The 65,949-nt window shown below is 48.0% G+C and overlaps 2 long non-coding RNA genes across 2 annotated transcripts; both read right to left on the bottom strand.

Annotated features, from left to right (window-relative positions):
- Positions 1–30,448: 30,448 nt before the first annotated feature.
- Positions 30,449–43,236, bottom strand: LOC136626859 (uncharacterized). The gene is made up of 3 exons (XR_010792692.1): positions 43,145–43,236; positions 33,647–33,741; positions 30,449–30,544 (listed from the first exon to the last, which is right to left on the bottom strand). It is a non-coding gene; the product is annotated as an uncharacterized lncRNA (long non-coding RNA).
- Positions 43,237–51,250: 8,014 nt separating this feature from the next.
- Positions 51,251–65,641, bottom strand: LOC136626858 (uncharacterized). Its single transcript, XR_010792691.1, has 3 exons — positions 65,545–65,641; positions 53,509–53,628; positions 51,251–51,340 (listed from the first exon to the last, which is right to left on the bottom strand). It is a non-coding gene; the product is annotated as an uncharacterized lncRNA (long non-coding RNA).
- Between the last annotated feature and the right edge of the window lie 308 nt (positions 65,642–65,949).

Genomic DNA, 65,949 nt, shown 5'->3' with positions numbered 1-65,949 from the left:
ACTTTAACCGACTCCTCCCCAAAAAAACCACAGCAACGCCAGAATACTGTCACCCTCAGCCAACTCCTCATCCACGCCTCTCAACCACTACTACCATGAGCACCACACCACCCTATCCGTTAACCATGTACCATGCACCAGCGAACCCATGATCAGTTGCTCCGACGCACGTCCACTACCTGCTATAACTTGGGCAGACAAGGCATTTCCTCTCTCCGCATGCAGCACCAGAGCCCACTGGAAATGAGAAAGAGCATCTGCTATACCATTATCAACCTCTGGCACATACATAGCCACCACTCATGCATTCCATGACAAGCAAGACAACACCAAATACTGCAGCAAATCCACCACTGGCGGCGAACGTGCCACGACTTCATTAATTGCTTGAACCACTCCAAGATTGTCACAATGGAACCGAACCTTCTTGTTCCTTAACCAATCCCCCAAAGTGACACCGCAACCACTATCAGAAACAGCTCCAACAAAACTAAATTGTACACCACTCCAAATTGCTTCCACTCCTGCGGCCAGGGGCCTGCCCACCATTGCCCCTTAAAAAACGCTCCAAAGCGAACTACCCGTGCTGCATTGGTAAACAAGTCACAATCATAATTCTCCACCAACCCCTCCATAAACAACAACTGCCCATTATACTGCCCAAAAAACTGGAGCACACCTCCAAATCCGCCCTGATTCACGCCATTACCTGAACAAAAAGATGAGCCGACCTCACCCCTGCCGTTGCCATCTTCCCATTGGCATAATCCGGCTTGCGGAGTTCAATTTATGAATTGAACCCGAGCTTCCAACAATGACTGCAAATCATGCAGGATAACTTTCCCGGCTCCCCCTGGAAAGGACTGCCCGTACTATGTCGGCCCCATCACTTTCAACCATAAACCAATATTCTTGTGATCTCACCAGTTAATAGGCCTCACCACTTTGCACTGATGAAATTGCTTGTCATACTGCAACCACGCCTACGCCCATAGGTCCTGTACACTTCCTCATCGAATCTTGGTAGCAAAATAGCACCGAACAATTTTCCAGCGCCTTTTTCCCAATTACCCCTGCCAAAATGGCAAAGGCCTACAGTCAATTGGCAAACGTCTGGAGTATTTTTTTTACACTTCATCACACCGCCACAACAAATCCCTAACGTTCCCCAACAACGCCCGTAAATCTCCACTGGCAGCGGACTCACTTCCCAAAACCCCACAATCACCACTGTCTAAACCCTCTCACCTTAACTGACCCGCAGTCAAATCTCTAGACAGACAAAACACAGAAGCGTGCTCCCCAGGCTGCGTGGAAGCTGTTTTCCCACCAGCCGGCACCACTGACTCCTGAAGGTCCGCATCGCTCCCAGTTTCCTCTGACTCCGCATCGTCCAGCTGCTGCTCTCTCCTTTCACCACTGCCGCTGCTCCCCGACTGGCTCCTGCCTGCTGATCCTGCTGCAGAATGACCACCGCTGACCTCAACCATGCCGTGGAGCTCCCAGCATGGGTGACCTGCCTCTGTTGTCACCCGATGGCCTCCACAGCACACCCTGTGACTCCATCTCCCCTTCTCTGAGTCTTCGTCTGCCCCCTGGCTGGCACACTATGTTGCCTCTTTTCCCTGCTGTGCTTGCACTGCTGTGCCTGGACCTTGCGCCGTTCTGTCTCCTGGTGTCCACTGCTCGGGAACTCTCCCAGCCGGAACATCACTAGGGGAGCCGTCCGTCTGACCCCTCTGCTCCCTGCTGTCCGGTGCCACAGGCCCCACCTGGAGCAGGTTTCCCTGTGCATCGTACCCACCAGCAGTTGTGTAGGACCCCTCCGGAGCAGGGCCTCCCTGTCCAGAATATTAGAGATGGAACCGCTATCCCGAGGGTCCACAAAGGAACTCTTGAGCCACCGGTGGAGTGCCCTGCTCCCTGATGAGCCACATAAGCAGCCAGGCCCACCACAGGCTTCTCACTACTCTGCACTATAAGTAACTCCTGGCTTCCTTACTTTCCCTAAAAGATGGTGTTCCCGCTCTTCCCCTTCTTTTATATCCTCCCCGCCTCTCTTACTGTCCACCAATTCAATATATTCCCTACTCCCCACCTTCAAGCATTTTCCTAACTCCCCTTCCTTTCCTTAACCCATCCACTGCCAGTCCTCCGGCTACCTGACTCCCCCTCCTTCCCGTGTCATGCGGGGCTTTCTCTTAAAGAATCCCGATGGGCTTTTAACTTCAGCCCTATACTTTATACAGGGTGATTCAAAAGTCAGAGCCACATGGAATATCTTCTGAACCGCAAGATAGACAAGTAGGAAACTTCATAAACACTTTATGGCACTATGGTGATGTATGCCGGCAATCATGGGATACATGATGTGTAGTGGCCCACCTACAGAACATTCACAGCAGCATCTGTCCTGTCTCTTCCGTCTATGTGCTGTCCTTGGACATAGAAGGTGCCGTCCATAGGAGAGACCCTGTTTCTCCCCTTTTCTCCACTAAGGCTGATGTAAGGTTTCTGCCCTTCCTTTCTGCTTCTGTCCAGCACTGAGAGGGTTAATCAGGTTTCCGCCTCTCACTTCACCTGTGGGGTTAATTAGGCATTAATCCCCTTTTTAAAGGTGAGCTGATGCCCTTCCTGGTTGCCTTGGAGTTGGTGTTAGTTAGTTCAGCACTAGCAGCCTTCATTGGTCTGTCTGTTCTGTGTCAGTGCTGCCCGCTCACTGAGGTCTGTTTTGCAGTCTGACTTCTGTTCTGTATGAGTCTTCCTGCAAATCTGCATCTGCCCTTATGATTATTTTCTGTCAGTTTCGTGTCAGTTTGTCTCCGCTCTGTCCTGCATCTATTTGTGTGCCAGCCCCGTCTGGTTCTGTGCATTACCCCTTCAGGGATATCCGGCCCGAGGTTCCAGCACGGAGCTGCCTTTATCAAGGCAATCACTCGGCTTATAGGTAGGGTTCTGCCATCTTCCCTGCAGCCAAGGGTCAGTCCACCTTCCTGTGTTAAGGGTTCTGTCTTTGTCTTCCCAGTTCTGTCGGTACTAATATATCTCGGTTGGTTCCGTATTCCTGTCTACAGTCCGCCTAGCCAGGGAGTCAGCTACCAAGCACTCCAGGACTGTCTTCAGCTCTGGTGGGTTGGTCCAGTGGATCCACTAAATCTGTTTAATTAAAACACCATCCGTAACACCTAGAGCTTAGCCCTGATGTCTGCTGGTGTCCTATTGGCTGATAGTCAGCTTCAATCTCACTGGTGCAGAGCCCAAGGGTGGGAAAACAATAATACAAGTCCCTATGCAGAGTGGGGGGAGTAGAGAAAGCACAGGACGGAGAAGAGGAGATATAAGGAGGAGGCAGTGAAGAGTTAGGCAGATGCAGCCAGAAGTGAGAGAAGAGGAGGTTATAGTCAGGTTTGGAGGAGAGAGAGGTCATGTTGGAGAGGAGGAGGTAGTTCTACAAGAGAAAAGCAGTATCAACACGTTTCTACCCAAGGTTGAGCGAAGTCTCATTCCGCTCCCTTGGTGATCCACAGTAGAGAGGTGGAAGATCTCTCGGAGGTCAGCCTTCCACTAAAACAGGGAGTCTAAAACTACCTGGTGAACTCAAAGCCAGAACTAGTCTAGCAACCACCTTACATTCTGCTTCATCTACACTTTATTTAATTCACTCATCCCTTCAGCTGGAGCAACTAGGGGGGAAATTGTCTTACAAATCAGTTTCAGAGAAAGGAGAGGAGAGAGCGTTGGAGTCAGTTTCTATTCTAGTCAATGTTGCTGTATTCTTCATCGTGTTCAATTTACTGCATACTGCTGTATCTGCTTGTACCATTATCAGGTACCACTTTGGAGATGGTATGTTCAACTGTTGTAAGTATCAGTTTAGTAAATCTGCGCTCTCTCAGATTACTATCAAGAGCTACTGGACTCGTCTCAGTTATTTCATCGGCATTCTATTCTGAGGGTCCTGGATGGAAAACTGGCATCACACGTGACAAAACAGGCCTTCCTGTTAAGTGTACCATGGTACGTTCGTTGGGTCGCTGCACAATCCCCAAGCAGAGCACTCTTAGCGCTACTGTTGGGAGAGACCACAGAGCCACCCGTGACAGCCCTTCTGCAAACCTCATGGTCTTCCTCATTTTGGCACCCTTGTCTCAGCCGTTGCAGATGTAAGGGTAGGAGTTCATCAGAAATTGATAGTTCAGTCATTTTTTAAATACCTACAACCATTTTTGAGTTATGGCTGATGTAAAGTTGAGTATTAACCCCTTAATGCCACAGGATATAAACTTACATCATGGGTGCATGTTACAGAATGCAACAGGATGTAAACTTACGTCCTGTGCATGGCACGAGCTTAGACGCGAGTCCCCGGCATCCCGCAGCAGGAGCTGTCTGTGACTGACAGCCAGCCTCCCACTGTAATAGCAGGGATCGTGAGAACACCAATCCCCACTGCTAACCCCTTACATGCTTCAATAAATGTAGATCACACCATGTAAAGGGTTCACAAAGGAAGTGCACTCATCATCCCTCTTCTAGGTAAATGCGGAGGGCCAATGGGCTGCATGACAACCAGATGCCAGACAATGGTGTCTGCGCCTGCCAAAGTCTGTGATCACTATTGTAAGTGATAACGTAGTGGCCCAGAGTTAACGGGGCCCCTCCATAATGTTGATTGCTTGTCTTGTGCATCTGTCTTATCAGTGTCTTCTATGGTGTGTGAATTTGATGTGTATTGCACCTCTGCAGCACTGAATGGGTTAATGTCTGGGTTATATCTGGAAAATGTATCTTGCAGTGGGTCACGTGATTATGTTGTATATAAGTGAATGCAAAGTATAGTGCAAGGGCTTTTTTCTGTCTTCTGGACTTCTTGCAAAGACTAGTCCTGCAGAGAGAGTGGAGCCTGTGAAATTCCCCCAGCAGTAACTTGGTCGCGTCACATGCTACCCCTAGGGGAGAAAATGGTAGAGCTCCGTGACAAGGCCATAATCTACCCAGCTATCTCCTCCGCTGTGGGCCTGCTCCTTGGACACTGCAATAATGCAATGCAGTACAGAAGTACTGCAATGTAGTATCATAGTGATTATGGCCGTCATTGTTCAAGTCCCCTACAGGGACATAAAACATGTACAAATTGAATAAATAAAAACACGTACAAAATAGTGGCAAAAAAAAAAAAATCTGAAAAAACAAGCCCTCATATCGTCATGTCAAAGGAAAAATAAATAAGTTATAGCTTTTGAAAAGTGAAGATGAAAATCCCCCCAAATCATCAAGCCCTTAAGGCTGCCTTCACACGGGCGCTAACAATCGAGCAGAATTTGTGTGTTTTGAGATGCACATATATGAACCCCATTGTTTTCAATGAGGCCGGTGGTAGCATCATGAGGTGTCCCATTAAAAGCAATGGGAGAAACTCCCCAATCCTCTTCCACGTTTGTCAGCCGTACCGGGGGATTGCTTCTTCCCTGAAGTGATATGAGGCTGTTTTGCCATGAAAACGCCTTGCATCCTTAGGGAATTCATATAGTGGGGAGCGTGATATGGAGGTGGGATTCACGGCTCTAATAAAGGGGTTAGGGGGATCTAATAATGTCTGGAACCTCTAATAGAAGGAGCTGGGGGTGCTAAAAAAAGAGCTCAAATAACGTTTTATCTGCCAATATTCAAAAAGGGAAAAAGTTCACACAGTTGTTGCCCCCCACAGCGGTAAGCCATGCAATCATGCTAGGGCTTACTTTCAGGGTGGGTCTTATTTTCAGGGACACTGTATCTTCCCCCATACTCACCAACAGATATCACAGAATTATACACTCCAGAGCTGTGCTCTCATTGTCACTATTGTTTCCTCTCATAACATGAAGCTGCAGTTGGCACTTTCATTCATCTTCTAAAAAGTTCATCTCAATGTGGTGAAGGATGTGGAGAAACTCTAATTCTAGAACTGTCCTCTCTCACACTCTGCACCGCTCACCGTCAGTGTTAAGGATGAGTGCGCCATCCCCGGATGGTGGTGATGATGAGTGGGCCATCCCCGGGGGAGTGGAAAGGATGAGTGTGCCATCTCCAGGGGGGTGGGAAGGATGAGTGTGCCATCCCCAGAGGGGGGTGAGGAGGAGTGCACCATCCCCAGAGGGTGGTGAGGAGGAGTGCGCCATCCCCAGAGGGTGGTGAGGATGAGTGCGCCATCCCTTGGGGGTGGTGAGGATGAGTGTGCCATCCCCGGGGGGGGGGGGGGGGGTGAGGATGAGTGCGCCATCCTGGGGGGTGGTAAAGATGAGTGCTCCATTCCTAGGGGGTGGTGAGGATGAGTGCGCCATCCCTAGATGGTGGTGAGGATGAGTGCGCCATCCCTGGATGGTGGTGAGGATGAGTGGGCCATCCCCCGGGGGTGGGAAGGATGGGTGCGCCATCCCCAGGGGGTGGTGGGGATGAGTGTGGCATCCCCAGGGGGTGGTGAGGATGAGTGGGCTATCCTCATGAATCACAGACAGGGCAGACTCTTTTGAACTCGAGAGAAATTACCATTATCAATATGTGAGTCTAACTAATCCTAGGAGAACCAGCCCAATTCCCTCCATCCCTCTACAAATACCCATCCGGAAGAATCCCCAGATAACTTAGACTGGTGGGCTCATCTTCCTAAACAGGAAGAGTGTGAAGGCTATGAGCCTAAAACATATATATATTTCATCCTGTCTCCTATGAACATCTTTGATATACGCTTGTACATTCATGTGTTGTTTGCACGGCAAGATTGCATTGTTACAGGAATTAGAAATAGAGAATAGTTCTTAGCAATAGTATATATCTTACATTCCTCCTTATCTTCTGTTACACTGTTCAAAGGTCAGTGTGCAATAATGTCCAGTAAAGACAATGCCTTAATGTTTAACTGCTATCTATGTAAAAGCACATGACTGGCTGAAATGTACACATTATGACAATAGACCACTCTCCTTTAAAATACTATATAAAGGAAAATGCTTTGTAATACAGGTAGATTGCTTTTAGACATGGTCATGATGTCTGCATCCATTGCTTTCTCACGGCGGCCGCCATAACCACCTCTGATTTGGAGCCTCACAGCATATTGACGGAACGATTGAATTTCCCTAACATTAATTGGTGCCCAAGATACATGGGGCTTGAAGAAACAAGAGGACCATCTACACCTCGAATCCCCCCGGACCCAGATGGGATAAGGAGCCACTCGGAACCACGGATTGACAAAAACTGCGCAGTAAAGTAAGGCTTTATCTTGCCACAATCTATCCGTGCTTCTTGGCTGCTCCTTTCCTGTCCGAGAGGTAAGAAGTGCATGCCTCTTATAAATCTTCAAGCTTTTTAAGAATCCATATGGTGGGCTGAATATGCTGTGCGGGTGTTCTTTAACTGCTATTGGCTTTATTTGTTACTTTGCATGGTCAGTTTACAGAATATGAAACCCTCTTGCCGATCTCTGAAAGGCATGGTATAAGTTGTACCAGGGAAGCCTAAAGTATTTAGGTTATAAAATCCCTGATGGGAGCCTCTTATAGGTATAAGAGAAGTAGTAGATACGGGGGATGGGGGGGGGGGGTAAGCAGGGTGAGGAAGTACTGACACTTAGAGAATATGAAACCCTCTTGCCGATTTCTGGAAGACAAGGTACAAGTTGTATCATGGAAGCCTAAAGTATTCAGGGCATAAAATCCCTGGTGGGAGCCTCTTATAGGTATAAGAGAAGTAGTAGATACGGGGGGAAATAAGCAGGGTGGGGAAGTACCGACACTGACAGACAGTGAGGAAGTACTGACACTTAAAAGAAGGAAGGAACTGACATGCAAATGTTTTTGTCTTTATGTGTGTCTGTTTATGCATGAGTGATTGAGATGAGCTGACCTGATCTACGGAACCTGACCTCCGGGGTGCAAATATAAATCTCTGTGTCCCGTGTTAACAGGAACCAGTTCAGTGATGATGGAAGGAGTCCCTAACAAGGCCACAATTCTGAACAGCGCCCCCTGTGGTTCCATTTGTATATTTCAACGGCCAGGGGATTGTTTTATGTGTGTGAAAGAATAAAAACAATACGCCTCTTGGTGTTCATAAGCCGCCAGCCATGGGCAGCTGGTAAAGAGGATAAGGTATGTAAGACTGCAAGGGAAATAGTGAAACAAAGAGAAGGCAGGGATGCAGTAAGTAAAGGATATGAAGGGACAGGAGTATTAGACCCCCAGCATTGGGATAGGTTTGCAGAAAGTCATGCTGGATGGGTTAAAGATAATGGATTACGGGAAATGCTGAAAAGTTGGAAAAAGGCAAGATATAGAAGAAGGTTTAACAGTGATAATAGTTGCTAACTTAAAGGGGTTGTCCCGCGCCGAAACGTTTTTTTTTTTTTTTTTTTTTAACCCCCCCCCCCCCTCCCCGTACGGCGCGAGACAACCCCGATGCAGGGGTTAAAAAAACACACCGGGTAGTACTTACCCGAATCCCGGCGGTCTGGCGTCTTCATACTCACCTGCTGAAGATGGCCGCCGGGATCCTGTCTCTCTATGGACCGCAGGGCTTCTGTGCGGTCCATTGCCGATTCCAGCCTCCTGATTGGCTGGAATCGGCACGTGACGGGGCGGAGCTACACGGAGCCGGCATTCTGCACGAGCGGCCCCATTGAAGACAGCAGAAGACCCGGACTGCGCAAGCGCGGCTAATTTGGCCATTAGAGGCCGAAAATTAGTCGGCACCATGGAGACGAGGACGCCAGCAACGGAGCAGGTAAGTATAAAACTTCTTATAACTTCTGTATGGCTCATAATTAATGCACAATGTACATTACAAAGTGCATTAATATGGCCATACAGAAGTGTATAGACCCACTTGCTGCCGCGGGACAACCCCTTTAAGTGATGAATATAAGTATGTTAGTGGAAATGGGCATAAGTTGTATTGTGTTTGTCATTGAATAACCTATACTGGACAAAGCATGTAAAAACCGCGGTACATAAGAGTTTTTCATATATGTTTTGTTCACTGTTGGCAGTCCTATGTACAGTAAATACAATCTCAGTTTCTACTTCACATGATAAACTTATCAGTCAGTATATGAATGAATAAAACCCCAGTGAGTGTGAATTTGCAGTTTTGTAAGGTGGCGCGAGTATATTATACTCTAGGTTAAGTCTAAATAGACCCACAGCCCAGGCTATTTGCACATAGAGGAAGATTATTATAGGCAGTGAAACCTGTTATACAGTTCTACTATCTGTCTGGAGAAGTTTCTGTGTTCTATAGGAGATAAGTTGAATTTCCAAAGGGTGTGTGTGTGTGTGGGGGGGGGGGGGGGGTACTGTGCTGTAGAGGGCCTACTTGTCTCTGCAAACAAATGTGAATTAAGAATTGGTTATATTTGGCTGCACAAGAGAAGTAGAGCGTCATATATTTGTTGGTCCTGATCATAAATGTCGATCTGTCATTTTTTGTGAATTTGGTATGTGTGCGAAGGGCTCGTATGTGAGTCATGTTGTATTATATGAAATATATACTGTTCGATGGCTGAAAATGAAATGAAAAAAGAATTCAATAGCACAGGTATATTATGCTACCTTATTGCCGGGTCAGTTCCCTCTTCCACCTCCAACCCCTCCTTCATCTCAATTCCAACCATCTCCTCCTCCCCTACCCAATGCCAAGCCATCCTCTCCAAGGTCAAACATTGGACCGGAGGGATGAACCTGCTGGCATTGTGGACAACAAATCCCGGATTGGAGAGAGCTGCCCTGCTTGCGGAGCTCCTCGGCACAAACCGGTTATGCCTATGCTCACTAGATCCAAGGCTACTAAGTGGAAGCATGAGGAGGAGGACATGGAGGAGACGCAGGGAGTGGAGGGTGGCACAGGAGCAGATGTAACACCGGGGGAAGGCAGGAGGAGCCAATATGATGCAACATCACAAAAAGTCAAATATAGACCATGGATGCCACAAGAGCATATGTCGCTCATACAGCAATTACCAGACCCCATGACCAGACCTATGCCTTTCTTTAGACAGATATCACAAATACAAGACACATACTCTGCAACATCAGCTGATCTGGGTCCTCTGATTATCTTGAAAACAGGGGAGGCAGTGGGAACTATAATCTTAAATTATGTGAAAGACTCATGTGGCACAGATTGGGATAAAATTAAACAGAGAATTAAGAAGTGGTAAGATATTTTTAATTGGTCTAGAACATTGGGCAAAAGAAAAATTGAGAGAATCCTCCTTGTCTCTTTCTAATAATCACACAAAGAGAAGGAAGAAAGTGTAGAACAATTCTATGCCTGCCTTCAACAATGTTGGTCAGATCTGGGGTATAGAGGCATACAAGAATTGGGTGACCATGTGCTTAGTATGGCCTTTGTAGAAGGTTTATGGGAACCCCTGAAGTCTAAACTCATAGACGATAAGCCAGAGTGGAGACAGTCTGAATCTCTGGCCCTTTTACAGACAGCAAAGGGCATTGAGTTAAACTTAAAGAAATGATAAAAAGCATGCTTGGACCGTCCTGCCACAGGGAGCGCAGAATTCTCCAAACATGTACACCCAGGCACTCCAGTCTGTCTTGCAGGCCTGGACTCCGCCTGATGGGACTGTGCTGTTGCAATATGTTGATGACCTTCTGCTTTGTGCTTAGGATCTGAAAACATGTCAATCTGCATCCATTTCTCTTCTAAAATTTTTAGCAACAAATGGATGCAAGGCTTCAAAGGAAAAATTACAGCTTTGTAAACAAAAGGTTGTGTTTCTAGGCCATTGCCTAGCTCAAGGGACCAAACATCTCACAGACGAATGCAGAACTGCAATTCAAGCCATCTCTGTACCTTCTTCTGCTGCCAAACTCCACACCTTTTTGGGACTTGCCTCATACTGCCGTCCTTGGCCGGTCATGCAACGGCAGTATTGACGCAAAAACATGGAGCACGTCCATGGCCACTTGGGTATTACTCAATGAGAATGGATCCGGGGGCCCGAGGAGCCCCCCTCCTGTGTCCGTGCGGTGGCAGCAGTACAAGTAATGATTGACAAGTCTTCTGAGTTGGTCCTGGACTACCCCCTAGTGGTTCTCGCCCCTCATGACATCCAGAGTATACTCACGCAAGTACAACCTAAATATCTGTCTCTAGCTCGTCAAATTGTGAGGGTATATATATATATTGCCAAATGTTTTTTTATGCTTTTATACCTGTATGCAAGTTATATTCAATTCCAAATGAAAAAAAACTTATATGTCGCCTTACATCAGATATTCCAAGAGGCCTTGCCAGGCGAAGACAAAAACGTATCTTGAACAAAATGTATCTTAAACACAGCAAAGAAGAACCAGACATGAAGGCCGCATGTACTTGGCTGTTTTCCCAGAAGTGCCGTATCAAGATGTTCAAATGTACATAATTTTGACTGTCTTAGGCCAGAAATCCGGACTTCCCATATATGGAGAATGCATGTTTAGCCGTTTTCTTAGAATTGAGTGGGTGATTCTTTGTACTGGAGTTAATTGAATACGTGATTTTCTGTACAAGCCAGAGGCGCCTCACTGTCTAAGGCGGAAATCCGGACTTCCCATATATGGTTATGAGCCCATCACCCCCTTGGGGATGGGACAAAGGGTATAAGATCTCATCTAATCTGTAATAAAGCACGTCGACGTCGGCAGAGCCATGTCCCGTGTGAGAAACTATACCAGACCTCTGTGTGGTGTCTCTTCTTGCGGCCGGCAGCGGGGCAAGTGGGGTGGGCCCGATTGGTGCTGTACTTAGAAATTTTACCCTGATAAATGGCGCCCGAACGTGCGGCGACAAAACCGGAGCTTACAACGCATTCCACCCGGATCCACGCCACTGAGAAGCCGTCCTGCTGCAAACCGAGCCTGATCAACTCATAAAACTCCAGGTAAGGCCAGCATATATTTATGTTGTGTTTTACTGCGAGTCTTGCAGCAGGAGGGACTATCTGTGGTTTGTGACCGGACGGGTTGGGTTAAGAGTTCTACACGGTAACTCGTGTGGGCTCCGGGTTTGCCGTCATGGACCACTGACCGTGATATGCGCACCAATGGCTCACCCAGAAATTAGTCTGTAGTTTATTTGTACTTTGAAGTCCGTAGCGTTTTAGCGATAGTGGAGATTGTTTGTTGTATCTGCAGAAATTTTTTTTTTCTCTTTATTTTCATTTAATCTCACAAGAGAAGGGACCCTCAGTTTAGTTTAGTTAGTTGTTAATGGTTTAGCAGAGAGGGATGCATTTTGTGAGATAAGGCTTCATAAGAGAAGGGACTCTCGGTCGGTTTGCCTTATATATGGGGCTAGCGATTTGATTTCAGAGAGATGCATTTTATGGGGCTGGTTCCATAAGGAGAAGGGACCCTCGGTTGTTCTGCCGGTATATAAGGGGCTGACAATTTGAAAATTAAGAGGGATGCATTCTATGGAGCGTGTTATTATTATTATTGTTGTTGTTGTAATATGCGTAAGATCTTATTAAAGAAGATAGAGCCCCTCAAGGGCTGCCGCCGTGTGGATGAATCTGTAAAATGTAAGAAAACTTATGAAAATGTGTGACACCGACCCGCACGGCAGATTACAAAATGGTGTCTGGGAGGGAGGTCTTTAGGACCAAGAGGTGCCTTGGAAGATCAAGGTTTGCTAGAGAGACAGTCAGAGTAAGTTAAGTATATACACATTATTTGTTTAAGAAAGTATCCGTAAGTGAAATGTTGAAAAGTACAGTAAGTGATCAAGAGGGCGTCAGGAGAGTGTCTATTGAAGGTTATATTGGCAGTTAGGTAGGGAGAGAAGTATGGGGAACAAGCAAGTCGATAAGGAAGTTACAATGCACGTGATTTGTTGGCAAAGAAAGAAAGAAAATGTGTATAATACAAGATAGATAATAGATAATATGTATAATCCATACTAGGTGGATATATATGTGTATATATGTATATACTGTATGTGCAAATAGTGCAAATAGTTAACTGAGCTTGCTTTTAGATGAGAAAGATTGTTGACATGTAGCTGCGAGCTTGTGTTCAGTCTGTTTAGTCTTCAAGGTCAAGAGATAACGAAGCGAGAGAAAGAATGCAATAACAACCTTGGTTAATATCGTTGCTTGCTTACAATGAATTGAAATGAATTTAATTAGTTATACTGTCTTAGTAGGCAGGGAAATATAGCAATTTCTAAAACATATATTCTTACTTATACAGGGGTTGAAAATGAATGTTGCAAGGTCCCAGCATATGTGTTAATTATGAGTTCAAAATGCAGGCAATAGTTTAAGCTAAAACTTATTCAGTCTGTGTTTCATATTCGCGGAGAGATAACAGTCAGGGTCACAGAAACTAAAACATTTTAGCGTTTAATACAGCATATAATAGCTTCAGTAGATAAGAAATATAGAATGTATCAGCAAACTTTTTTTTTCACATAATTTGTCAAAGATAGCGCTCATTCACAATCTCATCTCAATAGAATTATGTACTTTATAAAATTAATAGCACTCACCTCAATGTTTTTCAACTGATGTATGTATGTTTGTCAAACTTTTTTTTTGTCCGTGCATCTGCATGGACTGGTACACCTTCAAAGGGGGGCGACGGAGCAGACTTGAGAGCATGGATGGATGAGAGTTGGTGACCCGTGTTCGGGCTGTGGTGGAATGTGTGATGTGGATAATTGACTGGGGATAAAAGTCCTCCCCATGCATGGGACTTTGCTTGGTTGAGATGTGGATGCTTGGACTGTTACGCTGAAATGGAGCTGAGAAGACGGACGCACGGAGCCAATATCGAAGGGGTGGAGCTAGATGATGTAATAGTACGTAATGTTTCATCCCTCCTCTCGACAAGGGAGGGGTGAGGAGCTTGAGCAGCTAGTAAATGTTTTTTGTTTTGTTTTTTTTTCTCCTGTCTCAGATTTGATAAGACTGCAGGCAGGAACAGACTAATAATGAATTTACTTAAAGGGATATCACATTTCAAATATTAGTAGATGTTTTGTAGATTATTCTGCCCCGATGTAACTCATGTTTCTGTTATTGGTGCTAACATCTTACAGGCCTTATCTGCATCCATCAAATCTTTTTACAATGTTGTACTAACTTAAACCCGGCTACTATTGTTCCAATTGAGTACCCTGGTTTAAACGGGGGGAGGAGAAGGCATAGGTGATCTAGGTATTGCAAGTCAGCCATTTTTAAATTCAGCCATTTTTAAATTTTTTGCAAGCCATTTTTAAATTTTTAAATTTTTTGCAACAAGATTCTGATCTATTTGAAATAGAATACCAGCCTGATTGTCTAGCAGTGATGCAACAAGAAAATTTAAGTTTTAAAAAGTTACTGAAAGCCCTTGTTAATAATGCATATTTTGAGTTGTTTTTTATAGATGGTACCCAGGGTGATTGACGACTCCACACTGGATATACGGTGGTTACACAACAAGATGTCCTAAAAAGCAGAATGCCTCCGCATGTCGCAGTACAAGAAGCGGAACTAAAAGCCCTCGCTGAGGCGAGTAGAGTGGTAGAAGGTAAGACGGCAAACATTTACACTGACTCCCGGTATGCATTTGGCATAGCTCATGATTACGGCCCAACATGGAAGGCCAGACAGTTTTTTACCTCAGCAGGACAGCCAATTAAGAATGATGCAATGGTGCAGATTCTCATGGAGACCCTACTTCTACCTGACAAAGTGGAAAGCTCACACCAATTCCTACACCGGAGAAGCAAGAGGCAACGCCATCACAGACCACACAGCAAAAGCAGCGGCCCTCAAGCCGTGGAAGAAAGAAGAAAAGAAGAATTTGATAATAACTTTGGACTTTGACTACACTTGGACTTTGATTCGCACTTGGACTTTGATTTGAACTTGGACTTTGATAATAATTTTGGACTTTGATTTGAACTTGGACTTTGATAAAAACTAGAGATGAGCGAACGTGTTCGGCTCCGCCCCTTTTCACCCGAGCACCGAACTTTGCGAGCAATTCCGTGCTCGGGCGAAAAAAGTTCGGGGGTCGCCGTGGCAGCGCGGGGGGGTGCGGCGGGGAGTGGGGGGGAGAGGGAGAGAGAGAGGGCTCCCCCCTGTTCCCCGCTGCTGCCGCCCGCGCCGCCGCACCTCCCCCCGCCGCCCGGCGCCGGCCGAATACTTACGCGCGGACACTGAAGTCCTCGGATAAGCCGGTGTCTGGGTGCGTAAGTGTTCGTTAAGAACACGTTCGCTCATCTCTAATAAAAACATTGGACTTTGATATGCTAAAGACTTTACAGTTACAAGCCAGCAAGGAAGAAAAAGACAAATGGACTAAAAAGGGACGGCGTATGGTGAACAGTCAACAGCACTTGCCCACCATAGTCCCTGTGCCCCATGATGGCCCAGCTGATGCACGAAAAGACGCACCTCTCAAAGCAGCAATGATGTCGATGCTTGAACGAGGACGGGTGGCTCCTTGGTTTTCTGTAGCTGCTGCATCATTTGTCCAATTTTGCATGATCTTTGCCGTAAGCAACAGGGCAGAAGTAAATTTGCCACATAACACTTGCCGGGGCCACTCTACCCATTTCAGGGATTGCAAATTGGCTACACTCAGCTCCCACTTGTTGGGAAGCATGAATATGTGCTTGTTGTTGTTGATGTCTTTTCAGGTTGGAGACCTACCCTGTTACCAAAGTAAATAAGCAGGTAACCGCACAGAAGCTCATGAATAAGGTAATCTGCAGATATGGAGCACCGGAAGTGATTGAGTCAAACTAAGGTACACACTTCACAGGTGAAATAATGCAACACATCATGTCTGCTTTGGGTATATTCCAGGCTTTTCACACACCCTACCATCCGCGGAGTAGTGGGAAAGTAGATCCAAAAGGCAATGAAGAAAATGGGTAAATCTTGAATTGAGTGTCTCCCATTAGTTTTTCTTTTTCTTAGGAAGGTACATGCCACAGTATCAGAGTTTAGGGAATGATTCTCTTGTTAATGTTGTCATAGGTCTCTCCAAGGAATTGTCAATAATGCGTTCTGCAGTCTCTGTTTTCTCCCAGGTCCTACAGATGAGTGTCACAATCTGAAACCAGGTGACAGGGTCTCTGTGAAAAAGTTTGAGCGAGAAACCCAGTTTAAAGGTCCTTACCAGATGTTGCTCACCACCCCAGCTGCAGTCAAGCTTGAAGGAAAGCCCACTTGGATCCACACTTCGCACTGCAAAACGGCCCTGCATATCCTTTACATGCTATAATGTGGTACAATTCCTCTAAAACACACCTTTGACTACTGTACACTAGCCCCCTGTTTCAGAACAAATTAATACAATCAATAAGACTACACTGAGGGTAAGAATCCAACACCGCATCGTGCTAAGAGAGACGTTGACGCTCCAGGTGGTAGCTTTAATCCACATGCATACATAGATGCAATAGGAGTGCCAAGGGGGGTGCGAGATTAATTTAATTCTAGAGATCAGGTTAAAGCAGGTTTTGAGTCCTTATTTGTTATTGTCACTGTTAATAATAATGTAGATTGGATGAATTATATCTATTACAATCAGCAGAGGTTTGTAAACTACACCAGAGATGCTTTGCAAGGGTTAGCTGACTAGTTAGGGCCCACTGCATCCATGGCGTTCCAAAATAGAGTGGCCCTGGATATGATTTTAGCAGAAAGAGGTGGGGTATGTAATTTCCTGTACGTGTATTTTCCCTTTGATCAAAAAGAGTATGAGTAAGGGGCTGGACAATGTGACCAAAATTTCCCTTGTTTGAAAAAGATGAAGAGCCAGTTCCGATAATGCCAACCACGTATGTTACCAGAAGAATGGAGAAATGTACTAGTACTGCGCCGCCCCGGTCTCATAAGATGGACTGTCAGTGGACTTCCCATTTGCCTAGGGATAGTGCAGAAGACCTTAGGTTCCGGCGAGGGCACACCCTGCGGGGTGTTAACTTGTACAGATAGAGGGTATGGATGCCCGGAAATAAGCCCAGGGAATCCATGGCCTCCTTCTGAGGTGAGGTAGGGATCCCCCTCCTAGGAGTAGGGACTTACGGGCAAGTGGAGAAACCCTGACGCAAGGGAGAGGCGACCGAGGAAGAGTGCGAGGCCTGGTACTTGATCTCCATATTAAGTTTTTTAGGGGGGTTTGAGAAGGATATATATATATATATATATATCCTTGTAGGTAGAAAAGAAAACACTGGAATATATAAATTTACATAGATATAGTTATATGCCTTTCTTTTTATGTATACTAACTTTATTCTCATTTGTTTTAACTCTATGAAAAAACTTAATACGTCGCCTTATACCAGATATGCCAAAGGCCTTGCCAGGCGAAGACAAAATGTATTTTAAACACAGCAAAGAAGAATCGGACGAAGGACGCGTGTACTTGGTCGTTTTCCCAGAAGTGCCTTATCAAGATGGAGATGTTCAACTATGCATCTGAATTTTCACTGTCTCAGGCCGGAAATCCGGACTTCCCATATATGGTTATGAGCCCATCACCCATTCGTGGTGATGGGACAAAGGGTATAAGATCTCATGTAATCTGTAATAAAAAAGCGCAGTCATGACCCCGTGTGAGGAACGATACCAGACCTCCGTGTGGTGTTTCTTTCTTTACGGCCGGCAGCGGGGCAAGTGGGGTGGGCCTGATTGGTGCTGTACTTAGAATTTTACCCTGACAGTACTATGATTGATAGTGAAAATAAAACTCATGGCATAGAGAACTGTGGAGAAACACTGGATGGCCTAGTATGCGGACGGAGTACAGCCCCATATGAGCCATGTTTCCTGCAGCCTTCAGTCAGCATATGTGATTGGACGGTGCTGCCTGCTTCTTTCCATATGCTGATAGAAGTTGGCCGCCCAATATATATATGCTTTGTTAACAACCAAACTAACACCACCAGTATGTATAATCTCACCACTCCATTCTCCGGATGTCTACAAAACATATTGGTGATACATTGGTTTACAGAAACTTACACCTTTTTGCCAGATGCTGAAGCTGCATTAAAGTACTACTGGCACCCAGATACTATCCCTATGTCAAATATGACTGTATCCTTGGGTACAATTGTAAGACTAATGAAAGATACTGAACACCTTCAAAAGCATTTGGATGTTACTAACCTCTCCCTTATGGAATTAGAAAAACAAACTGTATGGGTAGGAGATAAGTTGGTCAGCATAGGTACTAAGATCCAGGTAGACACAGAGTATCACTAGTATGAGATTTATACTGGACGGTCACCTACTGCAGGAAAGATGATGGATTTTATGTTTCACCCATTACTAATACTGTTTCTTTTGTTCATTCTTTTGAGCGTTTTCAATTTCTGGACATTCTGTGGAATATGGAGGCAAACAAATTATCTGGAACCGCTCCCTCTACGATATCATTGAAAGAGTTATACGTAAAAGAGCAACAACAGTGGGGATCCGGCAAAGAAGACAATAACGAAAGATCGGCAGGGGTGGCTTAGAACCCTTGATAGTACCACTACAAAGGCTCTTTTCAAGATGGACTGTTTCAAATGGGGGATTGTGAAGGCTATGAGCCTAAAACATATAGATTTCCTCCTGTCTCCTATGAACATCTTTGATATACGCTTGTACATTCATGTGTTGTTTGCACGGCAAGATTGCATTGTTACAGGAATTAGAAATAGAGAATAGTACTTAGCAAAAGTATATCTTACATTCTTCCTTATCTTCTCTTACACTGTTCAAACGTCAGTGTGCAACAGTGCCCAGTAAAGACAAGGCCTTAATGTTTAACTGCTATCTATGTAAAAGCACATGACTGGCTGAAATGTACACATTATGACAATAGACCACTCTCCTTTAAAAATACTATATAAAGTAAGATGCTTTGTAATAAAGGTAGATTGCTTTTAGACAAGGTCATGATGTCTGCATCCATTGCTTTCTCACGGCGGCCGCCATAACCACCTCTGATTTGGAGCCTCACAGCATATTGATGGAACAATTGAATTCACATAGCAAGAGTAAAGGCATTCATGTGTGTATTTTGCTGTTTGCCGTAACTCTGGTGAAGTTAATACTAGTTGGAAAACTGCAAAGTGTGAACTTACTTAATCTTCCAAGTATTGAGTAAATTGTGTACCTTTGGTTTACTTTATCATATCTGGTTTGGAATCTTTACTTCATCGCTATCAAAACGCTTCAGAGAAAAGCTACTGGCGTCACGAGACATTAAAATTTCAGCATTTATTACTACTGTGATTACTTTTGCCACTGATCCGCAACGCTATAATGGCAGAAATAGTGCTGCATGCAGAGCTTTATCCTCTGGTAGAATGCCAGGCTGCCGAGAGGAAACCAAATGGACCCCATAATAGTCAATTGTGTCCGTCCGGCGTTGTTCGCTTTGTCATAAGACAGAGCCATTTGGCCGTGGAGATTCCCCGAACAGAGAAGGAAACCGGAACCCTGATACAGATGTGACAGCGCCTCATAGAGTGTAGAATACTAAGGCAATACAATCTGTAGTCATTGGCAACACAGACTCCGGACTCCCGGCAGCACTGGATCAGCTGCCGGACTCTGCAGAGGCCAGTACACAGTGACCTCTTTGTAGTCTCACAGAACCCTAGAAGAGCAGAGCTGGAAGGCCTGCAGCTCTGGGGTGGCAGCTGGGCACTTCCTCTAACACTGGGGTGACCCTGGACACTTGACTAACGTGAAGAGCTGGGAGGGCTAAGTGTTGGCTTGTCATGGCGGCACCTACCAGGCTCTGGTCCTGGAGGGATGACACGCAGCCAAGGCCAGAGCAGGACCGCAGGATACCTTCAATACCCCTAGGATAGGAAATGCCAATAAGCAGGATGATGGGGGTAGTAGTTGTCACGGCTGACGCCACCATTCCCACTCACCGGCATGCTACCCGGCGGAGAATAAACACGGACACTGGTGTATAGCACCTTGGGTCCCCAAGAACGGTTAGGGCCCAGTATAACTTTACTTGAAGTAACTTTTGCAAAACAATTCTTCACAGTGAAGGTAGAACAGAGGTCAGAGGTCAGGGAGGGACACAGGATGACACCGGCGCTGCAGTCTGCATTATCTGTCAGGTACCGCTCCTGGACTGGGAGCACTTCGGAGCAGGAAGGGGGTAGGGGTCACTCCACAGACACTCTGACAGCAATTATTTACTTCAAGGATTAGCACCCTGCACTGGAGACATGTGGGTGTGACTGAGTAGAGTACTTCTATACGGTGATCCTGGCTTGGGACATTATATGGAGCGGGGGCCACCCACGATCCCCACCCCCACCCCCACAAGTATTTGTTCAAACATGCCAACAAATGTACTTACGAACAGCTTCCTGGCAGGGAACGTGTTCACAAGTAGGGGGCTATGTGTATATTGGGTACTGATGTAATCATGGCGGCCTGCAGAATTAATGTCATATTTATACCGCACGGTGAGAGCAGGTAAAGATAAAGAACGCCCCAGAGCTGCAGATTTTGTTAGTGTTGTCTCTAAAAAAAAAAAATGGACTGAGGTAACGGCATGGACGATAATGGGCTGTGAATCATGGCGTGATATCGCGCTCCCCGCCACGTGGGTGAGAGGCATTTCCATGTGAGAACAGCCTGACATCACTGCAGGGCTGAAGGGGATCTCTGGCGTCGCTGTCATGGCTGCGGTAGAGGATTGCAGAGTCCTCCCATTCTTTTCACTGGGGCCGGCGCTGCTACTACCACCGGTGCTATTGAAACAATGGGCGATCTCGCAGCTAGATGGGACCTGCTGTGACTTGTGTCCCACAGCCAATCACATCGCAGTGCCATGCAGGAGAACATCGCTTATGTGTATGACTGCGCGCAAATGAATGGGGTTCATATTTGTGCGTCTCACATCCCACATGATTTTCTGGACTATGTGAACCCAGCCTAAAAAAGTTATGAAAAAAGTTATGTTCCCAAAAATTGGATAAGTGAAGACGAGAGCTCATCCCGAAAACAGTATCGCAGAAAGGAAGATATGAAATCAAACAATCACCGAGAACGGCCGAATACTTACTGACACGGGAGGGCAGATGCCTGCATGTTGAGGGGATGCAGCTGGCTAAACTACCAAATGAGGGAGCAGATTACACCTGTGCAGGACATCGATGAGACAGCCGCTCACACTGCCTCCTATATAGAGGGGGGCGCTGCCCGGTGTATACTCCTGCCAGACATTTGTATCCACTCTGTGTGGGAGTATACACCGAGCAGCACCCCCTCTATGTAGGAGGCAGTGTGAGTGGCCGTCTCATCGGTGTCCCTCACAGGTGTAATCTGCTACCTTATTTAGTAGTCTGCTGCCTGCATGCTGAGCGGATGCAGCTATCTGCCCTCCTGTGTCAGTAAGTGTCCGTCCGTTCTCGGTGATTGGTCTCATCCCGCAAACACAAGCCTCCGTAGCGCTCCGGCGATGGAGACATAAAACCGTTCTGGCTCTTGGAATGCGACGACACAAAAACAAATCTGTAAAAAAAAAAAGACATTTTTTAAGTGTTTTTTTTGCATACAAAAATAGCAAAACCTAAAACAACGATATCAACTTGTGGCCATAATCGTGCCGACCGGAGGAGAGCGTAATCACAGGATTTATTTTGCGCACTAAACGCTGTAGAAATGATATCCAGAGAACAAATGACAGATCCCCCCCCCCCCCCAATCCCCCTAAAAAAAAAAAAAAGTTATAGACACATTATAGGGACCCAAAAATGATGCCATTAGAAAACGACCCGTCCCGCTGGTAACAAGCCTCCATGGAGAAGCAACAAGTCCTGGCTCCTGGGATGCAACGACAAAGAGGCTGAAAAGAGACAGGCCTGGTCACTAGGGGGTTAATAGCCCTTTCCGTCACTTACCTCCCACCGCTGCTTGCTGCACTCCGCTCTGCTGTTTACAAGGGGATTGTTTATCCACATGACTACTGCAGCCAATAGAAGTCACTGATGACGTCCCGTAGACCTGCGGGGGCTTCTGCATCAGACGGGGTTCACAGGACGGCACCGGTCTTTTTGCCCAGTGACGTTACCTGTCAGATGCTTCAGCGGAGACGGCCAAAGCAGCGGGGAGAAGATTTATATTATACAGTTCTGGCCGAGGGATCCCCAAACTATATGAAATAAATACCTTGGGCGACGCCTTTAACTTTATTATGTTGCATCATCTGCAGTGCAGCTACTTCCAGTGATAGTGATTACAGTGCAGCTACCTCCATGATAGTGATTACAGTGCACCTACCTCCAGTGATAGTGATTACAGTGCAGCTACCTCCATGATAGTGATTACAGTGCAGCTACCTCCATGATAGTGATTATACTGCAGTTACCTCCAGTGATAGTGATTATACTGCAGTTACCTCCAGTGATAGTGATTACAGTGCAGCTACCTCCATGATAGTGATTACAGTGCAGCTACCTCCATGATAGTGATTACAGTGCAGTTACCTCCAGTGATAGTGATTACAGTGCAGTTACCTCCAGTGATAGTGATTACAGTGCAGTTACATCCAGTGATAGTGATTACAGTGCAGTTACATCCAGTGATAGTGATTATACTGCAGTTACCTCCAGTGATAGTGATTACAGTGCAGTTACCTCCAGTGATCCCTGGTAAGATATCTTCTAATCGTCATTCACTTTCCCTTTTCTTATCCATCTGGACCCAGACCGCCATGAGGACTCCTTCCTGCCACATAGTGTCCCTACACACTATTCCCATCCTACTCCCTAATGCTTCTGTCAGCACCCTATACACTGTAATAATGCTGATGATGTTTTCTGTGTCCCTTATATTAGTGGGGTGTTCATGTCTTTTGTGGCCCCCACAATGCTCATGGTAAACCAGATTGGGGGACATTTGTAGATGAGAGACTGGAAGAAGGGGAACGAGGTGGGAAGAAGACTTAGTAGGGAGAAGCGCCCAGTGAGACTACGCTGCTGGCCAGCATTCTGCATTCCATGACTGGTTGCCTGCATCCATAAACGGTCACAAATAACTGATGAGAACTTCAATCTGGGATGGGGAATGTGTTCTAGATTTTAAATGGAACCTGTCACCACAAAACACTGCATGTTAGAATAGAACATCCCGGGGCGCACAGTGCACCCCTGTCCTGGGTTCGTGCTGCACATGGCTCGTCAGCATGGAACTGGTGGCTGGTTCACTTAAAGGGAAAGGAGGATGAACATTCTATCCGGCCTCTGCTCCGAGCCATCGGATACATTGTGGTGGACAAGGACAGATGGCCAACTGCACAGCCACACTGAGGGGTCGGAGGAGGATGTCAGGAATCGTTCTGACCAACAGGCTGCACAGTCAGCTGAATACACCGCTGGAGCTCCAACTAACGTGTCCGAACGCACAACTCGCCGTTCCTCCGCACGGATGGTATAACAGCGGTTGACCAGTTCCAGTATCGCTGCTCCCTAAATCTCGGTCGATACTTGGAAATGGTTCACAAACAGATAGACAATCTTCAAACAGCGGAGACGTTTCAGAGGTTCAGCACTCGGCAGCGATGTGTGTAGAGTCCGGACAACCCAGAATGGTTTGTAGCTCGACCCCCTCCCCCCCTCCTCCCCTCCTTCTTTCGAGAAGATCCACTCATTCAATTAATGATTTGCATTGTTGGAAAAATTGAGCACAAGGCCCCTTTAACCCCTTCCTTCCTGCTGCGGCTCTTTTTCGTTTTTTCTTTTTTTTTTTATGTTTTGATACGACAACTAGGAAGGGGGGGGTTTAACTTTTAAGATTTTTTTTATTTATTATCACTTTCAGTCCCAACAAGGACCTTGCACTTGCGATTGTCTGATCACTTCTACACTATAATGAAATACCAGAGTATTGCATTATACTGCATTTCTACCAGCATTCTACTAAGACGTGCCATAGGTCACAGGCATGTCTTAATAGGCAGCCAATCATGGCAGCTCTGGGGGCAATGATACCTAGATGGTACCCTACGATCTCATCCCAGTGCTTCTGTGCGGGGCTGTTCACAACATCATAGCCCCAATCGGGACGGCGTCCGTCGAGGAGGGGATTAACTTCTTATCAACTTCACTGCGGCTGATAGAAAGTATGGCTGTGATCCCAAAGCATCTGGCTTTTGTACTATTCGTGTGTACTGTCCCAAAGCACTGAGGCTCCGCATCGACCTCAAGCGTCCGCACACTAAAATACTTAAGTCTGCATGAAGCATTGTTTCTCCAAACACATGATTTTTTTGTAAGATGTTTTTGGACAGTTTGGAATTACAAACATTTTGAGAACAATTTCCAAATAATTTTGAAACATCCACAAAAAAAGGAAAGCGGTTTCCAAGTACGAACGAGGCTTAAGAGAAATAGGTGAGACTCCAGCGAGAAAAGGGGCGCAAAACTTGTATCACAGAGCAGCGGAAGAACATCTCCTGGGCAGATGGATGCAGATTACTGTTACTGATGGGAGGTCAGAATTTGGCACAAGCAGCATGGATCGCTGACCCCTTCCTGTTAGCCGGTCAGAACAAGTCAGCACCGCCATCTAATCTGCACCAACTCCAAGAAGCTGCCTGTCCGTGGGGGCCGGTATTCCTGCAGAGCGGTGTCCTCACCGCATGGAATCTATGCCACACCGAACTGCTGCGGTGCTGATGGCCGAAGGAGACCAACACTACTAGATGGGGGTCTCTAGTAAAGTGGCCAAACAATGCAGTCACATGATAACATTCTCTACTGTCTGCAGCCACCACTAGGGGGAGCACATAAGCCTACTGACCACTGTCTATACTTTGAACTTGCAGGGGTTACCCAGGACTTAGATACTAATGACGTATGCTTAGAGTGGGTCCATATCAGATTGGTGGGAGTCTGACTACTGGGAGCACCGCCGCTTGCCTGTTTGTAGAGGCTGCAGAACTAAAGCCTCTCCTTCAGCCTATAATGTCCTGTTCATTAGCCACATGGTGTTATGCTGCTCAAGTGAATGAGATTGAGCTACAATTAGAGATGAGCGAGCACCAAAATGCTCGGGTGCTCGTTACTCGGGACGAAATTATCGCGATGCTCGAGGGTTCGTTTCGAATAACGAACCCCATTGAAGTCAATGGGCGACCCGAGCATTTTTGTATTTCGCCGATGCTCACTAAGGTTTTCATGTGTGAAAATCTGGGCAATTCAAGAAAGTGATGGGAACGACACAGCAACGGATAGGGCAGGCGAGGGGCTACATGTTGGGCTGCATCTCAAGTTCCCAGGTCCCACTATTAAGCCACAATACCGGCAAGAGTGCCCCCCCCCCCCCCTCCCAACAACTTTTACTTCTAAAAAGCCCTCATTAGCAATGCATACCTTAGCTAAGCACCACATTACCTCCAACAAAGCACAATCACTGCCTGCATGACACTCCACTGCCACTTCTCCTGGGTTACATGCTGCCCCCCCCCCCCCCCCACACACACACGACCCAGTGTCCACAGCGCACACCAAAGTGTCCCTGCGCAGCCTTCAGCTGCCCTCATGCCACACACTGGCCTCATGCCACACCACCCTCATGTCTATTTATAAGTGCGTCTGCCATGAGGAGGAACCGGAGGCACACACTGCAGAGGGTTGGCATGGCTAGGCAGCGACCCCCCCCCCATAAAAGGGGCGGGGCGATAGTCCACAATGCTGTACAGAAGCAATGAGAAATCCAATCCTGTGCCACCGCCAACAGGAGCTGCACACGTGGGCATAGCAATGGGGAACCTATGTGCCACACACTATTCATTCTGTCAAGGTGTCTGCATGCCCCAGTCAGACCGCGTTTTTTTATAAATAGTCACAGGCAGGAACAACTCCGCAATGGGAATTCCGTGTGCACCCACAGCATGGGTGGCTCCCTGGAACCCACCGGCGGTACATAAATATATCCCATTGCAGTGCCCTGGACAGCAGAGCTAACGTCAGATTAAATGCAGGTCTGCTTCGGCCCACACTGCATGCCCCAGTCAGACTGGGGTTCTTTAGAAGTGGACAGATGTAGTTACAACTCCGTGTGGACCCACAGCATGGGTGGCTCCCTGGAACCCACCGGCGGTACATAAATATATCCCATTGCATTGCCCAACACAGCTGAGGTAATGTCATGTTTAATGCAGGTGGGCAAAATATTAATTGGATTACACTGTAGGCGAGGGCCCCAAAAAATTGGTGTACCAACAGTACTAATGTACATCAGAAAAATTGCCCATGCCCAACCAAGAGGGCAGGTGAAACCCATTAATCGCTTTAGTTAATGTGGCTTAATTGGTAACTAGGCCTGGAGGCAGCCCAGTTAAAATAAAAATTGGTTCAGGTGAAAGTTTCAACGCTTTAATGAGCATTGAAACGTATAAAAATTGTTTAGAAAAATTATATGACTGAGCCTTGTGGGCCTAAGAAAAATTGCCCGTTCGGCGTGATTACGTGAGGCTTCAGGAGGAGGAGCAGGAGGAGGAGGATGAATATTATACACAGATTGATGAAGCAAAAAAGTCCCCGTTTTGGATGGTGAGAGAGAACGATGCTTCCATCCGCGGGTGCAGCCTACGTATTGCTTACGTATCGCTGCTGTCCGCTGGTGGAGAAGAGAAGTCTGGGGAAATCCAGGCTTTGTTCATCTTGATGAGTGTTAGCCTGTCGGCACTGTCGGTTGACAGGCGGGTATGCTTATCTGTGATGATTCCCCCAGCCGCACTAAACACACTCTCTGACAAGACGCTAGCCGCAGGACAAGCAAGCACCTCCAGGGCATACAGCGCGAGTTCAGGCCACGTGTCCAGCTTCGACACCCAGTAGTTGTAGGGGGCAGAGGCGTCACGGAGGACGGTCGTGCGATCGGCTACGTACTCCCTCACCATCCTTTTACAGTGCTCCCGCCAACTCAGCCTTGACTGGGGAGCGGTGACACAGTCTTGCTGGGGAGCCATAAAGCTGTCAAAGGCCTTAAAGAGTGTTGCACTGCCTGTGCTGTACATGCTGCCTGATCTCCGCGCCTCCCCTGCTACCTTGCCCTCGGAACTGCGCCTTCGGCCACTAGCGCTGTCGGATGGGAATTTTACCATCAGTTTGTCCGCCAGGGTCCTGTGGTATAGCAACACTCTCGAACCCCTTTCCTCTTCGGGTATGAGAGTGGAAAGGTTCTCCTTATACCGTGGGTCGAGCAGTGTGTACACCCAGTAATCCGTAGTGGCCAGAATGCGTGTAACGCGAGGGTCACGAGAAAGGCATCCTAACATGAAGTCAGCCATGTATGCCAGGGTACCAGTACGCAACACATGGCTGTCCTCACTAGGAAGATCACTTTCAGGATCCTCCTCCTCCTCCTCCTCCTCAGGCCATACACGCTGAAAGGATGACAGGCAAGCAGCATGTGGGTGGGTAGGACGTGAGCGGTCCCAGGCTCTGACTCTGTCCCAGCCTCCACTAAATTCACCCAATGTGCCATCAGGGAGATATAGTGGCCCTGCCCGCCTGTGCTTGTCCACGTGTCCGTTGTTAAGTGGACCTTGGCAGTAACCGCGTTGGTGAGGGCGCGTACAATGTTGCGGGAGATGTGGTCGTGCAGGGCTGGGACGGCACGTCGGGAAAAGTAGTGGCGACTGGGAACTGAGTAGCGCGGGGCCGCCGCCGCCATCATACTTTTGAAGGACTCCGTTTCTACAACCCTATACGGCAGCATCTCCAGGCTGATAAATTTGGCTATGTGCACGGTTAACGCTTGAGCGTGCGGGTGCGTGGCGGCGTACTTGCGCTTGCGCTCAAACACTTGCGCTAGCGATGGCTGGACGGTGCGCTGAGACACATTGGTGGATGGGGCCGAGGACAGCGGAGGTGAGGGTGTGGGTGCAGGCCAGGAGACGGTAGTGCCTGTGTCCTCAGAGGGGGGTTGGATCTCAGTGGCAGGTTGGGGCACAGGGGGAGAGGCAGCGGTGCAAACCGGAGGCGGTGAACGGCCTTCGTCCCACCTTGTGGGGTGCTTGGCCATCATATGTCTGCGCATGCTGGTGGTGGTGAGGCTGTTGGTGGTGGCTCCCCGGCTGATCTTGGCGCGACAAAAAGTTGCACACCACTGTTCGTCGGTCATCTGCACTCTCAGTGAAAAACTGCCAGACCTTTGAGCACCTCGGCCTCTGCAGGGTGGCATGGCGCAAGGGGGCGCTTTGGGAAACAGTTGGTGGATTATTCGGTCTGGCCCTGCCTCTACCCCTGGACACCGCACTGCCTCTTGCAACCTGCCCTGCTGCTGCCCTTGCCTCCCCCTCTGAAGACCTGTCCTCAGTAGGCGTAGCAAACCAGGTGGGGTCAGTCACCTCATCGTCCTGCTGCTCTTCCTCCGAATCCTCTGTGCGCTCCTCCCTCGGACTTACTGCCCTTACTACTACCTCACCGATAGACAACTGTGTCTCATCGTCATCGTCCTCCTCACCCACTGAAAGCTCTTGAGACAGTTGCCGGAAGTCCCCAGCCTCATCCCCCGGACCCAGGGAACTTTCCAATGGTTGGGCATCAGCCACGAAAAAACTCCTCTGGTGGGCGAGGAACCACTGCTGCCCAATCTGAGCAGGGGCCCGAGAACAGTTCCTGGGAGTCTGCCCGCTCCTCAGAATGTCTCATTTTCATGGAGTGAGGAGGCTGGGAGGAAGGAGGAGCAGCAGACAGAGGATTCTGAGTTGCAGCAGTGGACGGCGCAGAACTGCGTGTGGACGATAGATTGCTGGAAGCACTTTCTGCCATCCAGGACAGGACCTGCTCACACTGCTCATTTTCTAATAAAGGTCTCCCGCGTGGACCCATTAATTGTGCGATAAATGTGGGGACGCCAGAAACGTGCCTCTCTCCTAATCCCGCAGCAGTCGGCTGCGATACACCTGGATCAGGAGCTCGGCCTGTGCCCACACCCTGACTTGGGCCTCCGCGTCCTCGGCCGCGTCCACGTCCTCTAGGTCTACCCCTACCCCTCAGCATGCTGTATTACCAGTAATTCAGAAACAGAACGCTGTGATTAAATGTGCCGCTTATTGGCCTGTGGTTGGAGGCTGACTTCGCTTACAGAATGCCAGGAAATTATTTGGCGCAAGCCTGCTGTAACACTTAGCTGGCTGCGTATGATTTTGTAGAACTACTACACCCAGCACAGACAGACCCAGAACACTGAGCACAGTGACAGGCAGGCCAAATAGATTTTTTGGCCAAATTTTTTTAGCAAAGGCCCACTGCCTATATTCAATCAATAATATTAATATGTCTTCTGTCCCTGCCTCACAATATATGTCTTCTGTCCCTGCCTAACCACCACTTCTGTCCCTGGAGTATTACTGCAGGGCGCAATGCTCTGCACGGCCGATATACCAAAAAAAAAAAATGTGCACCACTGCAAAAAGCAGCCTCCACACTACTGCACACGGTTAGATGTGGCCCTAAGAAGGACCGTTGGGGTTCTTGAAGCCTAAAATACTCCTAACACTCTCCCTATAGCAACTCCAGCAAGACAGCACTTTCCCTGATCTATGTCAGAATGCATCTGTGGCGAGCCGCGGGAGGGGCCGATTTTTATACTCGGGTGTCACCTGATCTCCCCAGCCACTCACAGCAGGGGGGTGGTATAGGGCTGGAACATCACAGGAGGAAGTTGTAATGCCTTCCCTGTCTTTCAATTGGCCAGAAAAGCGCGCTAACGTCTCAGAGATGAAAGTGAAAGTAACCCGAACATCGCGTGGTACTCGTTACGAGTAACGAGCATCCCGAACACGCTAATACTCGATCGAGCATCAAGCTCGGACGAGTACGTTCGCTCATCTCTAGCTACAATACCAGACACCGCCACTCGGAAATGTATGGTGCTGTGTATTTGTAGAAAAAACATCCAAAGAATTCACCTGAGTGCCCTGGCCTCTTCAAAAGGCTGATTGGTGGGATGTCAGGGGTCAGACCTCCACAGATCTAATATTGATGACTTATCCTGAGGGTACAATAATAATATCTGAGTCCCAGAAAACCCCTTTGGTAATAAAACACCATGCAGCAAGCTTCAGAGCTCCCCCTACTGGTTACTGCAGACAGCACAGAATTTATCATGTAACTTTATGTCTTTGCAGAGGATTTGGGGCTGATGAAGTTAAGGGAAATATCCCGGCAGGGGTGGAGCTTGTGTGTTGTATGGATTCTGTTACTTTGTATCCAATTTCTCTGCTGATTGATCCAATAATATGTGTATTGGGAGTGGAGCAACCAATCCCCTATATACAGACAGAGTCCATGAGGGCATTCTGGAAGACCTAGGAGACATGAATATTTAGGGCAGAGACCCTCGGTTCACCATTCACTCCAGCAGTTATATTTTGTATTCCACAGATCAAATCGCAGAGGTTTATAGTTGGGGAGTATCACCAGGACAAGGTTCCTCTCGCAGACGCATCTTTTCTTCTCTGCACAGCCCTCGTCCATCAAGTTCCCATTTCTGATTTGCCAACAACTTTCCCTGTTTGTCCTACAATAGAAATCACAGTAAAAAATATTAAACAGGACAAAGATGTCAAGAGACCTCGGACTGTACGTCAGCACACACTCATAGCGGCCACCGGCTGCTGACCCAGAGCCCACCGGTGACACATCCACCAGTAGCGGAGGGCAGGCCGCTTCATGGTGCAGTGCTCCATTATAACCACTGGGCCACTATTACCAGAGATCTCAGATTGTACGTCAGCACACACTCATAGCGGCCACCGGCTGCTGACCCAGAGCCCACCGGTGACACATCCACCAGTACCGGAGGACAGGCCGCTTCATGGTGCAGTGCTCCATTATAACCACGGGGCCACTATTACCAGAGACCTCGGACTGTACGTCAGCACACACTCATAGTGGCCACCGGCTGGTGACCCAGAGCCCACCGGTGACACATCTACCAGTATCGGAGGGCAGGCCGCTTCATGGTGCGGTGCTCCATTATAACCATGAGGCCACTATTACCAGAAATCTCAGATTGTACGTCAGCACACACTCATAGCGGCCACGGGCTGCTGACCCAGAGCCCACCGGTGACACATCCACCAGTACCGGAGGACAGGCCGCTTCATGGCGCGGTGCTCCATTATAACCACTGGGCCACTATTACCAGAGATCTCAGATTGTACGTCAGCACACACTCCTAGTGGCCACCGGCTGCTGACCAATAGGCCAGCGGTGTCACATCCACGAGTACCGGAGGGCGGGCCGCATCATGGTGCGGTGCGCCATTATAACCACAGGGCCACTATTACCAGAGATTCCAGACAGTACGTCAGCACATACTCATAGCGGCCACCGGCTGGTGACCCAGAGCCCACCGGTGACACATCTACCAGTACCGGAGGGCGTCTACTTCATGGTGCAGTGCTTCATTATAACCACAGGGCCACTATTACCAGAGATCTCAGACAGTACGTCAGCACACACTCATAGTGGCCACCGGCTGGTGATTCAGAGCCCACTAGTGTCACATTCACCAGTATCGGAGGGCAGGCCGCTTCATGGTGCGGGCTCCATTATAACCACAGGGCCACGATTACCAGAGATCTCAGATTGTATGTCAGCACACACTCATAGTGGCCACTGGCTGGTGACTCAGAGCCCACTGGTGACACATCTACCAGTACCGGAGGGCGGCTACTTCATGGTGCGGTGCTCCATTATAACCACAGGGCCACTATTACCAGAGATTCCAGACAGTACGTCAGCACACCTCATAGCGGACACCGGCTGGTGACCCAGAGCCCACCGGTGACACATCCACCAGTACCGGAGGGCGTCTACTTCATGGTGCGGTGCTCCACTATTGTCTGTTTTCTCTTCTGCTGTCTTGTCTCTCCCCTCTCTTTTCTTTTCTCTTGATATGCAACTTGATGCTGCAATCAAAAACTGTACCACGGCCCCACCTGCCACGTGCCTGATAGGCCGTAAAATAATTGATGAAACAGCCAGTGACTGCAGGTGATGCTCCTTTAAATGGGAAGTCTGAGGTGGCTGGTTAATATTGAGCAAGGAGCTAAAGGGTTAAGGAAAAGGGTCGTTGGCTGAGAATATAAGAGCTGGAGAAAGAGGAGTGGCCATCCTCTGCCTGTGCTGTTTGAAGTCCCTGCCCTATCCAGACCCTTTTTGGTTGGTTGGTTGTTTTTCTTTACAGATTTGAGTGTCAAGTCGTCCTAGCAGTTATGTCGTACAAGGCGGAGTTTGGGTCCATGCCCGGGAGGTTTAAAGCAGAAGGTCCTCAGGCGGGGCTTTTGAAGGAGTTTTGCCATGGATAAAATAGTTACAGTTCAATTAGTGGAGAAGTGGAGCAGGGATACGGTAAAACGTACGTTTGTTTTAAATAGAGCTGAGGCCGGCCCCACTTACCCACACAGTTTGGTTTAATGCTGTTCTTTCGTTATGGGTAAAAGCATCCTTGGGAAAGTGTAAAGTTGGTTAATCTACAGGCAGTAGATATAATGCTGCTGTTTTCTAATAATCTCCCTATGGAGAACAAAGGATCTGAGCGCAGATAAGGCTATTCAGCGAAGGCTTCATTCACATAAGTACCTACTTAAATACCAATTAATTTTTATGCAAAATGATTGCTCAAGGCTGTCGCTAATACTGTCGTTTGAGTGATCTTTGAGCAATCATCGCTCCGTGTAATTGGCCTTAACTGCTACTTCTGCTCCCTTGTTACGCCCCCGTTTTGTTCCTCTCCTTTCTCTCTCCTTTTCCCCATTCCCCTTGTTTTTTCCTATTCTCTCCTGTTTTCCCCTCTTCTGCTGCTATTCTTTCTCCTTCCCTCCCCTTTCCACCCTCCACCTCTCCCTCCCCATATATTTGTCCTCTCCTGTCTTCTGCCTTCTGCAGACAGCGGAGCAGATTTTCTAATACTCTTAGAGAGGACAGATTTGACAGTCTTAACATGTTCCAGATCTATCAGTGGTTCTCCTGGAAGGTAAATCGGGGCACTTTTAGGCGCTTTTCACTAACTTTATACCATCTATTAGTTGGTTTACTTTTTGGCAAACTTGCATTTAAGCCACTCCCTCTTTCCTGACAAGCCACACCTTTTCCCTATAAGCCAGGCCCTTTGCCAAGCATGGAACACTGGATTATTGTTTTAGGTGCATTTTCTATATAACGTGTCAAAAATGAGATGCAACATTATACATCAAAAATGCACCAACGTTTGGCGCACTTTCCAAAAAGTGCACTGCAGCATCTTTTGTGCCACGTGATCGAATACAGCATATACTGCAGTTACATAAGACGCTGTATTTTGGTAGCAGATCCACCTTAAGAAGCTGCGCCAACTGGTGCTCAAAACATCGCTTTATATGTGGAGAAAATAAAGGGATTTCTAGTACGAGTTAAAGGACGAATGGCTTTTGACCCCCTGCATGCTCAGTAAGCCCTCCCTTTGTGAAGATTGTGCTGGACATTCGGGTCTGAATCCATACATTTGGCGCACACCTTTCACGGCTTCCCAGCTCTTGGTGTATGGATGTGCTGCTGACAACACTTCAGCTTTGTGCTGGGCGTCGTGAGTATAGGTCTTCTAATAGACAGAGGTAAGAATACATCACCGACTCACCTGTACTCATTTGGCCACTCCCAGATGCGGCTGCGCTGCTCCCATCTTAATTCCTTCCCGACCCAGCAATCTTCGGTTTTATTAGACAGAAAATCCTGAAAATAGTGATCAATTATAAATCAAGAGCTGTCAAAGCTGACTTCCCAACTACTGAACAACAAGAAAAAGGACAACTCTAGTGAGACACGGTGCTTGGTGGCAAGGTTTCTTATCAGGCCCTTCCCCTTTTACACTAAGCCACACTCTTACTGTCCCCATCACAAAAACAGTGGCCCTCAGTAACCCCCATCACAGTAATAGTGCCCCTCAGAGACCCCCTCACAGTACTAGTGCCCATCTCAAAGTGATTGTGCTCCTCAGTGACCCCCCTCACAGTAACTGTGCCCCTCAATAACCTTCTCACAGTTAGTGTCCTTCAATGATCCTTTCAGAGTAATAGTGATACTCTGACAGTAATAGTGCCCCTGAGTGACCCTCTTATGGTAATAGTCTTTCAGTGACCCTAACAGTAATAGTGCTCTTTAGTGATCCCCTAACAGTAACTATGCTCCCTCGAATGATCCTCTCCCAATATTATTACCCCCAGTGATTATCTTATAGTAATAATGACCCCCTCATAGCAATAGTGCCTCTAGTGACCCCCTCACAATAAATAGGGCGCCTTGGTCACTCCCTCACAATAAATAGTACCTCTCAGTGCCTTCACAGCAATAGTGCCCCTTAGTGATCAATTCAGAGTAATAATGCTCCTCAGTAACCCCACTTACAGTAAAAGTACCCCTCAGTGAACCCCCTCACAGTAATAGCGTCTCTCCATGACCTCACAGTAAGAGCACCCCTCAGTGACCCCCCTTGCAGCAAAAGTGCCCCTCTGTGACCCCCTAACTGTAATAATGCCGCACAGTGATCTTTCACAGCAATAGTGCCCTTCAGTTACCCATCACGGTAAGAGCGACTCCCTCACAGCAGTAGTACTTCTCACTGTTTTCATGTGGTGCAATGCAACTTTTACAGTAGGAAATCCTACTTTAGAAGCCCTAAAATAAGCCCTAGCTGCATTAAAAAAAAACAGCACCTAACAGCCGCTGTCCACTCTGCCGTATGTCTTCTCTGCAGATCTCGGCACTTGCTCGTAGTTTTCTCTCAGTGCTTCCTGGTCAGCGGTTCAAAATACCCATGTCCAGGGAGCAGTGGCTGTGATTGGTTCTCGAGCACTGCGGCTCAGCCAATCAAAACCGATGCTCGATGAACCAATCACAGCTATTCAATGAATGTCTGATTGGTTCTTGAGCGCTGTGGCTCACTCAATCAGAGGCAGCGTTTCTTGGAGGTGGAGTTTTTCAAACCCCTGACCAGGAAGAGTTGCCTGAAGACAAGTGCCAGGGACCTGTAGATTTAATGGGGTCTCTCCATAAATATGCATGTGTTTGTCTTGTGCCTTTGTATTGTCAGTGTCTTCTGTGTGTATGCATTGTGGTGTGTACTGTACCTCTACAGCACTGAATGGGTTATGTCTGAAAAATGTATCCTGTTGTGTGTCATATGACTGTTATATATTTATTTATATTTCCAAGAGGTTCTGCAGGAGAGTGCTTTTGAGTTTGTATACAAAAGAGTTGATCTGGCAAGAGTTTGAGTTGGAGTTTGGTGAAGAGAGAGAGCCTTTTAGTGAGTAGGAAAAACAATACCTCATCCTACGAGAATCCCTAGGATAGAAGAGGCAGAGTGATGACCTAATGTCTACACTGGGAGCAAGTCCAAGGCATCCTCGGTGCTAAAATGAAGATGAAGAACAAGGGAGAGAGAGAGGAACTGCCAGGCAGTAGAGATGACCGAGCACCAAAATGCTCGGGTGCTCGAGTCGCACGTTTCCCAATGCTCGAGGGTTCGTTTCGAGTGACGGACCCCATTGAAGTCAATGGGCAACTCGAGCATTTTTGCTCCGCATAGCTGATGAATTGTCAAACACCAGAAAACATCAGAAAGTCACAGAAACAGATAGGGCAGGGGCAGCATGCATGGCTGCATCTCAGGCTCCTAGGTCCCACTATTAGGCCACAATGGGGGCATAAGTCTGGCATCACCCCCCTAACAATTTTTACTTCGGTCAAACCCTCATTAGCAAGGCACACCTTAGCTAAGCACCACACTACCTGCAACCAAGCACAATCCCTGTCTGTGAGACACACCGCTGCCTCTTCTCCTGGGTTTCATGCTGCCCAACCCCCCCGCACAACCCTGCGTCCACAGCGCACACAAAATTTTCCCTGCGCAGCCTTCAGCTGCCCTCATGCCACACGCTGGCCTCATAGCCACACCACCCTCATGTCTATTTATAAGTGTGTCTGCGATGAGGAGGAACCGGAGGCACACACTGCAGAGGGTTGGCAAGGCCAGGCGGCGACCATCTTTGAAAGGGGCGGGGCGATAGTCCACAATGCTGTTGAGAATCGATGATAAATTGACGTACGATCATCATTCCAATCCCGTGGCAGCGCAGTCGCAAAATTGTCAGGAGCCGCAAACGTGGGCATAAAGGGGACTCAGGTGCCAGCACTTCTACACATCTCCACAATGCAGCAGCGCATACTAACACCAAAGGTTTGTTTGAAGCAGGAGGTGTCGCAAAAGTAACCACCACAGGTATACAGTGGCCCTGTGAAAGTCTCATGAAATTACTAATGCTTCCTGTGAACGCTCTAATCCAGTATCTCGGATAACTGTGGTAATTTGTAGCACGAGAGATAATACATGCCGACCAACACAGATCCCCAGACCCCAAGAAGGAGGAGGAGGTGTCATAATAAGCCTGAGAAACCATGACCGAGGTAGGACCCACAATACTCTGTGTGGGAATCACACAGTGACCCAAGGTGCCGTGAGTTACATAGCAATGGGAAATCCATGTGTCTCCACACAATTCATTCTGTGTAGGTGTCAGATAGCTCAATCAACACCGCAAGGCGAAAGCCATCTGCACTATGCACCCTGCCCAAGTCAGTCAGTGTATTTGTGCCAGACAGGTAAAACTCCGCTATGGGAAGTCTTTGTGCACCCACACCAGAGGCGAGCCAAAGGAACCCAAGGAAAGTATTAAACATGAAGCAATTACAGTGCCCAAACATGGCAGACTTTCACTCCGCCGAGGACCACGGCCTCTGCCCACACCCTCAGCAATCGTGGGCATAAAGCAGACTCCGATGCTAGTGCAGCTGTGAATGTCTCATTAGTGCAGTCACACTCCTTTTGTTTGGCCCAAACCAGTGCCTCAGATAACTGTGGTAACACGAGAGCAAATACATGATGCCCAGTGCTGATCCCCTGACCCCAAGCAGGAGGAGGAGGTGGCATTACAAGGCCAAGAAACCATGACCGAGGTAGGACCCGCTGTAGTCTGCGTGGGAAGTATGTGAGCGGGCCCTTGGTCAGGCTCGGTCCCAGCCTCCATCTTGTGTGACCCAAGGTGCCCTGAGTTACATAGCAATGGGAAATCCATGTGACCCCACACAATTCATTCTGCGTAGGTGTCAGAAAGCTCAACACCGCAAGGGGAAAGCCATCTGCACTCTGCACCCTACCTAAGTCAATCAGTGTATTTGTGCCAGACAGGTAAGACACCGCTATGGGAAGTTTTTGTGCACCCATAGTATAGACAGACCCTAGTAACATTTCTGTAGCAGAAGAATAGGCAGACCCCAGTAACATTTCTGTAGTAACAGTATAGACAGACCCCAGTAACATTTCTGTAGCAGAAGTATAGGCAGACCCCAGTAACATTCCTGTAGCAGAAGTATAGGCAGACCCCAGTAACATTCCTGTAGCAAAGGTATAGGCAGACCCCTGTAACATTTATGTAGTAAAAGTATAGGCAGACCCCAGTACCATTTCTGTAGCAGAAGTATAGGCAGACCCCAGTACCATTTCTGTAGCAGAAGTATAGGCAGACCCCAGTAACATTCCTGTAACAAAGGTATAGGCTGACCCCAGTAACATTTCTGTAGCAAAGGTATAGGCAGACCCCCGTAACATTTCTGTAGCAGAAGTATAGGCAGACCCCTGTAACATTGGTTACCAAGAGTGTAGGTGAAGGCCGGAAAATTAGTTAGATAACAGTATAGGCGTGGGCCAGAAAAAGTAGTGTACCAAGAGTACAAGTGTACCCCTGAAAAATTGCTCAACTGCGAGGGCAGGTGAAACCCACAAATATTTTTTTAAAGATACAGCTCGCTGTAAAAGTATCAATACTGTGTTAAAGTATCAATACTTTTGAAAATATGAAAAATTGTAAAAAAAATGTAGCGATCATAGAAAATGGCCGTTACTTACTGGGTGAGGAGTGCATATAGATGCATCCTCCTCTCACCATGCAGGTAGCTGACTACCAAATGGCAGAGCCAATAACACCTGTGCAGGACACCGATAAAACAGCCACTCACACTGCCTCCTGATAATGAGGGGGGTGGATGCTTGGTGTAAACTCCCACACATAGTGGATACAGGGTGCCAGACCATTCTGATATATGTAGTTCACCATGCAGACCAGCAACCTATTAATGACGCCATGATAATTCGGCGGGTTGCCCTGCTTTTCCATCAGTGAACCACATTGGCACTGCCACCCTGGGCTCCCCCTGGAGTCTTAATGCCACACTGCATGTGAATGATAGATAATAACTGCAAGGCATTGGTTGGATGTTGGCCAAGACACATGAGCCCACTAACCACTTCACGGTTCCTTGCATTGTAGTGGGTCCCTACACTAATATAAATGCATCACAGAAGGGGAAATCAAGAAATAAAAACAATCACAGAAAATGGCCGTTACTTACTGGGTAAGGAGGGCATATAGATGCATCCTCTCACCATGCAGGTAGCTGACTACCAAATGGAGGAGGCAATAACACCTGTGCAAGACACCGATAAAACAACCACTCACACTGCCTCTTGATAATGAGGGGGGTGGATGCTTCGCATACACTCCCACACATAGTGGATACAGGGTGCCAGACCATTCTCATATATGTAGTTCACCATGCAGACCAGCAATCTATTAATGATGCCATGATAATTCGGCGGGTTGCCCTGCATTTCCATCAGTGAACCACATTTTGGGCCGCCAAAAAATTGGCAGTTCAGCGTGATGACATGCTGTTTTAGGAGGAGGAGTAATAATATCCGAGAGTGATTCACAAAGCTTATTCCCCCCCCCCCCCCCTTTTTCCAGTGATAGAGAATGCTTTTGTATCTAGTTGCAGCGAAAAGAATCATTAGGTTCGGCTGCTCTCAAAGCTGAGGAAATCCAGTCTTTGTTCATCTTTATGACTTTAAGTATGTCGGCACTGGCAGTTGACAGGCGGGTACGCTTATCCGTGATGATTCCCCCAGCTGCACTAAACACCCTCTCCGACAAGACACTAGCGGCAGGGCAGGCCAGCACCTCCAGGGCATACAGCGCAAGTTCGTGCCTCGTGTCCAGCTTTGACACCGAATAGTTGTATGGAGCAGAAGGACGGTGGTACGATCGGCTACGTACTCCCTGACCATCTTTTTACAGTGCTCCCTCCGACTCAGCCTTGACTGGGGAGTGGTGACACAGTCTTGCTGGGGAGCCATAAAGCTGGCAAAGGCCTTGGAGAGTGTTCCCCTGCCTGCGCTAGGCATGCTGCCTGATCCCCGCACCTCCTCTGCTACTTGGCCCTCTGAACTGCGTCTTCTGCCACTAGCGCTGTCAGATGGGAACTTTAGCATCACTTTTTCCACCAGGACCCTGTGTTATTGCATCAGTCTCGTACTCCTTTCCTCTTTGGGAATGAGAGTGGAAAGGTTCTCCTTATACCGTGGGTCGAGAAGGGTGTACACCCAGTAATCCGTGTTGGCCAGAATGCGTCTAACGTGAGGGTCACCAGAAAGGCAGCCTAACATGAAGTCAGCTATGTGTGCCAGGGTACCTGTACACAACACATCGCTGTCCTCACTAGGAAGATGACTTTCAGGATCTTCCTCCTCCTCCTCTTCAGCCCATAAACGCTGAACAGATGAGAGGCAAGTATCATGGGTACCCTCTGCAGTGTGCCCAGCTGTCTCTTCCCCCTCCTCCTCCTCCTCCAAAACGCGCTGAGATATAGACATGAGGGTGGTCTGGCTATCAAGCGACATACTGTCATCCCCCGTCTCCTGTTCCAACCGCAAAGCGTCAGCCTGTATGCTTTGCAGCAAACTTCTCAGCAGGCAAAGCAGTGGAATGGTAACGCTAATGATTGCAGCATCGCCGCTCACCATCTAGGTAGACTCCTCAAAGTTTCCGAGGATCTGGCAGATATCTGCCATCTAGGCACACTCCTCAGTAAAAAATTGGGGAGGCTGACTACCACTACGCCGCCCATGTTGCAGCTGGTATTCCACTATTGCTCTACGCTGATCATACAGCCTGGCCAACATGTGCAGCGTAGAAATCCAGCGTGTTGGCACGTCGCACAGCAATCAGTGCTCTGGCACTGAAACCAATGTTGCAGGGTCCTCAGGGTGGTAGCGTCCATGGTAGACTTGCGGAAATGTGCGCAGACGTGGCGCACCTTGCTGAGTAGGTCAGACAAGTGTGGGTAGTTTTTCAGAAACTGCTGAACCACCAGATTGAAGACGTGGGCCAGGCATGGTACGTGTGTGAGGCTGCCGAGCTGCAGAGCCGCCACCAGGTTACGGCCTTTGTCACACACGACCATGCCTGGTTGGAGGCTCAGTGGCGAAAGCCAGAGATCGGTCTGCTCTGTCAGACCCTGCAACAGCTCGGGGGCCGTGTGCCTCTTGTCACCTAAGCTGATTAGTTTCAGCACGGCTGGCTGACGCTTGCCGACAGCTCTGCTGCCGCGCCGTGCGCTACCTGCTGCTGGCGACGTGCTCACATTTCTTAATTGAGAGGTAGAGGTGGCGGAGGAGGAGGAGAGGGAGGGTTTGCAGAAGGTGGCATAAAGTGCCGCAGATACCAGCACTGAAGTAGGACCCGCTATTCTGGGTGTGGGTAGGACATGAGTGGTCCCAGGCTCTGACTCGGTCCCAGCCTCCACCAAATTCATCCAATGTGCCATCAGGGAGATATAGTGGCCCTGCCCACCAGTACTTGTCCCCCTGTCCATCGTTAAGTGGACCTTCCCAGTAACCACGTTGGTTAGGGCACGATTTATGTTGCGGGAGATGTGCTGGGTAGGGCTGGGACGGCACACTGGGAAAAATAGTGGCGACTGGGGACCAAGTAGCGCGGGACCGCTGCCACCATGATGTTTTTGAAAGACTCAGTTTCCACAAGCCTGTACGGCAGCATCTCCAGGCTGATTAATTTGGCAATGTGCACGTTTAAAGCTTGTTCGTGCGGGTAGGTGGCGGCGTATTTGCGCTTTCGCTCAAACGCTTGTGTTAGCAACAGCTGAACGCTGCGCTGAGAGACATTTGCTGGATGGGGTGGAGGACAGTGGAGGTGAGGGTGTGGGTGCAGGCCGGGAGCCACTCATGCCTGGGTCCTGAGAGGGGGATTGGATCAGTGTGGCAGGTTGGGGCACAGGGAAAGAGGCAGTAAATGGCATTCGTCCCACCTTATGGGGTGCTTGGCCATCATATGCCTGCGCATACTGTTGGTGGTGAGGCTGGTAGTGGTGGCTCCCCGGCTGATCTTGGTGCGACACAGGTTGCACACCACTGTTTGTCGGTTGTCCGCGCTCTCACAAAAAACATCCACACCTTTGAACACCTAGCCCTCTGCACGGAGGCTTGCCGCGAGGGGGTGCTTTGAGAAACAGTTGGGGGATTCTTCGCTCTGGCCCTGCCTCTACCCCTGGCCACCGCACTGCCTCTTCCAACCTGTCCTGCTGCTGCACTTGCCTCCCCCTCTGAAGCCCTGTCCTCAGTAGGCTTAGCAAACCAGGTGGAGTCAGTCACTTCATCGTCCAGCTGTTCTTCCTCTGAATCTGCTGTAAGTACTCGGCGGTGACTTGATCTCGCCTGCCACTCACTGCTGTGAGGTGGGATAGGGCTGGCACGTCACAGGAGGAAGTGGTAATGCCTTCCCCGCATGCTATTGGCTAGAAAATGGCACTAAACATGCGGGGAAAGGAATGCAATTGACTCGAGTACCGCGTGGTGTTCGTCTCGAGTAACGGGCATCTCGAGTTCGAGCATCAAGCTCGGACGAGAGTGCTCGCTCATCTCTACCAGGCAGCTCTAAGTGTAACAACTAACTGTGAGTGTGTAGTTGCAGAGAGCTGGAGAGAGAGTGAAGAGAGTTCCCAGGAGCAGAACCCCACAGATAACTGGGACTGTGGCTTCTTTTGCTATCCTGTGAATCCCCCCGTTCACACCACTATTTTGTCTACATCGGTGTCCTGCTGGCTGATGTAAAGTTTGTGAACTGTTGACAGTGTATTTAAGTAAACAAGCTTTACCGACCTTCCTGGTTTTGTTCAGAAAGTTATCCCTTTATGTGCTCACTGGTTGGACCGACAGACTAATAAAATTAAAATTTAGCCTTTATTGTGTAGTTTAAAATCAATCTATGAACAGACAAACATACATTTATGACCACGAAATATAAACCCGTGAGAGTTAATCCCGCACAGGGAATAGTTTATGGATATGTCACGAGGTGATGGCTCGATACCCGTTACATATGCAGGTTCTATAACCTCACTTTCTTATCCTGTTGCCGAAAGGATACTGTCAATATTTTATATAGAGTTTTTTCATCTCCAGCAGAGAATGGCCACGGTTCTACTGAGGATTTTATCAGTCACTTGACACTTATTTTTCAGAGGCAAATGTCATCTATTTTACTCATTAATAGCCCTCAAATATTTGACCCTGATTTTTCAAAAAAGGATGTCATCCCTGTTCAAAGGTGACATCTATTTTGCTTATGATTTCATATATATCAATATCCCTATGTGTGGACTATTTTATTTCAACTTCTGGATTCACCGCAGAGGACGGAACGGTGGCGTCACGAGTGACAAAAAGGACTCTAAGGTAAACCGCATACTGGGTTTTCCTGTGAAACTCCTCCAGCAGTAACTTGGTCTAGTCCTGAGCTACCCCCAGGGGAGGAGATGGTTGAGCCCCGAGACAAGGCCTTAATCTACCCTGCTATGTCCTCGGCTGTGGGCCCGCTCCTCGGATGCTGTATAGACAACATGTGCAGCGGAGTGGACAGTGGCAGTTAGCTGATGTTTTTGTTTTTAATGCAGCTGGGGCTAATTTTCAAGGTAGGGCTTATATTTTTAGCCTCCCCCAAAAATTGGCAAAAGAACGCTTTAAAAATCGCGATATCCCCGTGAGAAAACACAGTGATATCGCATAGACTACTGTTGCGATATCGTGTTGCCTGCGTTTAAGAGGCCTAATAGTGCCCTCAATGATCCCCTCACAGTAATAGTGCCCCACAGTTACCTCTTATAGTAATAGCACCGCTGAACACATGGCCCAGAAGTAAACCCTCATCAGATCATTGGGGCGTACCTTAAGCTTCTGATCATTCCATTGGACGACAATAAGGTTGGTGTCTCTATTTTTACAGGACTGGTCACATTGCATCCAGCTTTTCACTTCATCTGTGATGAGTAAACATTTTCTGCCAACTAGAATCCAATTTTCTGGGCAAATATCTGAAATATATAGACATTCCGCATGTGGATATACAGATGTCAGACCCATAAACGTGAAATGTAATTAAGGATTAGTGCCAGCGTTAAAGAAAATATCACCGGTATGAACAAGGGCTTAACCCGAGGATGGACATAACAGCACAGCGCCCCCTTCCCTTCAACACCAAGAAAAACACAAAAAGCCATTGTAAAAGGCAACATTGCCCGTTCTGTGGCCCCACTTGGAAATACTGCCCCCTCTGTGGCCCCTGTAGTACAGAAGCAGTGGCACAATGTTCTTACTCAGTCGCCAATGCCAAATGCTGGCCCACCGAGGGCTCTGTACAGAGCTTAACCCCACTGCTCCCCATTTCCTGATCTTGAGGTACGCTGGAGTGGGAGGCTGGTGTCACAATGGCAATGTCTCACCTGGCTACACCACAGTGAACTAGTGGGGAACTAGATGCTGTGGCATCAAAACTGGGATTATTCACCCCAGAAAAAGCCGGCAAAGGGGCGATCAAATAACTCTGTATAAATCCATGAGGGGACAATACAAGGATCTCTGCCAGGATCTGTTTATACCCAGGACTGCGACGGTAACAAGAGGGCATCCGCTACGTCTAGAGGAAAGCAGGTTTCATCACCAACATAGAAGGGGGTTCTTTACTGTAAGAGCAGTGAGACTGTGGAACGCTCTGCCTGAGGACGTGGTGATGGCAGAACCCATAGAGGAGTTTATGCGGGACTAGACGTCTTTCTAGAGCTCTATGATATTACAGGATGTAGGCATTAGGTCACCAGCAGGTTGTTGATCCGGGTCTTACAGTCAGTTAGGAACTATCAGAGGTGCATTAAGGGATTATTCTGACTGCCATTATGGAGTTGGGAAGGAATTTTCCCCCCAAAATAGAGTGAATTGGCTTCTGCCTCATTGTTTTTTTTTGCCTTCCTCTGGATCAACGAGGGGGGGTGGGTGGAGGGGCAGGCTGAACTAGATGGACATTGTCTTCTTTCAGCCTAGCATACTATGTTACTATGTTGCTGCTGGAGCTTGCGATGAGGGCCCAAAAAATGTTGTTCCCCAACCGGAGGGTCACTTTAAAAGGGGCTGACCAGGAATGTCACAAAATAGCTGCTGCTCCTGCAGCCTCTGGAGGTTAACACAAGAAATTCAAGTTTTTCTACAACATAGAAAAAAAATCCCAAAACAAGAAAACCCCTCTGCATGAAGGCAGCCATAAATAGATGAACGGCGGGGCGCGTAGTTCCGCTAACTAGCAGTATCCCACCTGCTTCCCAGCACTTACCTATCTCCCACTGACTAAGCTGTGATCGCGCTTCGCTCAGCATCTTCTCCGCTCTCTCTAGTTCCATCTGGGCTTTTTTTCTCATGGCCGTCTGGTTGTGAAGCTGGTCCCTTGTCCTCTGTAATGAGGCGTTAAGCTCCTCCGCACCCTCCATCAGCTGCTCTACTCTCTGCTCAGCGCTCTGCAGGGCGAACTCCTTACTCCGCACGTTTCTCATTAAACTCTCGTTCATCGCCCGGTGATCTGTAATGAGCGCCTGGAGTTCTCTGGACACGTGAAGGTCTGAAGGAGTCGATGGGATATCATATGCCCACTCAACATATATCACAGCTCAGAAATCCTCCATCACAACCATTCCAAACTTCTCGTTATATCTCAGGAATATTTATGTGGATTTTCTACTTTAAACCAGCACATGGCGCACCAGACACCCCATTACTGGCGAAGCGCATCATCAGCACCCGCAGGTCTGCAATCTTAGACCCCGGAGTAAAGACTCCTCTGAAGCGGATTGTAAAGAAAAAGCTAAGAAATCAAAAACTAACTACTGATAGGTTACTGCTCCTTAGACTACTACTACCAGATGTGTGTGCAGCTGCCCTTCCCTGGACATTGATTACCAAAACGTTCAGAAAACCCTTTAGGGACTTTATGGTGTTAGGTGTGATGGATGATGGACATCCTCTACGCCTGGCAGACATAATATAGGGCGTGTTACTAGGGGGTCTCATGGGAAAATCTGAAACGTTTTCTTATGATACAAAAAGGTAGGCAGTAGAGAGATTTTTCGGGATCCCACTGCATTTCATCAGGATGGAGGAAGGGCAGAAGGAAGGGAAGGTGAATGTAAGCACTGTGGATGTGGAACCACGGTGTCAACCTACCCGGTAAGTGAAGATCCGATCCAGCATGGCTGACAGCCAACCCCAGCGTGGGAGGTAATATACCAGATGAACAGCCCCATAATAGATGCCCTGAACTGCTAACCAGGATAGCGAGACCCCTGCCTACAAGCATGGCCCTCATCCTGATAAGGACGACCCCACGTTCCTCCTCTAGGTGCTAACTTACCCTGGTGGGCCAGAACACCTATAGGACAAAGATAGAACAACAGGGAGTACAGAAACATAGAAGGAAAGAGCTGCCAAGGATAAACAGAGAATCAGACAACGGGAATAACAGACCACAGAGTACACAAACGAAGAACACAAGCAGACAGCAAGGAAGCAAGGTAACTGCCGAAGCAGCGGCTGGACATGCAGTGATAGGAACAAACTCTCAAAAACACTGCAGCAAGGTCTGAAAGGCCCAGGGCAGCTGTATAGGATGGTAATTAGTAAAGATGTATCAGCTGAACAGGAGTCCTGAAGCTATTAACCCTAGGAGTAGTGGAAGAGAGTGAATATAAGCTCAGGGAACAGAGAGAATGGGACGACAGCCATGTTTGCCAGATACAGAAGCAGAAGATTGTGTCTAACCAGTACACCTAAAAGTACCTCCCCCCTTTGCCCCCTCTTGCACTCGCCGGTTCTCCGCAGAAACTCTTGAATATGATGTGGGGCGTTGATGTTCTCTGATGGCTTCCATGACTTCTCCTCTGGTCTGTAACCCTTCCAATCCACTAGGTAAAAGGTTTTGTTTTTAACCTTCATAACATCAAGAATATTCTTCACCTGGAAGATGTTCTCTGAACTGTCTGAGTGGCATCTGGTCTGGGATTTTGGGAAAACCTATTGAGCACAAGTGGTTTGAGGAGACATGGAAGGAGTTGGGGATACACAGGGAGGGAGGTAGTCACAGCCTGCAACAAACAGAATTAATTCTGTCCAACACTTCTAACGGACCCAAAAATCATGGGGCGAGCTTATAAGATGGAACTCTCAGCCTGATATGTTTGGAGGAAAGCCACACTTTATCCTCTGGGACAAACTGCGGAGAGGACCGATGCCTGCCATCAGCAAACCTCTTCATGGAAGCGACTGACCCCTCCAGATTAACCTTGGTCTCCTGACAAATCTTTGCAAAATTCTCTGCTGAAGAAGCTGCTGCTGGAACCTCGGAAGTCATGGAGACTGGCAGGGGTACTCTGGGTTGATGCCCATATACTATGAAGAAGGGAGAAGTGTAGAGTCACTGACATGCTGGTTATGAGAAAACTCTGCCTAGGACAGAAGACTGACCCAATCATCCTGGTGGGCATTGGTAAAATGGCAGAGCTATTCGGTCAGGATCTGATTGGTACTCTCCACCTGCCTGTTAGACTGTGGATGATAAGCCGAAGAGAAGTCTACTGATACATCAATCAATTTACAAAGAGATCTTCAAAATTTACATGTAAATTGCACCCCTTTATCTGACACAATGTGCTTAGCAAAGCCATGGAGGAGGAAAATGTGATCAATGAACTTCTCGGCAAGTTGACTGGCAGATGGCAAACTGGGCAGAGGCACAAAATGGGCCATTTTAGAAAATCGGTCCACAACAACCCATATAACAGTACAGCCACTGTAATAAAGTCCATAGCAATATGCTGCCAGGGAGCCTTAGGTATGGGTAATGGACACAAGAGACCTGCGGGTCTCAGTTTCTGTGGTTTATACTGGGCGCAGGAGGTACAGGAGGACACGAAATTGTGGGTATCCTGCATCATGGATGGCCACCAGTACCGATGGCGAATTAACTCGCTAGTCTTGCATTGCCCAGAATGACCAGCTAGTTTGGAACAGGAACCCTAGGAGAGGACACCTCTCCTCTTGGCCTCAGGCACGAACATCTTCCCTGGAGAGATATCCTTAACCAGAACAGAAGCTGCGGTCACCAATCTGGCAGGTTCAATGATAAATTGCGGTACCTCTTCAGTGTCGTTACAGTCAAATGCTCTGGATAGTGCATCAGCCTTAATATTCTGGTAGTCAGGCTGAAAATACAATATAAAATCAAACAGTGCAAAAAAACAAGGTCCACCGAACTAGGCCGGGGTTGAGCCGCTGTGCGGTCTGAAGATACGTCAGATTTTTATAGTCAGTGTAAATTATGATGGGATGCGAGACTCCCTCCAGCAGATACTGCCAGAATTCCAGAGCCATCTTGATAGCTAGTAACTCACTCTGCCATGGAAATTACTTTAAGAAAAAAATGCATGTCACCCTCTTGACAGATGCCTCTTTTTGCAGTAAGACAGCCCCTGCACCCAAGGAAGAAGCATCGACCTCCAGAAAGAACTGCTTAGTACCATCTCATCAGTGCAGCACGGAGGCAAATGAGAAGGCTGCCTTTAGAGCTTGAAAAGCAGACTCTGCCGCCGGGGACCACTGCTTGGCATCAGCTTCATTACGTGTGAGAGCAGAGATGGGAGAGATCAGGGAGGAGAAGTGCGGGGTAAACTGTCGGTAGTAGTTCGCAAAGCCCAGAAATTGTTGGATTGCCCGAAGGCCGGAGGGACGAGTCCAATTCAGTACTGCAGAGACTTTCTCAGGTTCCATCTCCAAACCCTGTTTGGGGCAATATACCCGAAAAAGGGAAGTGACTCGTGTTCAATAATGCACTTTTCCAATTTAGCAAACAAACGATTCTCCTTTAATCACTGGAGCACCGTGTGAACCTGCCTCCGGTGAGAGGGTATATCTGGGGTAAAACATCTGGATATCTTCCAAATAAACAATGACATATTGCTGAAGGAGATCCCTGAAAATGTCATTAACAAATTCCTGAAAGACGCCCGGAGCGTTTACTAGACCGAAGGGCATCACCAAGTATTCGTAGTGACCGTCTCGGGTATTGAAAGCGGACTTCCACTCGTCTCCCTCGCGGATGCGGATCAAGTTATAAGCACCCCGCAGATCAAGCTTGGTGAAAATCTGAACGCCACGCAGGCAATCAAATAACTCAGGAATCAAGGGTAGAGGGTATTTATTCTTAATCATGATCGGGTTCAGACCCCCATAGTCAATACAGGGCAGTAGTGATCAGTCCTTTTCGATGAAGAAAAGACCTGCTCCAGCAGGAGACGAGGACTTATGAATGAACCCTCTGGCCAGGTTCTCCGTAACATATTCGGCTGTGGTCTGGGTCTCGAGCAGAGAAAATGGGTATACTCTACCTCAAGGAGGCACGGAACCATGCACAAGGTCAATTGGGGTGCCCCAATCATAGGGGCAATGCGGTGGCAGACATTCAGCCTCTTTCTTGTCAAAGACGTCTGCATAACTCTGATAAGGTGCCAGTAGACCCTGGAGGTTTGATGGTAAGGTAAACCAGTGGACAGGACGCACGCACCTGGTATAGCAGGTGGTACCCCAACTAAATACCTCACCGATACTCCAGTCCAAGGTGGGGTTGTGTAAACGGAACCATGGCAAACCCAGAAGTAGAGAGCTGGTCACTCTAGGCATCACCAGAAGGGAAATCCTCTCAGAATGGAGGGCGCCAATTCTCTACTCCAGCAGCTCAGAGAGGGTACTACCAATAACGGTAGTGACCATGAGTAGTTTCTCGAGCCGCCGGATGGGAATCTGGTAGCGGTCCACCAAAGCCTGTTGGAGAAAGTTGCTTGCAGAGCCAGAATCCAGAAAAGCCGCAACTGAAACCTGGGCACCGGAAGGAACCATGGTTACAGGCAAGGTCAGCCTGGGAGAGGAGCAATCCTCACCTAGGGTAGATTCTCCAACTGACCCTAGGCGGAAGAGTTTCTCGGTTTGAGGGGAGTAGCACAAATAAGGTGACCTGGAGATCCGCAATACATACAATGGTTCTGAGGGCATCTGTGTGCGCGCTCGTCCTCAGATAGTCTAAGCTGATCCACCTGCTTTGGCTCAGGATCGCTAGACTGGCTAGTGGTCGGCGGCGAGGAGCGTGGTCTCTGGAAGCAAGGAGCCAGACGTATAGATCTCTCTTGCATAACCTCCCTGGATCTCTCTTGGAACCGCAGGTCAATCCTCGTGGCCAGAAAAAAAGGGCATTCAAAGAGGTAGGGACCTCATAATCGTCCAACTCATCTTTTATGCGACCTACTAGTCCCTCCCAAAATGCCGCCACCAGGGCTTTGTTGTTCAACCCTACTTCTGAGGCCAAAGTTCGAAACTATATTGGCCTATAGTGAGTTTATTTTGACAGAGATGCATCAGGGCGGACACAGCTGAAGATGAACGACCGGGCTCATCAAACACCTTTTGAAAGGACTCAATGAACAAACCGAGGTTGATAACCAGTGGATCATTGCATTCCCAGAGGGAACTGACCCACGTCAAAGTCTGACCTGTAAGGTGAGACACTATAAATGCAATTTTTGTGCAATCTGAGGGGGAAAAAATTGACAAAAGCTCAAAGTGCAAGGTACATTGATTAACACACCCGCGACATTGTCTGGGATCCCCATCACAGCGAGACGGTGCCGCCAGGCAAGCTCCAGGACCAGAAATGGCGGCTACTGGTGAAGGCGATGCAGCAGTAGCCGCAACAGCGGGCAACTGCGGTACCGCTATGGCGGGGAAAATATCTGAAAGTTGGGTACTCGCATTGCTAAGATACACCAAGATTTGCTCTTGCCTCTCACATTGATGCATCATCTACTAGCCATGACTGCAGCGTACTGTAAGGACTGTGGATGTGTAAACACCATGTCAACCTACCGGGTAGGTGAACAGCCAACCCCAGCATGGGAGGTAAGATACCAGATGAACAGCCCTGTATATGAATGGAAACTAGGAAAGGTATCTTGCTCTGAACTGATAACCAGGAGAGAAAGACCCCTTCCAACAAGCGGAGCACTCGTCCAGATAAGAACGACCCCACAGTCTTCCTCTAGGCGCTGACTTACCTTGGCGGGCCAAAATACCTATAGGACAAAGATAGAACACCACCGGGGAGTTTAGTAACAAAGGAGAAACAAGCTGACAAGGATAAACAGAGAAGCGGACAACGGGAACAACAGACCACAGAGTACACGAACAAAGAACACAGAGGTAGCAAGGTAGCTGCCGAAGCAGCGGTTGGACATGAAGTGAAGGAAACAAACTCTCAACAACACTGCAGCAAGGTCTCAAAGGCCCAGGGCAGCTATATAGGGTGGTGATTGGAAAAGGTGCATCAGCTGAAGAGGAGGCCTGAAGCTATTAACCCTGGGAGTGCTGGAAGAGAGCAAACACAAGCTCAGGGAACAGACAGAATGGAACGACACCCATGTTTGCAAGACACAGAAGCAGAAGACAGTGTCTGATCAGAGTACCTAACAGGGAGGAAGGAAGAAGGGAAGGTACAGGAAGGAAGGAAGGAAGGTACGGAAGGTACGGAAGGAAGGAAGGAAGGAAGGAAGGAAGGTACAGAAGGAAGGAAGGAGAAAAATGGTGGGGTAAGGAAGAAACAGAAGGAGGGAAGAAGTGAAAGGATAGGAAAAGAAAGAAATGGAGGGAAAGGAGGGATGAAAGGAAAACCCTTTGTATGCTGCTCTATCCTTGACCCTGATCTTGGATGCCAGCATTGGCAGCTGCCTCAAGGAATGGCGCCCTTCATTCACTAGAAGCACACTGAATGGAAAACACTAAAGGGAGCTTTGCAGAGGGGTCTGGTCTTTAGCACATGTGACCAACGTCATGTGACTTTCCTTTGATACATTTCATTGCTACTGTTTTTACTGGGTTTGTGTGAAGGTGTAACATATATGGAAGGTCACTTACATTTCATTGTCCTTTCAATGGTGACTGCAGAAAGTGTAAGACAACCCAGCAGGAGCAGAAGAGTCAAGTGTGGAGCCCAAAGTCTGAACCCTACAAAACAGAGAACGTTACTGGACACTGAGAGGAAGGATCGGTTCACAGCGAATTAAGGAGTAAGAAGGGAGTCCACCTACTAAAGACTCTCTCAGTGCAGTGCATACAGTGTGGGGGCACTGTTCAGGCTGGCACTGTTATGGGGGCATTGTGTGACTGATACTGTTATGGGCATCCTATGCAGTGGGCAAAGCTATACAAAAGATATTGCATAGGTATCTGATCATTGGGGTTTTGCAACTGCACCCCTATGTATTAGAAGAATGGGGTCCACCGACTGCTGGCACTCTAGAGAGGAAGAGATGAGGTGGGAGCAGCTCTCTCCACTGCAGTTTATGGGGGTTTGAGATACTCAACTATTAACTCCTATAAACTACAAAAGATAAAACTCTACGCATGTACCGTCTACTCTGTCTGCAGTGACAAATGGGCAAACAGGGACCCCAATACATACAAACTCCTATCTCGCAGACATTTATGCTATATACAGTTGGTATGCTGTAAATGTCTCTGATATGATTAGCGCTTTAAAGGGGTTTCTTCCATCAAAGATATCTATCTACCATCCACAGAATAGGGGATGTCTGTTCACGTTGTCCAACTGCTGGGACCCCTTTAGAGAGGCCACAAGAGAGTGAGGGGACACCAGAGGATGACATCTTTACAGGGGGCACTACCAGAAGGTGACACCATGAAAGAAAGAGAGAGGGTGATACCACTAGAGGGCGCCACCTCCAGAGGCAGCCACCAACAGAAGAGGAAACCACCAGAAGGTGATGTCACCAGGAAATAATACCAGCAAAAGAGCTACCACTACAAGGAACACTACCAGAGGGTAACACCATAAGAGTCAGGGTGACAACACCCAAGAATGACACCTCCAGTGGTAGCCACAGCTCAATTAACTTCTCTGGGATGGAGGGAGATTGCCAAGTACAACAATCTTCACCTGCCACATAGAAATGAATGGAGTAGTGGTGAAGCATGTGCACAACGGCTTCATTCACAGGGGCATTTGAGGGGGTGCAGTTTTAAGGATTTGTCACCTTCTGGTGGTGTCACCCTCTGTTGGTGGCTGCTCTGCTGTTGCACCCGCTGGTGGTGGCCGCCGTATTGGCAGCTCCTCTGCTGGTTTCATCCTCTAGTGGTGTCAACATCTGCTGGTGTCTCCCTCTGGTGGTGGCTCCACTTCTGGTAGCATCCTCTAGAAGTATACATTTTGTTAGTATCGCCTTCACTCTCTTGTTTGTTTATCACTGGTGGTTTCACACTCTTGTAGTGTCACCTTCTAGGGGGGCATCTTCTGGTGATAGCCCATGTAGTAGTGGCCCCTTTGGAGGGGTCACCCACAGTGTCTTGTAGTGTCAACTCTTGGGTGGTGGTTGCTCTCCTGGTGCAGCATCTGGTGGTGGTCCCTGTAGTGGTTGCTCCTTTGGTGGTGTCAACTTCTGGTGGTATCTTTCTCACTCTTTCGTGGAGTACTGGTGTGATAGTGGCCACCTTGATGGTGGATCACCTATCAGTAGCTCCTCTACTGGTATCATTGTCTGGTGGTGTCACCCTCACTCTCTTGTGGTAGGCACTCTGCTGGAGCATCCTCAGGTGGTGGTTCCTGTAGTTGTAGCTTCACTAATGGTATAATCCTCTGGTTTGTCAACTTCTGGTGGTTGACCCCTTCTGGAGGTGTCACTCTCTGGGTTGTATGAACCTCTGAGGGTGTCACCTTCACTGTCCTGTAGTGTCACACTCTGGTGGAGGCCCCTCTAATGTTGGGCTTTCCAGTGGTAGCTCATCTACCAGTGTCATCCTCCAGTGGTGTCACCTTACTCTCTTGTGGTATCACCCTCAACTTCTGGTGTTGGCCCCTCAGCTGCTGCGCCCTCTGGTAATGGCCTCTCTGCTGGTGTGTCCTCTGGTGATGTCACCTCACTCTCTTGTGGTGTCACCTTCTACCTCTGGTGTTGGCCCCTCAGCTGCTGCGCCCTCTGGTGTTGGCCCCTTTGTTGGTGCACCTCACTCTCTTGTGGTGTCTCCCTCTAGTTTGGCCCCTTTGCTAACAAGTTGCCATCATGTAGGTAGAAACAAACACCTCTGGCAATTCTTATGTCGCACCTCTGCTCATCAATGACAGATTCACCACAGAGGGGCGCCATCTTCTGACCTACCTGCCAGGAGGGGATGACATCTTCCTTTAGGGGGCGCTGCAGGCTCTTTTTTCTCTCTGGGCAGATTCACATTTTCATAGGTAACGTCTGAATAATCTGCGTCTTTCTCTGATGAGATTCCTGTAACACAGTAGGAAGCTCATCACATCAGGGGTATAACTACCATCAGACCCCGGGGTCACAGCGCCAGAATGTCACTATATCATTCCGAAACTGGCGCTTGTAAGAAAGTATTCATTATCAATAGTTCATCCAAAACACCCCCACCCTCCCCCCATCATCACCATTACTGCCATCACAGCTGCGGACATGAGCAGACAACCCGGAGCTCCAGCGGTCATCACGTCAGCACGCAGCGCCGTCACCCCCGCAGACCCTCACAGCCGCAAGTCAAGGTTGTCATCGGATCCTTAATGGTCCTATAAAGGAGTTTCCTGCAAGTGATGTAATACGGAGGGCGTGCAGGCTATTACAGCTATAGCGTTCTCAGTCTGCAGTGCAGTACAACCAGCTCTCACTGTGAAACAGTACTGTAATATTTCCTGGGCCACTGCAAAGTATTTCAGCTCTGCCGCTGTGCAGAGCGTCTCACAATACCCTTTCCTTGGTGGGGCTGAGATCGCCGCAGTTACCAGCACTATCCACTGGCTTTAGAGTCTTCTCCCCCACCACACAGCCTCTATTATCTACAAGTCTCTGTGTGCGGTGAATTACCCCTAGGTATCAGCGCAAGACACAAGTCACAGCATAGAGCCTCCGCTATCTACAAGTCTCTGTGTGCGGTGAATTAGCCACAGTTGTCAGCGCTGTACAGTGGGGTAATGTATTTGGGCCCTGCTCTAATCTTAATCCGCCATGATAAGGAGTAGGGGTAAGGGTCATGGACATAAACATGGACGTCCAAGTGAGGGTGTGGGCACAGGCCGACTTCCTGGTTGGGGTAAATCACAGCTGGCTGCTGCGGGATTAGGAGAGAGGCAAGTTTCTGGGGTCCCCAGCTTCATATCACAATTTATGGGTCCGCGTGGTAGACCTTTATTACAAGCAGAACCGTGCGAGCAGGTCCTGTCGTGGATGGCAGAAAATGCATCCAGCAATGTATCGGGCACCCAGTCTTCTACGCAGTCCACTACTACCGGCCTAGGGACTGCAACTCTGAATCCTCTGGCTGCTGCTCCTCCTTCCTCCCAGCCTCCTCACTCCATGAAAATGACATATTCTGATGAGCAGGCAGACTCCCAGGAACTGTTCTCGGGCCCCTGCCTTGACTGGGGAAAAATGGTTCCTCTCTCACCTGAGGAGTTTGTCGTGACCGATGCCCAACCTTTGGAAAGTTCCCGGGTCCGGGGGATGAGGCTGGGGACTTCCAGCAACTGTCTCAAGAGCTTTCAGTGAGTGAGGAGGAGGATGATGATGAGACACAGTTGTCTATCAGTGAGGTAGTAGTAAGGGCAGTAAGTCTGAGGGAGGAGCGCACAGAGGATTCGGAGGAAGAGCTGCAGGACGATGAGGTGACTGACCCCACCTGGTTTGCTAAGCCTACTGAGGACAGGTCTTCAGAGGGGGAGGCAAGTGCAGCAGCAAGACAGGTTGGAAGAGGCAGTGGAGTGGCGAGGGGTAGAAGCAGGGCCAGAGCCAAGAATCCCCCAACTGTTTCCCAAAGCACCCCCTTGCGCCAAGCCTCCGTGCAGAGGGCTAGGTGTTCAAAGGTGTGGATGTTTTTCAGTGAGAGCGCAGACGACCGACGAACAGTGGTGTGCAACCTGTGTCGCACCAAGATCAGCCGGGGAGCCACCACTACCAGCCTTACCACCGCCAGCATGCGCAGGCATATGATGGCCAAGCACCCCACAAGGTGGGATGAAGGCCGTTCCCCGCCTCCGGGTCACACCACTGCCTCTTCCCCTGTGCCCCAACCTGCCACTCAGATCCAACCCCCTTCTCAGGACACAGGCACGAGCATCTCTTGGCCTGCACCCACACCCTCACCTCCACTGTCCTCCACCCCATCCAGCAATGTCTCTCAGCGCAGCATTCAGCTATTGCTAGCACAAGCGTTGGAGCGAAAGCGCAAATACGCCGCCACGCACCCTCACGCACAAGCTTTAAACATGCACATTGCCAAATTGATCAGCCTGGAGATGCTGCTGTACAGGCTTGTGGAAACAGAGGCTTTCAAAAACATGATGGCAGCGACGGTTCCGCGCTACTCGGTCCCCAGTCGCCACTATTTTTCCCGGTGTGCCATCCCAGCCCTACACCAGCACGTCTCCCGCAAATTAAATCGTGCCCTCACCAACGTGGTTACTGGGAAGGTCCACTTAACCACGGACACGTGGACAAGTACTGGCGGGCAGGGCCACTATTTCTCCCTGACGGCACATTGGGTGAATTTAGTGGAGGCTGGGACCGAGTCAGAGCCTGGGACTGCTCACGTCCTACCCACACCCAGAATACCGGGTCCTACCTCGGTGCTGGTATCTGCGGTGGTTTATGCCACCTCCTCTAAACCCTCCCCCTCCTCCTACGCAACCTCTAACTCTCAATTAAGAAGTGTGAGCAGCACGTCGCCAGCAGTCGGTGTGGCGCGGCGCAGCAGCACAGTGGTGGGCAAGCGTCAGGAGGCCTGCTGAAACTAATCAGCTTAGGTGACAAGAGGAACACAGCCCTCGAACTGTTGCAAGGTCTGACAGAGCAGACCGACCTCTGGCTTTTGCCGCTGTGCCTCCAACCGGGCATGGTCGTGTGTGACAACGTCCATAACCTGGTGGCGGCTCTGCAGCTCGGCAGCCTCACACACGTGCCATGTCTGGCCCAGGTCTTCAATCTAGTGGTTCAGCAGTTTCTTAAAAACTACCCTCACTTGTCTGACCTGCTCGGCAAGGTGCGCCGCATCTGCGCACATTTTCGCAAGTCCACCACGGACACTGCCACCCTGAGGACCCTGCAACATTGGTTTAATCTGCCAGAGCACCGACTGCTGTGCGACGGGGGATGAGAGTATGTTGCTTGATAGGCAGACCACCCTCATGTCTATCTCAGCGCGTTTTGGAGGAGGAGGAGGAGGGGGAGGAGCAGGAGGAGGAGAAGTGGGAGGAGCAAGAGAAAGAGGAGGGGGAAGAGGCAGCTGGGCACACTGCAGAGGGTACTCATGCTGCTTGCCTCTCATCTGTTCAGTGTGTATGGGCTGAGGAGGAGGAGCAGGAGGATCCTGAAAGTCATCTTCCTAGTGAGGACAGCCTTGTCTTGCGTACTGGTACCCTGGCACACATGGCTGACTTCATGTTAGGCTGCCTTTCTCGTGACCCTCGCGTTAGACGCATTCTGGCCAACACGGATTACTGGGTGTACACCCTTCTCGACCCACGGTATAAAGAGAACCTTTTCACTCTCATTCTCGAAGAGGAAAGGGGTACAAGAGTGATGCAATAACACAGGGCCCTGGTGGAAAAAGTGATGCTAAACTTCCCATCTGACAGCGCTGGTGGCAGAAGACGCAGTTCCGAGGGCCAAGTAGCAGGGGAGGAGCGTAGATAAGGCAGCATGTACAGCGCAGGCAGGGGAACACTCTCCAAGGCCCTTGCCAGCTTTTTGGCTCCCCCGCAAGTCTGTGTCACCACTCCCCAGTCAAGGCTGAGTGGAGGGAGCACTGTAAAAAGATGGTGAGGGAGCACGTAGCCGATCGTACCACCATCCTCCGTGATGCCTCAGCTCCATACAACTATTGGGTGTCAAAGCTGGACACGTGGCACGAACTTGCGCTGTACGCCCTGGAGGTGCTGGCTTGCCCTGCCGCTACCGTCTTCTCAGAGAGGGTTTTTAGTGCAGCTGGGGGAATTATCATGGATAAGCGTACTCGCCTGTCAACTGCCAGTGCCAACATGCTTACCCTTGCAAAGATGAACAAAGCCTGGTTTTCCCCAGACTTCTCTTCTCCACCGGCGGAGAACCTAAATATTCATTCCGCTGCAACCGGAGAAAAAAGCATTCTCTATCACCTGAAAAAACGGGGTAATTAGCTTTGTCAATCTCTCTCGGATATTAGTCCTCCTCCTCCTAAAACATCATGTCAGCACGCTGAACTGCCAATTTTTCTGCCGCCCAAAACGCTCTGCTTACAATTTTTTTACAATTTTTTAAAGTTTCAAAAGTATTGATACTTTAACATAAACCAATTTTTTTCACAGGGCTGCCTCCAGGCTCTGTTACAAATTAAGCAACAGCGAGCTGTATCTTTAAAACATATTTATGGGTTTCACCTGCCCTCTCGGTTGAGCAATTTTTAAGGGGTACACCTGTACTCTTGGTACACTAATTTTTCTGGCCCTCGCCTATACTGTTATCCAACTAATTTTTCCGGCCTTCGTCTACACTAATGGTACAACAATGTTTCAGGGGTTCGCCTATACTCTTGCTACAAAAATTTTACTGGGGTCTGACAATACTTTTACTACAGAAATGTTACTACAATCTGTCTATACGTTTCCTACAGAAATGTTACTGGGGTACGCCTATACTTCTGCTACAGAAATGTTACCGGGGTCTGCCAATACGTCTGCTACAGAAATGTTACTGGGGTCCACGTATACCTTTGCTACAGAAATGTTTACTGGGGTCTGCCTATACTTCTGCTACAGAAATGTTACTGGGGTGTGCCTATACTTCTACTACAGAAATGTTACTGGGGTCTGCCTATACTTCTACTACAGAAATGTTACTGGGGTGTGCCTATACTTCTACTACAGAAATGTTACTGGGGTCTGCCTATACCTTTGCTACAGAAATGTTACTGGGGTCTGCCTATACCTTTGCTACAGAAATGTTACTGGGGTCTGCCTATACTTCTGCTACATAAATGTTACAGAGGTCTGCCTATACTTCTGCTACATGTTACTGGGGTCCGCCTATACTTCTGCTACAGAAATGTTACTGGGATCTGCCTATACTTCTGCTACATAAATGTTACTTGGGTCCGCCTATACCTCTACTACAGAAATGTTACTGGGGTCCGTCTATACTTCTGCTACATAAATGTTACAGGGGTCTGCCTATACTTCTGCTACATGTTACTGGGGTCCGCCTATACTTCTGTTACATAAATGTTACTGGGGTCTGCCTATACTTTTGTTACATAAATGTTACAGGGGTCTGCTATACTTCTGCTACAGAAATGTTACTGAGGTCCCCCTATACTTCTGCTACAGAAATGTTAATGGGGTCTGCCTATACTTCTGCTACAGAAATGTTACTGGGGTCTGTCTATACTTCTGCTACAGAAATGTTACCGGGGTCGGCCTATACCTTTGCTACAGAAATGTTACTGGGGTCTGACTATACTTTTACTACAGAAATGTTACTACGGTCTGTCTATACGTTTACTACAAAAATGTTACTGGGGTACGCCTATACTTCTGCTACAGAAATGTTACCGGGGTCTGCCAATACGTCTGCTACAGAAATGTTACCGGGGTCTGCCAATACGTCTGATACAGAAATGTTACTGGGGTCCACCTATACCTTTGCTACAGAAATGTTTACTGGGGTCTGCCTATACTTCTGCTACAGAAATGTTACTGGGCTCTGCCTATACTTCTACTACAGAAATGTTACAGGGTTCTGCCTATACCTTTGCTACAGAAATGTTACTGGGGTCTGCCTATACTTCTGCTACATAAATGTTACAGAGGTCTGCCTATACTTCTGCTACATGTTACTGGGGTCCGCCTATACTTCTGCTACAGAAATGTTACTGGGGTCTGCCTATACTTCTGTTACATAAATGTTACAGGGGTCTGCTATACTTCTGCTACATAAATGTTACTGGGGTCCGCCTATACCTCTACAACAGAAAGGTTACTGGGGTCCGCCTATACTTCTGCTACATAAATGTTACAGGGGTCTGCCTATACTTCTGCTACATGTTACTGGGGTCCGCCTATACTTCTGCTACAGAAATGTTACTGGGGTCTGCCTATACTTCTGTTACATAAATGTTACAGGGGTCTGCTATACTTCTGCTACAGAAATGTTACTGAGGTCCCCCTATACTTCTGCTACAGAAATGTTACTGGGGTCTGCCTGTACCTCTGCCACATAAATTTTACAGGGGTCTGCCTATACTTCTGCTACAGAAATGTTAATGGGGTCTGCCTATACTTCTGCTACAGAAATATTACCGGGGTCGGCCTATACCTTTGCTACAGAAATGTTACTGGGGTCCGCCTATACTTCTTCTATGGAAATGTTACTGGGGTCTGCTTTTCTCTCTGCTACAGGAATGTTACTGGGGTCTACTTATACCTTTTCTATTTTCTCTCGTGTTACCACAGTTATCCGCGGCACTGGTTTAGGCCAAACAAGAGGAGCGATAATGCACTATTAAGACGTTCACAGCTGCACTAGCATTGGAGTCCGCTTCATGCCCACGATTGCTGAGGGTTTCTGCAGAGGCCTATGTCTTTGGCGCAATAAAAGTCTGCCATGTTTGGGCACTCTAATTTCTTTATGGTTCATGTCTTGGGGTTCCTTGGACTCACCTATGCTGTGGGTGCACACAGACTTCCCATAGCGGTGTTTTATCTGTCTGGCACAAAGACACTGACTGACTTGGGTAGGGTGCAGGGTGCAGATGACTTTCCTCTTGCGTTGTCGATGAGATATCCGGCACCCAAACAGAATGAGTAGTGTGTGGACATATGGATTTCCCATTGCTATGTCACTCGCGGCACCTTGGGTCACACAAGATGGAGGCTGGGACTGAGCCTGACCCATGGCCCGCTCACATACTTCCCACACAGATTATTGCTGCATTGTGGAGATGTATAGAAGTGCTGGGCTGGCACCTGAGTCCCCTTTATGCCCACGTTTGCAGTTCCTGACTATTTTGCGACGGAGGTGGCCCGGGATTGGAATGATGATCATACGTCAATTTCTCATTGATTCTCTAAAGCATTGTGGACAATCGCCCCCCCCCCCCCTTTCAAAGAGGGTCGCTGCCTGGCCCTGCCAACCCTCTGCAGTGTGTGCCTCCGGTTCCTCCTCATCACAGACGCATGTAGAAATAGACAGGAGAGTGGTGTAGCTATGAAGCGAGCGTGTGGCATGAGGGCAGCTTAAGGCTGCGCAGGGAAACTTTTGTTTGCGCTGTGGACGCAGGGTCATGTGGGTGGTTGGGCAGCATGTAACCCAGGAGAAGAGGCAGCGGTGTCACCCGCAGGCAGTGATTGTCCTTGGTTGCAGCTAGTGTGGTGCTTAGCTAAGGTGTGCCTTGCTAATGAGGGTTTGTCCGAAGTAAAAATTGTTAGGGGGGGGGGGGGTTGAAGACTCTTGCCCCCATTGTGGCTTAATAGTGAGACCTGGGAGCCTGATATGCAGCCATGCATGGTGCCCCTGCCCTTCCCTATTCGTTTCTGTGATGTTTCCCTGACTTTCGGATGTTTTCCAGAGTTTCACAAGTGAAGACCTATGCGGAGCATCGGTCATATACAAAAATGCTCGGGTCGCCCATTGACTTCAATGGGGTTCGTTACTCGAAACGAGCTCTCGAGCATCGCGGAAAGTTCGACTCAAGCAACGAGCACCCGAGCATTTTGGTGCTTGCTCATCTCTATGGCTGACCAAAAAACTTCGGTCCAAGGTTCTTGCACCGACATCGCACGTGCCTGTGTAAATGTAGCCCGATGCACATGACTTGTTTTTCTCTTGGACCGATGGTCTCAGAGCGGTCACAGCCGGTTCCGTTTTTGAGCGATTCTTGCTTAGGAGTTTCCTATTAATTCCTAATGGAGCAAAAAAAAGTGTATTTTACAATTTAAAGTATTGGAAGCGCTTGTGTAAAAATCTGATACACTCTTTGTAAAAACCCTCCGGCGCCCCCAGAAGGAGTGGTTGCGGTGCTGCAGACCCCGACCTGTGGCTCCATCTCTGGCAGATCTGTAAATGATGAGAGTTGTGGTGATTAGATGGACGGTCACCGGAGGCCCTAAAAGTGGTTCCCCCTTGGTCTATAAGAGGTTCTCGGAGGCTCCTTGTGTGTAGTGACCTCTTCTTCCACTTGTAGAGCTTGTTGACAACTAGACGCCTCTACGACACAGAGAAGAGACCCCGTCTATATTTATCCATCTATCTCTAAAGACGAAAGCCCTCACTGACTGACTGGCTGACTCGCCATTAATTCTCCAACTTCCCGATGTCGTAGAAACATGAAATTTGGCACGAGCATAGATTATGTCCAAAATAGGAGAATTTAATGGGTCCCAACTCAATTATTCAATTCTAGCGCAAGATAACTATCGTCAAACTTTTACGTACGTAATCTAATTCTCTCACTTCCCGATGTCATAGGACCTTGAAATTTGGCACGGGCATTGATTATGTCACAAATAGGAAAAGTTAATTGGTCTCAACTCAATTATTTAATTCTAAGCACAAAAGAACTAGCATCTAAAATTTACGTACAGAATCTAATTCTCTCACTTCCCGATGTCATAGAAACTTGAAATTCGGCACGGGCATTGATTGTGTCATAAATAGGAAAAGCTAATGGGTCCCAACTCGATTATTCAATTCTATGCGCAAAAGAATTAGCGTCCAAATTTTTTATGTACAAAATCTAATTCTCTCATTTCCTGATGCAACAAATAATGACACAAACTTTTACCACACAAATGTGAAATTTGCCATGACCATTCTTTGCATACTAAATATTGGAAATTTAAAGTGTTGCAACTTGATTATTCAATCCTGTGCATAAAAGTAAGTGACCCCCTATGTAATGTAACTAATAACATAACTAGACAGTCTAAAATATAACTTTTATTAAATAACACAATAATTATTGTGTTATTTAATAAAAGTTATATTTTAGACTGTCTAGTTCTGTGAAGGGCTTGAAGAAACTCCTAATAATTAGACATAACCCTGCCCCTGTGAATCCCTAACTAATAACATACATCTGTACTACACAAACTTGAAATTTGGCCTGACCATTCCTATGTTATGTAACTAATAAAATATCTGTACCCGCAATACATGAGACAGTTATCTTCTCAGCAAAACAAAACGCATTTAGAAATAGGAGTATATACTGACAGGAATTAAACTGACTGTCGTATGTATTGAAAGGCTGTAAAGTACAAAAGGAAGTGGACATGGACTGCTGGGATGGAGAATGCCTTTAAGTAGAACAAGGGGCTGCAAACTTCAGTCTGGGTAGGAAATTTGAATGAAAAGGGGCGTTATCTTTCAGGGTAAAAATGAGGAGAGTGTGTGAGGTATCTATCTGACCTGTGTGTTATGAGCAGAGTGTGTGAGGTGGACATTCTGTGGGGTGACATTATCACATACAGTCTGAGATAAATCTCCTATCTGCCTATACACTGAGAGGAATCTATCTGATCTGTGTGTTATGAGCAGTGTGGGTGAGGTGTACATTCTGTTGGGTGACATTATCACATACAGTCTGAGATAAATCTCTCTCCTATCTGCCTATACACTGAGAGGAATCTATCTGAGCTGTGTGTTATGAGCAGTGTGGGTGAGGTGTACATTCTGTTGGGTGACATTATCACGTACAGTCTGAGATAAATCTCTCTCCTATCTGCCTATACACTGAGAGGAATCTATCTGATCTGTGTGTTATGAGCAGCGTGTGTGAGGTGGACATTCTGTGGGGTGACATTTACACATACAGTCTGAGATAAATCTCCTATCTGCCTATACACTGAGAGGAATCTATCTGACCTGTGTGTAATAAGCAGAGTGTATGAGGTGGACATTCTGTGGGGTGACATTATCACATACAGTCTGAGATAAATCTCTCTCCTATCTGCCTAAACACTGAGTGGAATCTATCTGATCTGTGTGTTATGAGCAGCGTGTGTGTGAGGTGGACATTCTGTGGGGTGACATTATCACATACAGTCTGAGATGAATCTCTCTCCTATCTGCCTATACACTGAGAGGAATCTATCTGATCTGTGTGTTATGAGCAGCGTGTGTGAGGTGGTACATTCTGTGGGGTAGCATTTTCACAGACAGTCTGAGATAAATCTTCTATCTGCCTATACACTTAGAGGAATCTATCTGATCTGTGTGTTATGAGCAGCATGTGTGAGGTGGACATTCTGTGGGGTGACATTATCACATACAGTCTGAGATAAATCTCTCTCCTATCTGCCTATACACTGAGAGGAATCTATCTGATCTGTGTGTTATGAGCAGCATGTGTGAGGTGGACATTCTGTGGGGTGACATTTACACATATAGTCTGAGATAAATATCTCTTCTATCTGCCTATACACTGAGAGGAATCTATCTGAGCTGTGTGTTATGGGCAGAGTGTGTGAGGTGGACATTCTGTGGGGTGACATATACACATGTAGTCTGAGATAAATATCTCTTCTATCTGCCTATACACTGAGAGGAATCTATCTGACCTGTGTGTTATGAGCAGCGTGTGTGAGGTGGACATTCTGTGGGGTGACATTTACACATATAGTCTGAGATAAATCTCCTATCTGCCTATACACTGAGAGGAATCTATCTGATCTGTGTGTTATGAGCAGCGTGTGTGAGGTGGACATTCTGTGGGGTGACATATACACATGTAGTCTGAGATAAATCTCTCTTCTATCTGCCTATACACTGAGAGGAATCTATCTGATCTGTGTGTTATGAGCAGCGTGTGTGAGGTGGACATTCTGTGGGGTGACATATACACATGTAGTCTGAGATAAATCTCTCTTCTATCTGCCTATACACTGAGAGGAATCTATCTGATCTGTGTGTTATGAGCAGCGTGTGCGAGGTGGACATTCTGTGGGGTGACATATACACATGTAGTCTGAGATAAATCTCTCTTCTATCTGCCTATACACTGAAATTACGATGACTACGAAGATTACGACTAATAAATACGATTTATGAGAGAGGGTTTTTTTCAAAAATATATAAAGCTTAGGAAAGTTCTTTTTGGCACACGCACTACCTTTAGGCCTTTAACTTCAGGCCTTTTTCAGAAATTCATTGTGCAACTGTGATAATTTACAATAAAATTGTGAATCTTGAAAAAAATTACATTTATTTCCCATTAAACTATTAAATCTATCTTATCTGAATTTGTACTCTAAAGTAACCAGGACTTCATAAGATTTTCCGTGTTCCCCTGACTGATCACAGCTGCGGGTTGTCACAGTGTGTCACTGTAAGCCACCTTCTCAGGGTGGAAACGCTGCAGATTTCCCCTGAAACTTCCCCTACATTCACAGTACAAGCGGGGGAGGAGGGTTAACAAACCTGCCTCCCGGAGGCAGACGTTCTCCGCAGCGATTCTACGGCCGCAGCTTATCTGTTCATCCTGCTGTGGATGCAGGCAGTAAAGTCTGCAGCTGTTCCACAAGTAAAAACCAAATCCGCGCCATTCCAAGCTGCTGCGGGTCTGTTGGGAAGTCCCATGGCGTTTCTGCGCTGTGCGAAGGCGGCCTGAGAGCTCCCGCAGGTGGATGTAGTTTCGGTGTGCAGACATGCTGCACATTCATGGACCAACCCTGCGGCGCGGTCCCTGCGGATGGCTGCTTTTTGTACACGTATGCAGTGCGTATTTCACGTGCGCAAAAAAAAACTAGGCAGCATTGTTTTCATGAGTAAATACACATGTATCACGCTTCTACACTGTGTATTCACGTGCGCTCATTGACAGTATACCCCATTTAAGTGCGTAATATGGACCAAGGTAGGACCAGCGGCGTTTTTTCTCTCACATGAAAAACTCGTCTGACCCCCCAATGCAAAACAAAGAGGATTCAGACTCAGCATTACATAATAACATCTGCGTGATACGGCGCGGATATCCGCCCGTGTGAATGAGCTCTGCGGTAAACTCAGCAAATAGTGCCTGTCCCTGCACTAATACACTGTAACAAGCCCTCAGCTGTGACGATCCCCCACGCCGGAGCGCTCTCGTCACACTCGCAGTAAATCACAGACCTCGTCACACGCAGGACATCCGCCAGAGCCGCTCATAAGATAAGACATTACCCTCAATGAATCGCAGGTCGGCGTAGGTCACAGCGTCCGCCATGTCCGTCCGCAGAGAGCGCAGAAGATACCAGGTGAGAACCGCAAGGAAAGTGACAGCAACGTCGTAAGGAGAAGCGAAAGTGAGCGCCGCGCTAGAGGAAACGTGACAAAAACCACAAACCCCGTGAGCGGACGGCTGACTATAGGGGCTTCTCGCTGCCAGCAATGAGGCTATGATACTATTAACCCCTCGAGTGCTTTCTCATCTGGTTTTCCTGAAGGCAGAATCCTGGGCAGAACCTCAACGCCACCACCGTACAAGCGTATTTTTGTTGTTATGATGTAGGACACCAGGTTCCCTCAGGGATTCCCTTCTTCGCCGGGGACTCCATTCATCTCAGTGATGGAGGGGTTCTCCTGCAG

Source organism: Eleutherodactylus coqui, chromosome 5 (genome assembly GCF_035609145.1).
Source record: "Eleutherodactylus coqui strain aEleCoq1 chromosome 5, aEleCoq1.hap1, whole genome shotgun sequence".
Lineage (NCBI taxonomy): Eukaryota > Metazoa > Chordata > Amphibia > Anura > Eleutherodactylidae > Eleutherodactylus > Eleutherodactylus coqui.
The sequence above is the reverse complement of the archived record's forward strand: the minus strand, read 5'-3'. Positions and strand labels throughout refer to the sequence as shown.